Genomic DNA, 72,089 nt, shown 5'->3' with positions numbered 1-72,089 from the left:
TGGAACAATTTCCTCTGTAGCCTCTCTCCCTAGAGAAATCCCCCTACTGCTAATCTACAGTTATTGCTACTGCCGATGGCAGTCTCCAAATTAAAGAGGGGAGGGGGATAAAAAACACTTAGACCTTATCGTCTTTCTACTACTAGTACACTTTTTTCTGTGTTTAAGAGAGGCGGTGCAGGTGGCATTTTTGGCTCGTCATTGGCTTAAGATTTTTAAATGAAAAAAGGTAGAGCTTATCTATTTGGATTCTGAGTCAAAGCAGACTTTGTTTTGATTTTTGGTAATAAGTTGCTGAACGAGCATTTTAAAGCTTGGATTTGGGCATACTGCTTACCATCATTTCTGCCAATTACTGAGGTCATAATTATCAAAATATGGGCAAAGAGAAGGTCTGAATTTCAAATGTCCACCCACTGCACACACAGACTTGTCCCCAGCTGACTTTAGTCATTCATACTGTGATGTGTCTGCTGGGCCTTGAGGGGAACTGAATGTATTTATCCAAGATCTTGACCCTGTAATTCATTTCAGTATATTTTTGAACAGTTCTGGAAGGAAAATAGCACAGTGGAATGTTTCATTTGGAATCTACATGAAACACAAAGAAAAAAACGTCTCTTATCACATGACAACAGTTCCACACTTAGAGTCGATCCATGCACATATTCATGTCCCAATACAAGTAACTTTCACATCAGTCTCTGCTGTATTCTACTTTGTGTTTACTGCTAACTACAAATGTTGGCATGCTAGTGAGCATGCTTAACATTATATCTGCTTAACATCAGCATGTTACCAGTGTTACTCTGAACACGCTAGTATTAGCATTTGGCAAAAGCATCAGCATCACAGAGTCAGTAGTATGTAGATGAATTAATTTTGATGTAAGCTCATTAATAAGAGCAATGTTACATTATCACAGTCTTACAGCTATGAATTGTGGGTGGCCTTGCTGATGAAATGTGTTGATGTCTGACTGGACTCTACAGAAAGTTTGCAGGAAGTGCATGAGGCCACTTATAGACTTACTGAATTGTGTATTTAGAAGACCGCTGACACTCTGGACTTCATAGATATGTCTCCCTCAAGTCCATAAATGTGTGTGGGACAAGTTCTTCATTTGGATTCAGCTGAGGAAGCCTCTGTGAATCTGAAGGTAGCAACAAGAAAAGAAAGCTAACTGTGATCACATAAACAAACCCACAAGAAACATATTTTGTGTGTCAGGGGGTTGGAAGTGACAATGTGTCTCACAGTCACCATCAGGACCATGTTCTACGCTGTGGCAAGCATAAAAGACAGGATATGTGGCCATTAACCACGCCTTAATGATTCATTTTAGTAATCCCTAGCTATATTGCATGATAAGTGTCTAATGTAATTGATATTACTTTCAAGCATCTTATCACAACCGTAAGCAATTCTTTCCCTGTACATTGTTCGACGCTCTAGGCCATTTTCAACAGTCTTATCCATGAGGCATGGTGGGAAATGCCAGCCAATGACATTCAGCTCGGTAAAGGGTACATCATTCCATCTGCTTTGGAGTTCGCAGCTGTCTGACCACTTACCAAACCCTGTCTGGGCATCATTACTGTATGTTCTCCGTCCTTCCAACAAGTGGACCCTATGTGAGACAAATACAAAGGGAGCCCTGAGGTCATCCAGGAGTGGAAGTACCAGAGAGGAAAAGAATGCATCTCATGTTACTGTGTGCCACACGCACTGCTACAGTATTACTGTGGTGATGTAAGTGTTCTAGCACGGCATAACATCATCTGTACATACAGTAAACGTGGCATGACATTTAAGCCATAACCAAAGGCTTTTCATAATTCCGTTTCTTTCTTTTTTCCCCTGCATGGATGATCAAATGCCATTATCCTGCAAACAGGACTTACAGCCTCCTTAAACTTCGGAGATACTCAGTTGCCAATTAGCAAATGGTAAAATATAACCCACTCACCCAACTACAGCAAGGCATTCAGCAGAAGTGGATCTCCAATCAGCAAAGTGCCAGGCTCCACCACAGTGTTTTACATTAACAAGGGAACTAAAGCAATGTGTAGGTAAGGGAAGGGATAAATCATTCAGATCACCTGTCTTGAAGCCTTGGAGGAATTTATTGCCAAGTGTGGAATGAGAAGGGGGGCGGCAGTGTGGCAGGAGCAGCAGGAGTGTCTGAGTGAGCTTTACAAGCCTCTCAATAAACATAAGAATATTTTGAAAGAGTCGTTCGGAGAGGTTCGCATTCTTGATCTTAAATCGATGCATTGAGGATAAATTAAATGCCACATAGAGGGAAAGGAGCCAGCGGGGAAAGAGGGAACTGAACTGAGGCAATATTACAAGGTGATTAAAACATTGTCTCTGTGAATTGCTACACTGGGAGGTTGGCACACGATGAGGAAGAGGGGTGTAAAAGAAAAAGGCAGGAGGCTATCTTTTAGCCCTGATTTGTTGAGGAAGCTCTCTCTTTTTTTTTGGAACGGGCAGATTTGAGTTTGTAGCATTTGTAAAGCGTGTGGTAAAAAGTGTTCAACATGCCGGTGGACTCATGCGTCAGCACAATCCAACTGTAACTGGTTCCTTTGAACATAATACTCTAACACTTGTTAAGCATTTATCCAAATTTTCCAGCCCTTGGAGAAGTACACATGGCTTAGTGATGAGTGAAGTGAGTATCAATGCTAAGTGGTGCCTAAAAACAGCATATATTGCTTCTAGTCATACATACTGTATATACTAATACTACACAGCCTTAAGCATAACAAATTGTTACTCAGTGCTGTCATTGTTCTGTCAGGATTCTCATGCTCCATATTGGGAGGAAGTACTTTTGGCTCCTGCTCTACACTGGATTAAACTAATCTGATTTGAGCCTATGATGAATCTTATTGGATTTGTGACCCGCCTTTTACAAGCAATGGCATAGCCCACAGAGGCAGGGGAGTGCTAAGGAGGAAAGTAGGTGTGGAGATGAGGGCCAAGATGAGATCAAACAAATAACACAACCTTAAATGTCCCCATTCAAAATCCAGATTGACTGAATGTGCGCTAAATCTGCATTTACCCACGAGACAGAACGGGGGCATTAGGACAGAAAAAGCAAATTATTATGTTCATACAGCAAAATCCTTTGAATTGCAGATGAAAGCAAGTAAAACCTATTAACTGCCTCATAATGCGCTGGTGGCACACAAGCGCTTATCAAGACACTGTATTATTCAGCCCCTGGCAGACAATAGTCGTGGTATGGTATGGCTGGATGTGTTACAAGGATGATGGCTGCTTTTGCTTCAAGGGTCTCGTTCTTTCCAAATGTCATATTTGCGTAGCTTGAGAAGAGAAAAAGAAAAGTTCATAGCCAGAGTGTCTTTAATCCATTGGCTGACATTTTTTTATTGCTCAGCAGCAAAGTGATTTACACCATCCCAGCAGTGCAGCCTGAGGAGTAATACCATCAATTTGCCCTAATTCAGTTTCGGTGACAAGACTCTCGCACTGGGTAAACCCAGTCCCTCTGATCACCTCACTGTTTAAGTGGCCACAAGTGAAGAGTTTTGGATTGTAGCACAAAGGCCGGGGTCCCAAAGAGGCATCATGACAGCAATTTTTAAAGTCAGATTACTGTCAAAACAATTCCATCAACAAGCTGGTAAAACAGTAAATTCGATTCTTTAAGAATTTTCTTCATTTCAAAGGAAACTTGCCAAGTACCTGTCAACTTTTACAGAGGACAAATAGAAAACATCCTGACTCGAAACATTACAAATTGGCATGGGATGTGCACGGCCCAGGACAGGAGGGCTCTGCAGTGGTGATTAAGACCGCCCTGGACATCATTGGTACCCATCTAATGAGCATCAGTGGTAGGATGAGGTGCCTGCACAGAGCCCAAGAGATTCTGGTCAATACAATTCAATTTAATTTTATAATGCAGTGCCAAATCACAACAAAAGTTACAGAGAACCAACAACACTAACACTATGAGAGAAAGCTCTGCAATAGCTACTGAATAAGATTTCATCATTCTGGCCATCTAGGAGAGTCACCATGGAACAACACACTGTCTCATCCGCTTGTTGTTGGGACTGTTCAGGTTTTGACAGTAATTTGATTTCAAAAAATAATTACTATTCAAATGTAACTTTGTTTTAAATGTCTTTTGACCGGTGACAACAACAGACTGGTGAAACTGCACCATCCAAGCTGTTAGTACAGAGACACATGTGACAAGAGAGTAATGTGACAACTTGGCCTCGTGCCCCAGTGCCTTTTTCACATTCAAATTGTTCCCAGTGCTGCTTTAAAGATCCATTTTTAAGATATGCAACTACTTCCCTGAATAACTTTTTAAAGCTTTTGTCGCAGCAAATGTTTTCTCAACGTTGGTAATATCTCTCTATAGTCTGGACCATTTTCTGTAAGTTAAAGTGAGTCCTTTATCGGCTTTCCTCCCAGAATGCCAACAACTGGTACCCTGTGGTCTGTCCACTTTTGCTCCCTCCCTTCATAGATTTCTCATCCTACTTAATATCAAAGCCAGCCATGTGTGATATTGGCTGTGCTGACTTTCCAGTGGCCACAATCCACCCACCGCACTCCAGCAGTATGTTGCTTCACTAATCGTGAGGAAACCGTGGTTATTCTCAAATTTTCTTACAAGAGGACAACGTTTTTCTCGCCGACATAGGCACAGAAGTGACTTGAAATAAATCAAATTACCCTTGTGGTCACGCTGGTCATCATGCTCTGTTTCTTGAGATGGAGGTGAAGAGTTTGTCGTCCTGCCCTGCGCGCTGCCTCATCAAATTCTGCAGGAAAAAGCGGAGATGTCTGTGGATCCTGCTATTCTTCCTTAGAGAAGAAAGATGTGTCTTTTGAATCTTTTGTTTTGTCTGCAAGGTGCAATGAGGAATTCAAACTTAAGTTCCTGTTAAAGGCTGCCATTATATGCTCAGATGTGTTTCATGTTCCTCCAGGTAATGTAACAGGATCAATCAAAGAGGGAGCCTTTTGTCTGGGCCAAATGTTCTCGTACCGTCGAGACTTCTGCTCGGAGCTACTGTGCAGACAGTGCTCCTGCCTGCAGGCTTTTATCCAATGTCTCTGTACGACAGTGCAGCCATTTGTTACGACTTATTTTCCCTCCTAGACATGAGGAGAAATGTGTTGCACATGTGTGACCTGGGAAAATGGAACAAGATATTTCTCTGCACCTCCGTCAGTGCTATCAACCAATCAATTAGAGCATTCTTGCCTCGGTGGCGCAGATGCTGCTTTAAGTTATGCCCTGTGTATGCCTCTTGGCTGGCAGTGTTATGCTTGTTTCCATAGCAATGACTCCCATGCTCCCACTCTCTCTTCTTCCAGGTAGGCACTGCTGGGGTGACAATGCTTCACGGAAGAATTTCTCATCATTAGAGCTCCTCTGCAAGACTAAAGAGAGATATTCTAGTGGTACGTCAGTTGTCCTTGAGTGTGCTCCAATAAATTTCCATTGATATCTCATTGGAAGGCTCAGGCATTAACATTCAACATACCAGAGTGACTTTATACTTATGCCTGTGAATTGAGCAGAATAAAAGGGGATGAAGAAGAGGAAGTGCAACGTCTTTTTTTTTTCTCTACATATGATAAATATCAAGGGAGAATGAGAAACTGAGCACAGAATTACACTTCTATACATAGTAATGCTGTTTTTTCTGATTATGCCAGCAAATGTAACATTATGCTTAACCACCGGATATGTTGGCATTCTCTGGGCTTGGAGAATACGCTGTTTAGCCAGAATTTAGCCCCCACCGCTAACACAAATTGAACATTTCTTCAAGGTCAGCTCCCCACATTTCACATCACTGCACCCCCTTCCTCCGGCTCTGCTGACGTTGCTCATATTCTAACTGATTTATCTGGCTTCCTTTGTATGATTCGACAAAACGACCAAATATAAGAGGCAGCACAGAGCTGGAGCAGGAGCGACGTGCTGCGACGTATAACAGCCTCTAAAGCCATGCATTACAACGATAAGCTCTTGATAGGGTTTATGTGATGATGGGTGATTTTTAAATTTTTTTTTTGTTTGGCAATGTGCCTCATTTTTTTTGGACAATCATTTTCATTTATGCACAGAAATTGCTTGCAGCCAGAATGCACAGGGATACATGTAAGGGTCTTGCAGCTAGTCAATTAGCAAATCGAGCTTGATTTAATGTTCCCTCCACCATCTAATCATGCAAAACACTCAAGTGCTGTGGTGATTTATCATGTGCCAATCTTTCCCACTTCCAGTGAGGACCGCACAGTGTGTGAAATGGACCGAGTCACTTTGTTGTTTCGTTTCTTCGCTTTTTCCAGGCATATGTCTGTGACCATCCATAGATGCCAAATGAAAGAAGTCCAGTCTGTTTTCTTTTGAAAACAAAGGCAGAAATTGTTCATTATTGTATACTCAATTTCACAGTCTCCTCAGTCTCACTTTTTCCCTTTTTCCCTGATTTGTCTTTTTTTTTTGCACTCATTAAACTGAGCTTAATTCCATCTGAGGTGCTACCTTGCTAGAAATCTTGCTTGCAGCATCAATGTTGCAACTCGATGGTGTCAGTCTGAACCTTTCAGGTCGACATGTGAAAAATGTGTGACTTCACTAGAGTTGTGTGAAAGCAGACGAGCGAGTTGAAAGTAGTGTCTCAAGATACGATTGTTAGAGACAGATGGAGCAGGTGAATAGGTACATTTTGTTCTGCAGTTCCTCCCCTCCTTCTTCAGCATTCATCTCCAAGCGATCTGTCGGGACATTAACTGCCAGTTCTCTTTCAGACATCGCCTCCTGCACTCTTGTGAAGCACAGTAAAAATCTGCTGCTTGTCTTTGAATTGAGAGAATATGACATTTCCCTGAAAATAGTGAACCCGGCCAACAGCCCAGTGTGCTTACAGGGCGGCTTTGTCTGTTTCTGTTTCTGTGTGTGTGGGCCTGTATTTAATAAGAGACAGAATAACTGTACGTCCAGCTTGACACCAGAGTTTTGTTGGGGGAGTGGTCCAGTATCGCGGCCCTGCATGGCAAGAGATCAGCGGAGATGTCTCATCCAGACAGCTGCCCTGCTCACACCTATTCATACTTTAATCTCCTCACTCACAGACCCTGTAAGCAAATAATGTAACAGAGATAATGTCAGGTAAATCAGAATCAGGCTAAACAAAGACGGCTGAGAGAACTTTGTGAGGTAGAAGCATTCAATGATGTTTTAAATGAAAGTTAAAAATAAGTACAGCAACAGACCTGATTTTCTGCTCTGTCCTTGGAAATTACTACAATTTGTAAGAAAATCTGTCATCTTTTGTGCAAAATGTGTGTGAGCAGTTTTCTTTTGCTCCATTAAGGGGCTACAACAGCAGTTTACTATTGTGCTTCTGTAAGATTGGAAGAATTGCAATTGACAGATTTAAAAAAAAAGAAGAAAAAAATCTTCACTTAAAAGATCTTCACTTAAAATGATCAGCTTTTCCTTCTCGTCTGCTTCTCCTGTCTTTTTTCTTCTCTTTTTGTTTTCCAGACTCTGCTGTACCACACCTGTCCACTGCAGATTCACCTGACTGCTCTTCCCCACAGCCAGCTCCCCACACAGCTGTTCCTAATGGCTTGTTAGCTCCTCATGTGATCCACAGACAGTATCCCACATGCACTGTCCTGAGTGTGTGTATTATGTAACTAACGTAGAGCTATTCCCGTTTATCCTGTCAGACTTACAGCCAACCATTCTTCCTGCACCTTGTTTGCCCTTTGACTCCCCATTAGAACCCATGTAAGACCAGTGAGTGAAGAACCGTTTATGTAACCTGACCTGCTTAGTCTGTTCAGTCTGCTTTTGGCCCCAACATTGCCCACCAGTGCTAAATAACCCCCAAACAACACAGCTGTAGCTACAGTAACTGTCCATTATTTAAATAGAGCAAAAGACCGTCAAAAGACAAAATGCTGTCAAGGCTGCAACACATGATCAGTCTACAGTCTACTCTCTTCAAGGCCCAGCTGTGTTATCTTTAAATCATAATCAGCTCTTCACATCCACTATGGCTCAAAGTCATGGTGCAACACCACTATAATCAACAAGAATGATGAAATGATTCCTGACATTATGTCTGATTTACTCCACTACAGCTACATACAACTCGCAACTCATTATTTAATGTCCTTATAAAACAGATAGGGGGTGCACACATTTACTGATTCAGCTTCATTTAAGAGGGCGTAACTTAGTGATATAAGTGATGATATTACAAATAAATCAAGCAAGAAATAGAGTGAAATGCAGTAAACATTGTTACATGTATTTTGTGTTTATGTGCACAGCTTGGGGGCTTTGGGGGAAACGAGAGGCCGACTATTCATTCGACCAAGGTGATAACTCAAGCGTCCAACCTAACAATCAGCTACTGGCTCCGCTGGTAACGAGCATGCTGAGGCGAACAATCCACTGGATCAGCTTTTAGACCATTAGTCATATCATGCAATTATTTTAGATATTATTATATTTAATGTGCAATCATTTAACTGTTTACATTTAAACCTACACCTGTTAGTTAATGCTTTCAAGCCCAGCTGTTCAGAAATGCACATTTACTTTGAAAAGTCCATTGTCTAAGAAAAACAAAAAACACTGAAACACTTTCAAATACAGTAGAATCAAAATCTGTGTCTCCTGCAGATATTTAAGGTGACATTTTATTACACCTCACAATTTTATTGAACCTTCTATTTCTGGTAGGTGTCTGAAAATAATGAGGTGGTCCATCCCAGCAGAAATAATAGAAAGAAAAGCTCCTTTCCTCAATGTCAATGGCAACATTTTTGGGGAATTTAAGAATTACTGGAGTGTTTTTTGTCAAAAAAATATTTCAATCTTTGCTAACAAGATAATTTGGAGAATTTTAATGGCAATGCACAGCTCCTGATGACAGCCCTGTTTCTAAAAATGGTGGGAAACTGTAAAATATAAAAAGATGATTTACAAAACACTGAAACTCCATGTTTAATTCAAAATAGCACAAAGACAACACATAAATGTTGAAACTGAGAAATTAAGTTGTTTTTGAAAATGACATCCTTATTTAGAATTTGATGCCAGCAACACATTTCAGCTGCTCAACAGTCCGGGGTCTTCTTTGTTGTATTTTATGTTTCACAGCGCACCAAACATTTCCAGTGGGTGACAAGTTGGAGCAGCTGGACTCTTTTACTACAGAGCCATGCTGTTGGAATACGTGCAGAATGTGGTTTGACATTGTCTTGCTGAAATAAGCAAGGCCTTAACTGAAAAAAAGACATTGTCTACTTGGCAGCGTATGTTGCTCCAAAACCTGTAAATATGGTTCAGCATTAATGGAGCCTTCACAAATGTGCAGGTTAGCCATGCCATGTGCATCAATGCCCCCTCACACCATCACAGGCTGGTTTTTGAACTGTGTGCTGATAACAAGCTGGATGGTCCCTCTCCTCTTTAGCCCAGAGGACACGGTGTCCATGATTTCCAAAAAGAATTTCAAATTTTGACTCGTCAGACCACAGGACAGTTTTCCACTCCGCCTCAGTCCATCTTAAATGAGCTCAGGACCAGAGAAGGCTCTCTGGATCTTTTAATGACATTATAGACTGTAGACAATGAAACCCCCAAATTATGTGCAATTTTATTATTTTTTTTATTTTACATTATTCTTAAATTGTTGCACTTGCCTTGCCAGCTAATTCTGTCTCAGAGTGGTGAACCCCTCCCCATCTTTACTTCAGACAGCCTTTATACCCAATCATGTCACTAACCTGCTGCCAGTTAACCAAATGTTCCACCAGCTGTTGTCTTTCAGCATTTCACAGCTCTTCTCTTTTGTTGACCCTGTTTCATCTTTTTAGAAACTTGTTGCTGACATCAAATTCTAAACGAGGATATCATTTCCTAAAACAAATCAGTTTCAACATTTGATCTGTTGTCTTCAAATCATTACATTCTGTTTAGATTTACATTTCACACAGCGGCCCAACGTCTGTGGAAATGGGTTGTACGAAAGTCGTTTTGCAGCTCACAGGAAACTATTTTAATGTGAAAGTTCACTTTTCATGGCTGACATCAGCTCATGTGAGCAATGATAAACTCTACCCCCTGCCTGGCCCACAAGCTGATTGGAAAGTTGTTTTTCATCGAATCATGATAGTAAATGCACATATACATACATAAAAAAAGAATATGCATACAATAATGTGTATTTGATGTTATCTCTTTGTTTGTTTTAGCTTGGGCAAATCTCCCATACTCAAACTGTACACAGGTTAGTGCTACTGTGGCTCCATGTGTGGGGAAGACAGGAGCAGTTGTACTTTAATGTGCATTTGATTTAATGGTGTTAACCAAGAGCTGCCTGTTGAAATTTATTCTGACAGGACTGTAGAAGTAAATAAAAGTATATCAATGAATAGGAGCCAAGATGAATTGCTTGGCGGGAGTATAAGAAGAAAAACAATCAATGAGAAGTAGTCTACTTGACTAGAATGTCAGTAAGCTGCATTTTTAGTCTCCCTTGCAAAGCAGTGAGTGAGACGATGCAGGTAATGTCTGCCGTCATTTGATTTAAGGGTAGAAGCCCTCCCTTCAGCTGAAAGCTGCTTTCATGTTAAATATCCTCATATGCCAATTAGCTGTTTTATGCGAACAGACAACGCATTGGATGAAAAACTGGAGTGGACAGATCCCTTGAGCTCAAGCTCTCCACTTTGTAGGATTCAACCCCCAAGAAAAGAAGTAATTGTCTCTTTAAATACCTCAACCATTCACCTCGCCATTCAAACAGCAGCAGTGTATTGTTAAAGATTTAATATACTAACATCTCAAATGAACATTTTACACAATTTCTTCTTCTGTTTCTTACTGAAAAATGGCTTTTCTGTGCAAATTTCATTTGTTGAAAAGAAAAGAAAAAAAAAAAAGAACACAATCCCTAGAAATTTAGAGTGCTCTTCCCAGCTGCCACTGAAATGTTCTTCCAAATGATGTTGCCTTAGTAACACATCAGCTTTCTTAGTCTCATGCCCCACATTTTTTGGCGCATGAGATACAGCGAATTATGTCAGATTTCCATGACATGCTGTATGGTTACCATGGTAAGTGACTGCATCAAGGGTGTAAATATGAGCAGTCTAAGTTTTCTCTGAACATGCTTTGTGTAAACTATGGCTGCAGCTCGCCTCGTCCTCCCCCTTAAACACTGAAGGTGTGCAACTCAGCACGAATCAATAAGCGGCCATTATTCAATGTGACACCTCTGACAAAATTATATAGTTAATCAAATTAAATGAAAATCAAGAAAGGTCATCTGTTACACTTGCACAAACTTTTTGTCTTGAAGTATTTGTTTTCATCAGCGCTTTGGAGAAATCGAGCGGTAAACATAAATTTCTAAGTAATTATACAAGCCTGTTATGGCTGTGGCCATACCGCGGCTCATTCTGCAGCGCTCTCTTGTGTTGTTCCCCCTCCCTGTGATCGCAGTGCTCCCCTGTCTGTCCCTGTCTGTCTGTGTTTGTGTGTGGGTGTGGTCTACCTTCTTTCTCCTGGCTCCCAGCTCTGCTCATGCTGCACACCTGTCTGCAATCAGCTTATCACCTTTCCCAGGTTGTATTCAGAAATGCCTTCTACATGCAACCAAAGAACACAGTGTGTAGCGTGTACCATAGTATGTAGTGTGTATTATGAACTGCGTGCTGTCTTTATTGTAGTATACAGTATGAAACTGTTAAATACATTTATTCTGCAGTACACCAGGCCAGGTTTTGGTAAACAATAAGCACAACTAATGGCAAACTGCCACAACTGTGTAGCTTCCCCTTATGCTTGAGAAAAAGAGAATTAATGAGTGTGAATTTTCACAATTTTTTGAAGGATGAACATTAACCTGAGAGGTGAGTAACACTTATCTGACAATTGAAGGCAAACAGAATCGTTGGCATTTTGTCACATTACTTCACTGCACCTGTCATGCGAGTTGGAGCTCGTCCTCCTGGTATTTCCGTTGGTTTGGACGTTATGCTTGTTATCATTGCTTCAATCAAACTGTGTGCCTTTTCATAAAACACGTTGCTTAACGATATTTTTGCTCGTGTTAATGCCTATGCTGGTTTGGTCATATTGTGAGCATTTCCCCATTGGAAATACCTGCATAATTTTAATAAAATATGTTAGAAATGAAACCTATCTTTCAGTCATTGGCCTGGCTTTTCTCTGAGGTTGTTGCAGTGGTCTGCTGTGTTGGCTGGCGGTCTGAATGGCTGTGGGGTGAACGGGGTCTGTGAGTTGAGTGGCTGGCTAGATAGTTACCCCTGCTGCACATATGAAGCTTCTCTGTTGGAGCACTTTTTGCAAAACTATCAACATTCAAAATCTACACAGTTTTGTACAAGGCTGGTTGTTGCGACCGTGCTCCCACAAAGGAACATCCTGAGCAGCTTATGGTGGCTCATGTTGGCTAACTTCAGATAGATCACCATGTTTGCTTTTGCTGTTACACTATGTTTTTAGCATTTATCTCATCATTGATAATTGTGGGAATAGTGGTCGACAAGACTAAATGAAATTCTACTGTTGCAAATATTCTACATTTGATCTGAATGACTCTTTATTCCATAATTTGACTTCAGGAAACTTTTTAGGAAAGTAAATCTGCCTGAGAATGATACTTTTGTCTTTAAGCCTCTGCTCTTACACCACATTTTATGATTTTTGTGATATTAAAAGTTGCTTGGAGAAATGTAGAGTCCTCGCATTATTTTTGGGCTTCGGGGAGACTGGCACTACTTTACTCTCTCGTAATATGAGACAGAAACAGACAAAAGTCCATGTTGCAGCCTTTGCAATATATTTTATCTATGCTTGTGATTTTCAGTTTGATATTCCCGCTAGCAATGACTTTGAAAGCTGGAAACCTGAGAAAACAGTCTCTGAGTCCGTGCTTCATAACTTTTGGCAAGGGAACCATGACCAGGGGCGCAGAATAATTCTGGTGTTTTGTGAGAGGATTTGTGATATGTACAGCCTGTAGTTATTGTGTGTGTGTGTGTGTGTGTGTGTGTGTGTGTGTGTGTGTGTGTGTGTGTGTGTGTGTGTGTGTATATATATTATTTTATTTTTTACAATTTTTCTTTTTTCTTGTAAACTACCCAATAGTTGTCTGGATGAACCATTTTTCTTTCAGTATGTGACAGAGGTCTTAGAAGTGATTCACTACGTTTACATGCAGTCAATATTCGGATTATGGTCAATATTCCGGTTTCTGAAACATTCAGATTAACCTGTTTACATGCGTGAGCAAACAGGGGTAATCAATTGGGATATCCCGATCAAAACAGCGACGCACGGACAATGTGTCGACGCACGGAGAACATCATGACGCAATGCGCGTCATTTCAAAAACAACAACAACAACAGCAGCAGCATGGCGGATAATGAACAGCCCGGGGTCGGTAGCAGTCGCCTTCGTTTGCACTTTGGTGCTGGTACTGACCCACCACCAGTACTTGACACTATTCTGTCTCACTTTCTTCATTAATGGAAGGAGAGAACGTGAAGAAATAGAAAATGGAGCCGGAGGTGTGCCATTCCTTATCCATGCTACCTGCACTCAAAAGACCAAGATTCCTTGCGAATAGAACATGCGCAGAACACAAATTAATGTTCCGTTCGATGGGGATATTCCGATAGCCGCACATATGACCAAATATTTGGGTTAGAAAAGGAGTAACCTAAGGGTCGTATTCGGGTTTTTAAAAACCGGAATATGAGCATATTCCGGTTTCAAAAGGGTTATTGGTGTTTACATGGCCGTGCGCAACCGGGTTATTGCTGATATTCCGGTTATGAAAGGGTTACTTACTGTATGTTAACGTAGTGACTGTTTCACTTTATGAATCAAAAGTCAAACGTGTCCCACTTCTCTAATCTCTGTCTGAAGCACACAGTTGTTTCAGTTAACATACTGCTTTTGATTTAATGTCCAGTTGTATTTATATACAATATTATGGGCTGTCTTGAATTGAGAAAATTGTCAATGTTCAGAAATACAGACTAACCTGTTCCTAAAAAGGTGAGAATTTCTCCTTTAAAGAATGAGCACTGTACAAAAAGCATTGCACTAAACCTTGCAATAATTACTTGTTAAACGGTTCTTTGCATATAAAAACAGTGTAGATAGATCCTGTGTAATCATGCACAGGCCAGAACTGAAAAGCTGCCAAAACACTGGATTAAGTGATTTTTCTAATGGAAGCATATGGACAGAGCTGTTATAGTGCTATCACTTCACAAGAATTAACCCAATCACAATAAAATTTTATATTCTGAGTATGCTCAATTAACCCAGTGATGTAACAGTAGACTGCACAGGGCATATGCATAGCATGCAATTTGAAAAGCTCCCCATTTGTTCCCATGCAGTCTTGGTTAAAACCAATCTTACAGTAATATCCAAAAGATATTAAAACCCAACATACGTTTAAATTAAAACATGCACTTATATTGTAGTCACATCAATGCAATGCGGTCGCTCAGACCCAAACCGTATATGTTTAAATTATAATAATATTACACAGTATAACAGAACTGCACCAGCTCTATAACCACAGTCCCTTCTTCTGTGATAAAAGACAAACCTGCAATATTAGATTTAAATCTAAAAACAAACAGTGCAATTAAATGTGTATTCATTAAATATAATATTGACTGAATAAATAAATGTTTGTCTTGTCGATCAGCAGCAGAGCTAGCAAGAACAGGAAATGTGTCAGTGCATTCAGCCTCTTACCTGCTGCCATTTCCTTGTCATCTGCTCACCTGCTCACCCAGTACTTTCCTACTCTCCCTCTCCTTGCCAGGCACGCCCACCTGCCCACTCACCTGATCAGCCCCGGATTTAAGCTGCTCTCCCACACTCACTGAGTGCCAGATTATTCTTTATTTCCACGCAAGACTCTCCAGCATTTACAATTGGACTGATATCTCATTGATGAACCTGTCTGCCTTTGATCATGTCTGTTCTCCTGTTTCCCGGGTAAATACATCATTTAGTCCAACTAAAGAGACTTTCCATCCAAGCTCGCCTTTGTACCTGTTGCTGCTGTTTCTGAGAAGACTGAGATTAAAGTTGACAAAGATATATCTGTGTTTGGGTGGTACTGCATTTAGGTCCTAACCCACCCGCCCCGTTACAGAAAGGTTTCTTGTTTTCCAGCACTGTCCTATAACTGGACGGACAGACCCTGATTAATATTTTGATATTAATAATGGATTAAGTTACTATGTGTAATGTAATAGATGTCACTCATTGCAACAAACCCAAAGACATTATCACCTGACAGAGATTCACTCAGTAGGACAGAGACTTTTCCCATTGTTTTGATTTTAAGGCCCCTAAACTTCACCATCAGCTGCAGCAGGCTAGTGATAAACCCAGTACGTCCCCAGCAACAAGCAGAGACAGACAGATGGATTATTTGGTAGTTAAAGCCCCAAACATTTTCCTTTGTGGTTACCCAGAAATGTGGGGAAAAAAATTAAGCAGTTTTAAAGCTGCCAATTTGTCTGTCCAGAGCCTTTAATACAGTAAATTAATACACTCTGACCTCTCGGTTAAAATAAGAACACCAAAAAACATTTAGAGGTTAAATAAAATAGTAGTGCAATGAAATCTGATCATCAACCTGGTAATGGATCAACATGCATGACAATTAACAGTTGATGTTAATGTGTAAGGCCACATAAAAAAAAGAAATAAAACAAAGTAGTTATTGGAATGACTACTACAACTACTACTAATTAAAATAATAATAATTAATACACTATATGATAATTAATAAGGTGATAAAAGTATATAATAATACTAATACTGACACTAGTACAAAGCTTTCTGAGTTTTGTACTTACAATCAAATTAAAGCCTCAGACAGCTGCAGCATGCATCTCTTGCTATTTCCTAAGATAATAAAAATGGGTGTTAAATGAAAGACAGGAAATAACAGACTGAACTGATTCCCAGTGAGAACCGTGTAAACACAATTTTCTGTCTGCAACCCCAGTAAGACCACAGCCATAAGCCCCCTCTGCAACATCCAATTCATCCTGCACACTTAAACTGTACCCACTACTGCCGTTCAAAATGACTCAATCCAGCTTAGCAGATACACAGCAATACTCAAATCCCTCTTCCTTTTAATTCGCACTCTCGTGGCGGGGTGTTAATGGCTTACACAACAGATGTTTAGTATGCTGTGTTTAGGTCCATGTGAGCTGAAGCCACCCGCAGTCTTAGACATGCATGACAACCTGTGACTTGGTCTCTGAGGCAAAATAAGCCTGTTCACACTGTATCACACTTAATGTTGCTTGCATGTTCCAAAGGAAAACAGGCACGAACATACAAGCACATACACAAACATGCAACACGGGAAGACAACATGCAAAACAGTGAGTGTGGGAGAGAGAGTGTGAATATGAAGAGAAAAGATGGAGAAAGTGACAGAGAGAGATGACAGCTCCCATCTGTTGGGGAGCTATGGGTTCCTCAGACAGAGGAATCCACTTGGATCAGTGTATATGTATACACACTAATGCAGTAATGAGGGTATTTGACAGAAGTGTGCTTTATGGCAACAATTAGTAGGGGAGGAAAGTTTCTCATCATGTATGGAGCAGTCAAATTATGTAAACAGCTGCAGTTCATCAGAATGAGAGGAAAGTGACTGTGTTCATTACAACAGTGTGCGCTGATCAAGGCAATTCAGAGGAGTGTGAGCAAAAGACAGAACTGCAGAACCACACCTGAAGCAAAGGGAAGCTAGTTCACATTAGTCCACATTGAGAATTTGTGTATCAAACAAGTGCAGTCCAAATACAGCAAGCGTAAACAATTCAATCCCTTTTTCCAGGAAAGGCTAGAGCAGTCGCAAAGACTAAAACAGGTGTGATGTGTTCATCGGTTTGACACTTTGACCTCAAGGTGTACAAGAAAGGCCGCTACATTCTCTCTTTTTCTCACGCAAGAGTTGATCTTGTCGTAGGCAATATTTTCACCTATCCTGCAGTGCGGTCACTTCAGCACATTGATTCTAATGTAATGGGATTTTGCCTCGCTCTGACATCTTGTAGTACAGGTGTGCAAAAAGCCTCCAGGATGACAGTTTAATGCTGCATTCATGTCATATGGGAAAGATGGTAGATATACGCTCCCCCATTAGAAAGTAGCTTTCACTTCAGCTCTCAGCTGGTAAATATTATGAGAAAACACAGTTATCCTCAGCTCAGGGAGCTATCACTACTCTGAAGCTTCCTGTGTGAGGCCTCCTGAATTATGACATCACTATGGGTCGAGGCATCATGACATGAAACAGTAGTTTCCACGCCGACAAAGCAATTTATCCAATGAGTGCAGTGGGATGACATGACTATCCAATCAGTGCCACGGACAGGACTGACACTGTTGTTAAGCATTATCAAGTTGTGTGCAGGAACAAACAATGGCGACTTCTACAGACAAGATAGATGTTGCTGCTGAGGCTGTTCTTCATCCAACATCATAGTTTGTTTTACTTCACTCTGCTCCACAGCAAAAATCAGTATGTTGGCATGGATACGCATGAGTGTCAGCTCAAGGTGATGTTAGATTCAGGCAGATATGTTGGACTCTAGCAGTTGGTTAAGGAAAATCGAGTCCCCCTCCACCATGGGAATCGATTAGAATGGAGGCAATGTCAGACTGAAGATGGAAACAGAGCGTAACAAGTTAACAATTCTGTCTGATATCAGGCAAAGGTTATACAGCAGAGTTCACAACTCTTGGCAGGGCTTGACTATTTTTTGGATAAGGAGCAGCCGAAATCTGTACAAAGTTAATATCTTTGAAGCATCTTCAAAGCTTCAAGCAAAATCAAAATCTGCAGACATTTTAAAATGTTTTTTTTAGGCAGCCTTGCAGCGGGACTCACGGGACGGCAATATTGGTCTGTTAGTCCTGGGTAAAATATCAAAACAACTATATGATGGATTGCCATGATACTTTGTACAAAAATCCATTGTCCCCAGTAGATGAATCTTTTTGACTTGAAATCACCCCCTGAATTTTCCTCCAGTACCACTGTGAGGTTGACATTGTGTTTTCAGAGAGAGAAGAGAGAATAGTTTGCTATAAATTTGTTACACTTGTTAAGGTTCCCTTCAGGATGTTAGTGATCCCTGAACAGCTAGCATGAACCTCTGCACATAGTACCACTATCCTGGTTTACTTGCCAGGCCTGAGGCAACACACTCGAGGTTGTGTGTAGGGCCTGGAAACTGGTAGGAGACATATTTTCTAATTATGGCTAATAATAATAATAATGATAATAATAATAATAATAATAATAATAATAATAATAATAATAATAATAATAATAATATCGGTAAAGACTAAATTAATCTCATAATTTTGCTGCAAAAATAAATATGTGAAACAAAATGGTTTTGTAATCTACCATGGTCCTTTAAGTCTCAAAACAGAATTAGATGCAAGTGGATTTGTCTGCTCCCAGTAGCATATTTTTAGCACCAGCTTTAACAAAAACAAAGCAATAATCAACTAACTGACTTGTTAAATGTGACATATTTTAATTGAATCACATAATAACTCAAGGTGATACTGAATTAAGTTTGCCAAAGTGCTGTATTATGCCTTGTGATAAGCAGATCTCTGGAAAAAAAAAAAAAAAAAAGTCTGTAGCCACAACTTGGCCATCAGGAGGCCTCAAACAAGCAAACTGATGCCGTTTGTGTAGAATTTGAAAATATTTCACTTTGGTGCCCCCTAGTGGGTGTATCTAAAATACACTGTATCCCCCCCCCCATGTGTCCAACCTATGGCCATTTTTTGATGAATGTGCTGAAAGCATCACAAAGACTGCACCAATTTTCTTGTTGATATGGAAAGAAAACCTAATGCCATCAGAAGCATTTGAGACACCATTTAATTAATTTAAAAAAAATCAACTCATTGTAGCTTTAAAGTACTTTGATTATTTCCGTCATTTTAACCGATTCTTGCTCTGCACATTTGCAGTATTATCTGCCTGTAACAATTATTACATAAATTACAATAATAATTAAGCTGTTTCCAATTACATTGATAGGAGTTGGGGGAGTCAGATTCTACTTATTAAAGATTGTCTTAAGTTAAGTCAGTCCCAGTTTGACCTTTGGTAGAAGGGAGAGTTCAGATCATGTCTAAATTGTCTTGCTCAAGCAAAAGATTACATCATATATTATTAAACTGTTAGACTCAGCTGGTCCTCACACCCAGCTGATGTGACTGTATTGAACATGATGCTATACGTTTTCTAAATGTACTTCCAGCCATTCCCACGCACCTCTCCCTCTGCTCCTCTGCCTCAGTCGCATCCTGCCGTGCCGTACTGGCCAGCGCTGCCCCTTGTCATACCCAATCTGACACTCCTGAGCGTGCACCCGTCTGACGTGAGACACTCCGGCACATGACATATTTGGCTTTAAAATGACGTCACGACAGCGTGGGGCTCAGCAGGCAGGTCGTTCGTCAGTCTGAGAGAAGAGGAGCAGCAGGAGACGGACCAGCCTCCTCTCCTCTCTCATGACAAGCCCTCATTCCCCCTCTGCCCAACTCCTCTGAAACAACTCTCAACCTCCAGGATTCTCCGTCGCTTCCCCTCTTCCTTTTTTCAGTTGCACCTAATTTTTTTTAATTATTATTGTTATTATTTTTTTTTAACTTTGCCTAACCCCTCCGCACCCCTCAACACCTCAAAGAGATGTGAGGAGATAATGAGGACCCCCTGCCAGCGGTGACTTGTCTCCTCCGTGCTTCAGAGAAACGAACATCCTCATCTTCCACCCCCATTTTTTTTTTTTTTGGACGTTCATCTGCCTTTCCACAATGTAGGAGAAGGTGCGCTGTCATTTCAGCGACGAGGATACCAACTACATGCCTTGTTTTTGCTCTCCGCAGCTCACATCTTTGTCTTTCCAGCCGGAGGGGGGGCAGGAATGAAAGATTTGCGTGAAGGCAAAGTTTGAGGGCACCTTTTTTGGTTTCCCGCTCACCTGTCCGCCTGCTCGCGTGAACCCATCTCGTTTTAACTGATAACGAGGAAGATTATCACCAAAAGAACAATTGACGAGCAACTTCAAAGAGACCTGAGTACTGCTCTGGTATTTTTTAGAGGGATTTGGCAGCGCTGTTGGAGGAATTTGATGTGCGCAACGTTGAAGGATATGGCTTAAATAATGGTTGCGTTACTGACAGCTGGAGTAAGGTCCGTCACTTGAGTGTTTTTATCAGCTATTGTCGACTTTGGTGGAAACCCATCTAAATGGGAGGATACCCGGAGGACTGAGTCGGATTCGGCAGACGAGAAAAAATGTGGATAAAACGGAGTGTTGCTCGCAGGTAAGACAAGAACAATTTAATTTCATGCCATAGGAATCACATTGTAATGGACAAACGCAAGAGACGTGTAGATGTTTTCTCTTGTTTCTCATTGCACGACGAACATGTCTCGGTTTTTTAATGTACGCCACTGCAACTTATAAGAGTCTGCTGGAATTGATGATGGGTTTATGTGTGTCAGTCGCTCTGTAAAAGATAAATTAAAAAAACAGTGCCAACGCAGGTTCCCCTTGCACCAAAGTTCCTCAAACACACCGACTATTTCCCGGGGTGCTGTTGACACTGAGGGATGTTGAGGCGGAGGCTGAAGATGGATATGTTCTGTGATGTTTAAAGGAAGAATTTGATCGAAAACTTCTCATCCCGTACGCTGGGGGTCGCCAACAGTACGGCGCAAGCAACACACACACACACACACACACACACACACACACACACACACACACACACACACACACACACACACACACACACACACAGGCGCGCGCTTGAAACACACATGTACGGACGCACGCGCATACACCGCCTCAAGGTTAGGTCTGTCAGCTCCTCCGCACTTGTGAGAAGAAACACACGCACGCGCTCTTTTGGAAACACGCACTTAATAGGGTGATTAGTTGGTGAAATTAGACGTGAAATTAATTATAAAATACGCATTTATAAATTCAGTTCTTTGCGGGGTTATGATCGAACACAAATTTGAGTTTGTGGCTTCTTCTGTAAGTCTTTTGCTCCCCGAAAATATGGAATTAGTGTGTGTATGCACTGAGTAGTGCTTATCCAAGATAGAGGAGAGGATGGCATGTAGACAGGCTGGATGGAGAGGTAAGCTTTACCTCATTCCTTCCAGTGGAACATTTTCTCATCATATGACAAAATAATGAACATATACTTTCTTTGCTTCTATGATAAAATGGTATCCTTAAACTGAAGCAGCATGGAGACCAGTCTGCTGACTTAGAAAGCCTGCAAACAAAAGCTGAAACTGAGCTCATTCATTTGCTGTAAAATAGGTTTAGAGGTAATGACACGCTGTGAAATGAGACCAGACCTGCCAGCGGTGAGATTCTCTTGCCACCTGCTGGATCTCATTCCCACCGGTAGCTCTAATTCCTGCCCATTTGCAGCTGGCCATTTATTATGCATGACAAACACTGTACATCTCAGGGCTGACCTCACAGGATAATGGCAATACATGCCGGAGGACAAAACAGTTGTATAAGATGATGAAATGCGTTTAGCTCCCACACTGTATCTCGAGTTGAATCGGTCAGAGGCAGAGAGAACCCAATTTCCATCCTCAGGAATTTCCCTGTCGTTTGCTGACATGATGTGGAACATCAGCATGGGATGTGGGATGATTGTGTTTGCCATCTCAGGCTAAGAGCTTGCATTGTTTGTTACTGTCATTTGTTATCAGACAGTGATGGAAACATTTGGTTTCCTACATTTAATGTGTGGGATAAAGTCCTGCTTTCCAGTACAGGTTGTATTTAACAGATTTTCTTTCTTTTTTTTTTAATAACAAGAAAAGAAATGCTCAGTGAAGCTTCTGTACCTGTTGGAACAGACAAAGAACAGAACATCTCCAGGCATTTGATATGTGGGCGTAATTTGCAACAGCAATGACGAGCAAGTCTGGAGAGAAGAATGGATGGATAAATACCTAAATAAATAAAAATAAAGGACTCTGTAGATGGCCACTGTAGTTCATGTATTCTAGACAAACTGTCTCATGAAGATACCCTGTGGACCAAAGCTGGGTGATAATTCAGCATCGTCCTTTCTAGACTTTAGTGGAATGGTACTATTATGCTGATATGATCATAGATTTGCCATAATATTAATATATTGATATTGGAATATATTTCATAGCGTGATAACTATATTGCTCTGTCCAACTGTACAATAACAGCAGGAGCCACTTCTGCTGTAGTGGAGTTTCTAAAAGATATTTTAGGGCTGCGATGAAGTTTGCATAATCAATAAATTTTTTAGCTTTTTAATGTCAGAAGATGGTTAAAAAAAATATGCCCATCATAACTTCCCACAGCCCAAGTGATGGCTTCAAATAATTTCTTTTGTCCGACCAACACTCCAAAACCCAAAGATATTCAGTTAGCAATAAAAAAAAAACAGGACAGGTGCCAATCTTCAGATTTGTGAAGCTTGAATTAATATGTGTACTGAACGTTTGCATGATAAATTGCTTAGATTAATGGTTGTTGGTAACCATTACACTCACTCACTCACTCACTCACTCACTCACTCACTCACTCACTCACTCACTCACTCACTCACTCACTCACACACACACACACACACAGCAACAGTTACATTGCTCTTTAAATAATTCTAACTAGCTTGTTGAAAACTTTGGAGCATTTTGGGTAAGTAAAAATGTTGTTCATGAATCACTCCTAACATTGGAAAGGTGCTTCTCTCTAGTTAAACCACCCCAAACTGAAACTTTGGCAGTGGCAAGAGGTTTGTTATTTGCTGAGAATGAGGTGTGTAATTTATTTCTCCCTATAGCAGTAATTACCAAACACGAAACTATGACTCGGGATGCAAATGGAAAGAAAAACAAAATTGCGCTGGTAGGAAGCTACACGTTCCCTTAGCTTGTGTAAAAGCACATGCTGCGCTGCCACTTAAATGTGACACTTTTCAGTCGAAGTAATGGGTTTCTCAGATTTCATACGTGGATGTGTATCTCAGAGAAGATCAATTTAGTTAGGATTCAAGACGTGAGTGCTGGTAGTGGTACAGAATTACAACATGCTGGAGCCAGAGAGTGTCTCACTTGAGGGTTAACCAGCAGGGATTCATCTCTCCCAGGCTCGGCATCTCCGGGCTCAATCTTTCATGGACGTCACACAGTCTTAGGTTCCCCACGGTGAGCTCTCTTACCGCCGAGGCACTGGGGATGCTATCAGGCGTCGGCACACTGCAGCTGTGAAATATTACTGGCGGAGACACCAGTTGCCTTTCAGGAGGGCTTCATTTGTCAGTTTCCACTTGTTAAGTACAGGTGACTGTTGCGACACGTGTCTGTCCCTTTCTGGCCTGCATAAACTGTGATATGTGAAGTGATTGGAGTGTTAGTTCCTAAGGACTCTCAGAATATAGGGAAAGAAAAAGCCAGACAAAGGATTTAATCAGTCTTCATCTGCAAGATGTCAGGAATTATGTCCTCCTATTGATATTCCTGGTGATCATGTGCTTAGTATTCAGTGTCTTATCCCACTGAGTAATAGTCTAATTCTGATGAATATCGCTGCCTTAATGAACCAGGGTTTCTAATATATTATACTCTACACTGAGGTGTTTTCTCTTAGGGTGTTTATGAGCAGTCAGCGTCCTCACAGCGAGCTCTGGCAAGAACTCCGGGGCTAAACGTGGCGTTACTGTGTGAGGGGCCATCTGATATTCAGATATTCCTGTGATTTAGGTGCCATCTTAATATCCTCTATGAGGGTTATTAACTGGGCCTCTCTGGAGCGTGATTAACCTAATTTGCAGTGAAATAGGCTGTGTTGCTTCTCTGAGATCCTATCCTCTGGAGATTTTTGTGTGTGTGTGCGCGTGTGCGTGTGCGTGTGCGTGTGTGTGTCTGAGCGCGTGCATGTCGTAAACACCCTGTGCTCCGCAGTCTGTTAAATCCAGAAGGTCCAGAACAGGTTGTCCCTGTGAAATAGCGTAAGAGACAAAACAGACATGGAAGCTGGTTCATCCAACCATGTTGATAACCAAGAGAGCAGGGCAAGGGAAGAAGAAAGAAACTTGCTGCTGTTAAGGACAGGGGTGAACTATATACACAGTGACTCATAATTGACTTACAAAGCAATTAGAGGAGAGACATAAGCAGAAATGGACCAGGACTTTCACTGTTAAGTTGATTTTCCCACCATAACATGTAACTCCATGGTGGATGCTTGACAGAGAAGTCTGGAGTTCAGCACATAGAACATTTGAAAACTAATAACTCTCAAATACTTTAACGTAAGCTCTGTTGGCCAAATATTTTTTTTTTTGTCGAAGTACTGGACAACGAGGATTATATTCTAATGTATTTTTGGACTTGAAAACCCTGTGAAACAGGATTTAGACCATCATGGGACAGCAACCTCGCCACTAAAAACCATATAAAACATGTTTTTGTACAGAGGTGAGCTAACAGCTTCCTAAGGCAGGTTGCTGTGCAGGTGACAGTGAATGACAGCTTAAGGAGTTGCTCTAACTTTTAGAATTGGAATTGGTCATAAAGGATCAATTTTGGCAATGAGTCTTGCTGTATTTTGCTCAGTTTACTTTAAACTCACATGTTCTATATGAGCTACTTGTGCTAGCAATGACCCTGCTTTCTTCCAAAAATAAGATCCCCACATTCAGACCTCATGAAATTCAGGTCCAAGTTCCTACTTAAGTGCCAGCGGCCCTCAGCCTGATTGGGTTTTATGACCAGCTTGTCCAGTTTGGGCTACATGAAAAAGTGTGTGTTTCTATTGCAGTGAAGCACATCCATCCCACAGAGCGAAGGAACTAACAGCACTGAGCTCATACTTGATTCATGTAGTGAGCTTTTGCTGGATCAATACTGCCTCTACAAAGGATCAGATTTATCCGTCATGGCCCTTCCCACTAACTGGCTGTCTCCAGGCACAGGGGGCGTCTCTCAGTGGGCCACTTTCCACTATAATACTTTATAAATGAACAAAAGAACGCCCCCCCCCCCCCCCCCCATATAGTTCTCAGCTACTCAGCGATGATTGATGTGGATTGAGGCTTATGCTGGAATAAAAACTTTGACAGTGAGTGGCGGAGTTGATTGGGGCATTGTCCTGTTTGTCTCTCTTTTTTTTTTTCATTTTCAACCCATTCCCATGCTCTCTACAACCCTGCTTATCTTTCTGAGCATGTGGGTCATGCACACTGTAGTGGAGGACATTGTGCAGTGGGAGTAATTAATGGGATGATGCAACACCCTTGACTGTTGCATCTTAGACCCCCTCAAAACCTCACTCATATACATACTCCAGCCACCCCACCCTTTTTCTTTTTTGTTTGTTTTCCTCTATGAATTAGGCTTCGACCTCAGCAGTGCAGCAATGTTTCTTAAACTATAACCATAGAAGCAGCTGCTGCAGCTCATGGGCATGGATGGGGTCTGTTTGTATGCGTGTGTGTGTGTGTTGCACACTACCAAAACATGTGGAAGATTTCATAGAATATTTGCCTCCCAGAGGCCTGCTGCACAGAAGCAATCCATAAATCTCTGGAACTCTTTGGAGAGCCAACTGTGGTATTTATCTCCCTAATACAGGATATCTACCGAGGAGAGCTTAACTCCTACACCTCAGAGCCTGCATTTTTCAAAGCTACACAACCACGTCCTAGCTGATATTCAAAACAACACAACAAACATGTAGAGATAATTACAAACAGTGCATTTTGATTAATGATGAAAAGATGCAATAAGGTAAAATGTATTATAGAAATCCAGTGAAACAGAGGCCCAGTGCTGTGGGACACTTTCTCTAAAAGAAAAGGTCAAAACAGAAGATTGTGCATCTACAAAGATGATTCTCAGCATCCCTCCACCAATTGTTTTTGACCTCTGGACAAGTCGCTCAGTTTTGTTTATGTGTTCAGAGCATCCTGGAAAAGAGCTTATGTCCTAATAAAGGTTAGACACTGGAAGATATGTTGTGCATGGTTTATTTTTTTTCAGTGTAATCATTTGCCTTTGTCCCGGGCATAGAAATAAATGCTAAATGTAGAATTTTTTTCAGAATAAGGGACATGATGGGAACCGGTCTCAGTTGAAAATCGGTTCTAAATTGCACATTCCACTGGAATCATGATGCCTCCGAGCTGAACAGTTCCTTTTATTGGTGCCGCCGTGTTTCACTGACAGTTGCACATTCCAAAACAATGACATTAAAGTCATCATTATTATAATTATTATTATTATTATTGAATTAATGAATTTATTTTTTACCACAAAAATCAACCAATCATCAACCAAACCGGGGTTGGTGATGATTGTAAGAACAGTGAAAAGATGAACCAGGAAGGTTTTGTTGTTTTTGTTTTTTTCATGTTTAAATGAAGTGTCTCTTATGATGATAAAATTACTGTTTCTGAATGTTGTCTGGTGGCTACCAATCTGAGCCTGTCAGTGGAAAAAAGAAACTCTTTCAGTGCACGTGCATTGATGGTGCACAAGCTGCAGCAGTACACGTAGATCTCTTAAACCATATTTCCCCTTGTTTTTAATCTGTGTGGGTGTGATGTAGTTCATCGGGTGTTGTTGTGTGAGAGTGAAGAGTACCTGCATGTTATAGCAGACACCATAAAGTAGACACTACAGACAATGAGTTATAATAGTCCGTGTACAAGTGTCCAGATAAGCCCAGGTTGCAGCCCAATGTAGTTAGAAGGCCATGTGTTCTCTGCTGCAGAGGAAATAAAGCTACTGTTTACCATCCACCATCTGTTTCTGTACTGTGTTCAGACCCAGAGATAATGAAACAGTTGCGTTGATTGTGAAAATCTGTGCAGTCCTGCTTTTTTTTCCACACAGAAGATTGATCAGGAATCTGCAAGGGAATCCGATCAGCAGAATCGATAATGCCATTGGTATTTATCAATTCTCATCCCTAAATAAGACTTTAAAAGGGTCGTTGTAAAAGGGATATGAGCCAACCTAAAGCAGAGTACCTGAGTCACATGTCTGTTTCTCTCGTGATTTGTCATTGGTTGGTTGGAGTTGAGAGCAGGGGTTGTGAACACCTGTCCAGTCTCAATGCTTATCACACTCAGTTTATATCAGTGGCATGTTGCTTAGTTGGAGCGGGATCTAGAAGGATTTTCCACCATAATCAACAAATTAGGAACACAACATAGCGGGAATAAGCGATTTGGTTCCTGTGTATCTTGGCAATAGAGCTTGCCACCACAGAGCCATTCACGTGTGTGTGTGTGTGTGTGTGTGTGTGTGTGTGTGTGTGTGTGTGTGTGTGTGTGTGTGTGTGTGTGTGTGTGTGTGTGTGTGTGCATGCTGGGTTATATTTGCCCTGTCGCTTAGTCTGAGAGCTTGAGCACACAGCCCTCTTCAGTTCCAACAAAGGCATGATTACATATTCAACAGGCTGCAAATAGAGACTCAGAGGTATCACAGCTCCTCCTTTTAGTGGACGGAGGATGAACCCCCTCAGCTGTACTGCATGAAACGTACAATACTTCCACAACTGCAGTGAAAATACAACCAAAAACAGAGCCAAATTCTCGTTTGTTTGAGAATCTGGTGTGTGTATGTGTGTGTGTCTATGATCAGAAAATATGTAGCAGTTAAATGTTGGTCATAAAGCCATAAATCACCACAAGACTTCAACATATGATAACGATCATCATAATTATATCAGAAAATGTCACGAGCTTTGTTTTTTAGTGTGTGAGTGATACTGTATTCCTGCAGACCCTGATCATAAGACATTTAAATGTCTGTGATTGTAAATCAATTCAGACTAAGTCTTTACCAGTTATGTATGAGTCCAGTAAATGCAAATAAAGTCAAGTAACTTTTAATAACCCCTTAAATGTGTTGTAAAGGGTTTATAATATACTAAGATGAAGTAAGAAGTTTTCCACACTGTAATCACAACATGTTATACTTGTAAACTCATACATATGAAAACCAAAAGCAAATGTGACGTGTTGTGTCAATGCCCCATGTTTTTGTAGGCTAAAGCTCTGTAAAGCTGAGGGGAGTCATCTGATAATTCTTTATTAATTCCTCACTATGAACGACTTTCACATTGTCATTTGATTCTGCAAAAATAGTTTTGCCAACATCACATCCAGTTCTGAAAAATATGCACACAACACACAAGGTTTATCAGCTGTGAGGATCAAAAATCGCTTCTACTCTTCAGACATCAGGACTTTAACCCCCAGAATCTGCCACCACCCTGATCTTCCCTCAGAAATTAAAAGGCTGTTCGAGCCTTATCCCTGAAAAGTGCTCTGCACAATGGGAGAAGAGAGAGTGGAGAAAAGTGCCAAGCAAAGGACAAAAATGAGCAGAACTGGATTAAAATAACAATAGAGCATTCTGCTAATGGTTCATTTTCAGCTGCTGCCACAATATGATACTGTCTGTGTGAGAATTATGGTGGATAAGAAAGGTGCTGATGTCTGTAGAGGAGTCCAAAGCTTTGCGTGCCGTTCTGTGTGAGAATGTGATTTGAAAGCAGAGTTATGCTGACTGTCATTCTTTCCCTCAGACTCGATACCTTATTAACGCACATTAAGGCCTGCAGACAATTTTGATGCATTAGGCTTTGCTTTCCTTTAGTGAAGAATTTACTTTGGAGTCTGACAGAATGTGAAGCACTTCAACAATGTGCTAAAGTTTGCCTTCAGTGTCATAACAGATTCTATTGTGTCCTGGACTGTGGGCTGGATGCCAGTTAAAATGAGTTTGAAATGGAATAATGGAACAAGCCATGTAGCCTCATAATTCATAAATATCCAATATGCAGTACCATTCATCAAGCTAGCTGAGAATTCCTTTCAGCATTTTGTATACCTTCTGACATTTTCAATTTGCTTTATCATTAACAGTTTATTGAGTTTATTGGACTGGAAAGGCAGCCCTGCCATATTTTTCATATGAATAACACATTTCGCTGAGAAGTTCAGCCTTTTGTAATGACCATATTTTTTTCCTAAATGACAGTTGGGTGTTTCTTTCAAACTGTACGCATGATTACACCCTCTTGTGTGGATTTTATTTCCTTTTGCTAGAGGAGATGATTCCAGTCAATTTAAGCGTTATCTCTCAAGAGACACTTAGATTACACTGTTCTGTAGCCCTGTCAGCTTTCAGTGATCGATGTGTTGGAAGCGTGGAAGGGTAATGAGGTGAGATCAGAGTGACTTCATCAAACTGTATGATCAGTAAATACTGTGGTCCACCATGAATAACACTTATACTATAGATATTTAACTTCTAATGAACTTGATATGCAGACTTTCTTTAGTGTGAAGCAGTCATTTGTGATGTCCTCATAACCTGAGAGTTTAGGAATAAGTGCACGTTATCTCTCCATTGCATCTGTTTTATTCCATTATTTTGAGTGTGGTATGTGGTGAGTTTGACCTCCTAATAGCACCTAATAGGTGAAAGGTCCAAAGATCCCAAACATCGACAGGATTTGTCCTCTGGAAGCCTTTAATGTGTGGACCAAATTTGACAGTCAAAATGACAGTCTGTCCAGTAGTTGTTTGGACACTAGTCTTCTTCACACTTAAGCAGGGTGTTGAACCGGCCAACCAGCAGACAATAGTGTGGCCAAAAATGTTTTTGGCTGGAGAACTATCATAGATGTAAATTCAGAACAGGTTTGTTATAAAAAAAAAGCTGTTTGAGTCTCATTGCAGATTAAACTGCAGGCTGGGTTGCAACAGTTTGAGATTTTCATGGTACGATAACCATCTCAGAAAATACACTCTCATGGTATCACAGTGTCATGCAATTATTATTATTAATAATTACAATGACCCCTAAAGGAATAGAATTAAAAGGGTTTTTGTTAAACTAACACTTTATTACAGTCTCATATAGTAATTTGTCCTGACAGATGTGAAACGTGATGTCAACTTGAAATATTTTGTTTAAGAACACCAATACAGTAGAAGGGAATGCTGTAGGTAACCAAATGTACACAGTATCATAACTGGGATACTGCTGCAGCCCTAACTACAGTTCAGTTCACCAGCTACAACCATTAAAATAGCTCAAATAGTTGTTTTTATAGTGTAAATAATCCATCAAGGCCTCCATGTTTTCCATGTTAATGCAGAGCTTTCTTGTCTCCAGACAGCATGTCTTTAGTTTGTTGTCTCCAGTGTGTGTAGAAAACAATGTAAAACGAGGAGGACCACCTGAGAGACAGGTGTATTAAGGAGGGCAGAGTGGTCACAGTTTGTGTGACTAAGTGGCTTTCTGGAGCTAGTTGATTTGAAGCTCCCACATACTCCCTCACTCCCCTTGAGAGTTTTGCACTGTACAAGCACTGCGCCACATAAGCGCCTCGCTTTTGCTCTATAATCTAAAAATCCCCAGCCCAATTGTCTGCTTTACCCCACACATACTCGCAGAAGATAAAGCAGCAGGGCAAAATTTAAACCACAATATAGAAATATATTCAGTCTGTGACAAGGGAGGAAGGAATTTATTGTCATGCGAAAACGCCTCCAGTGTGTTTCCAAACAATGAACAACTCGACTCACTGTGTTACATTCATACTTTTCCATACAGTGTAAAGAGTGCACTGTGAGAGCAGTAATATATTTGTTGTTCAGACTTTATATTTCAGGTTTGGACCTTGTGACGCAGCTCAAATTTCTCATTATGAGAGCACTGTAGTTTGCATCATGCTGTATTTATAATTAGGTCATTGTAAAGTTGTTAGTGATGCCTGATCTATTCCTGTGATTTTACTCACTGTCATTCTGTTAAGTTAAAGGATTAATGATGTTTGACTTATTAATCTATTAGAAGAAATTCATTCTCTGTTATGGTTTTTTGGCTTTAGAAGCTGCACCATCAGCAAGTGTGAGATTGTTGTCAATCTCAGTCTGTAGATGTCAGTCACTGGCACCACTGATTTAATACAGTTAAAGTCAGTCACCACATCCCAAGACAGTTTGGTATTCACTGACAGCTCCAGACAACACATGGTCCAAGAAGGCAGGCTTCAAGAGCTGAACGCTTACTGAACAACATGGCAGCATTTTCAAATGCCGAGTAGAATTAAAATTATGTAAGATGTTCCACAGCATCCTGTGCAAATCAAACTGTCTGCACATGGCTGTCACGCCACGTTGTTTACAGGTCACCCATGACAGCAGCTGCCTCCGTTAACACTTTCTCTACCGGAGTATTGTTTAGAAGTTGACAGCCACAACCAGCAAGACCCCCCAGAATGTTTTCCTCCATGAATATGTAAACACTGAATCTGTCAGAAGAAAGAACAGGGCTTCTGTTTTTGCTTTTATTTTATTCTAACTTCACTCATGCTTTTTTTTTTTTTTTTTTTTTAGCAACGCTTGAATATTTGTCATTTTCATCAAACGAAACAACATTTTGGATAAAAAGCTGAGAAGCTTGAATTTTTTGTTTTGAAGCAGAAAATTGATTTCATATTTACATTTTGTAACTTCAATCGTATGAAAAAATAAAGAGAATAATGATAATGATAATATTCTTTTAGTTAATGTTAGGGGCCACCACAACCATGACAACAGTGAGACATCTCTTCAAGCAGCGTCTTTCTGACACATTTTACATGATTACACATTGTTCTGCTTGTTTTTTTTTTACTATTGAATATTGTATTAAACACCTTTCAATGCTGAATCTGATCTGGAGGAAGTAGCGAGTCTAAAACAAGTCTGCTTCAAAGGATTGAGGTAGGCAGTCCAACTCAGCACCCCTGTGCCTCCTGAACTCGTCCGCTCTCTGTTGAGGTGGACACATGGCGCCACTGAGACAACCCCAGGTCCAGCTCAGCCCCTGTGATTCCTGCTCAGTGAATATGTCAGTCGCTCTTTGAAAGCTTTAAAGCAGCAGAGGGTTTGAAAGAGAAACCTGTCCCAGAAATACATGCAACTTATTCTCTTTTTCACTCTTCATTGAAGTATTATAACCCTGCTCATTCTGGAGGGGAAACTTGATGGACTTAAGTAAGACTTAAAAGGCAGATGAAGAAAGTAACTGTGCCAAGTGAAATAAAATAAAACTGAACATCCTGCACTGGTTTTACAGAGCAGATTCCTTTCTTTGTTTCTGCTCCTCTGTAAACCACAGCATCACTTTAACCCTGCACATCACCAAAAACACTGGCCAGATGGGGTATTTTGATGTGTAATACCTTTGCTTGTACTGCTTCTCTTTCACAAAGAGAGCAGTAGTTCAGTTCAATTGTTTAGAGCTCCCCTACTTGAGGCTGTCTCAGCGTTACAGTACATCTCTGCTGACCTCCTCTTGAAAACAGTGATTATTCTGGGTCAGACTCTCTTAAAGCTACATGCTGGAATTAATGGAACTGGGAAGGGCAGAGAAGGACCGTTACCATGCCCTCATTTTCTCAATATGCTGCAGTTGAGACAAAAAAAAAAAAAAAACAGTTTTCCCTCACTAATCCCAGAGGGGTCATGGTAATTTCCATGAGATTTGAATTTTATGTTTTCTACGAGAAAGGCAATTACCAGTGTATTAAAGCCGTTTCCAATAAGTGAGAGTGATGATATTATTTACCGTGCGTCAGCGTTGTGGTTCATGTTTCTTTTTAGAGGTCAGTTTAGTCTTAGGGGAGATTAAGCAGCATTTTCAGCTCCCCGAGGCTTCATGCACTCTTGATTTTATGCTGTGATTCTAATATGGCTGGAGCCCTCCTCTATTATTTAAAGCTTACGCCTGTTATCATAGTGTGACAGCGCGTGATGTCATTTATGTACTGTACATTCATCAGTCTCAGCTGACCAGGCAGCGATCTGTGGAGCAGAAGATAGATGAGTTTCCTGGACAGTGGTGTGCTTACAGACATGGAGAGTTCACCTAGACATGAACATTATTTTCTGGGCTCAGCAATTATGTCACGTTGCAGAACCTTTTTGAGCTGCTGATGCACCAAAACAACAACACCATCCCACTGTCACAGCCACATGTACAGTGTTTGGGTGACTTGGGCCAGAATACAATATCATAGTGACAGACACAGAGCTTGAAAATAATTCAACAAATCTGTTGTATTTTTTATAATTTTGTTTTTAGCAGACTTTAATACAAGTCCCTGGGTCATTGTGGGTTAACCATCAACAATGTGACAATAGCAGTAAAGACAGATTTTCATGCTAGAGAAGTTGGAAAAGTAACATTAGACATAAGATATTGTTGGATATCAAGGATGTGAATGAAGCCAAGTAGCAATGATAGAAGTAAATGTGCTGTTGTTCTGGTAATTTTTCATTTTTCATAGTTCATTTACTCTGTAGCTCGATCAGAGGTTTCAACTTCTAATAGCAAGAGCTGCAGTAGATGATGATTAATGTTATTATGAATGTGGATAATAAACCACAGGAACATGTTTGACTTTCTCAGAATGGCTGATAAACAAAATGGGTAGCGGTTTGCTTAAGTCCAACTATTAAGCATTTTTAAGCAGTAAGAGATTCAATAAATGTTTTATAAAACATATAAAAAGTCAATAAGAGATGGCCCTGAGTTACTGAAGCTGGTGGATCTGCAGCTGGCCCTGAGGTGGCATCAGGACTGCAGCTATATGTGAGTTTTGCAGACATTTGACATCTGAAAAATATTAATATTGATTTCAGTAAAATCATCCAGCTCTCTGACACACACACACACACACACACACACACACACACACACACACACACACACACACACACACACACACACACACACACACACACACACACACACACAGTATATACTGTACATCTCTCACTCAAGGAGCCATTGTTGTAATCTGATGAAGCAGTCAAATGCAACTTGCTTTGCCAGTGGGGTCCAATCTGCACTCCTGTGTGTGCTGCCCTCACAGTGAGTCATCTGAAAGGAGAAGTGTCCTTGTTCTATGGCCTGGATGTTATCAGAGAGTTTTTGCCCCCCAGAGGGGTAAGACTGCCACACAGCTCCTTCCCTGTTCTCTCTTTTCTTTCTCCCTCTCTGTCGCTCTCTTAGGGCAATGCAAATGCATACTCCATATCCCCCCATCTCTATTTTAAGAGTCTTCTCCCCAGCGTGAACGGGCTGTGCTCCAGGCTGGCAGAATCAGGAAAGATGGAATGAATGGAAACACATTGTATGAGCTCTCACCAGCATCCCACTGTCTTTAGTGTATGCTTAATCCATAATCCTTTAAAGTTGTTCAATCTAGCAGCATGGCTGCTGGAGCTGCTTAATAGTATGCCTCATGATTTTAAAGGAAGACATAACCAACCCACACCCCTGGAGGCATTTGAGGAAAAGCCATGACAGTGTCATGTTTTTTGGCTATAAATAGCGTCTAATGCAATGATCCACTCAGGCGCTGAATACCAGAATGGATTTCTCCAACTGGAAATGTATCTGACTGTGCAGACACTTTCAAAGAAAAGATGAACATTGTATTCTGACAGATCTTCTCCCATAGAGTATGTACAGTATATGGCGTGACTTGATGAATATAAAATATTCATTGACTGACTGATACGAACCAGATGTCACATTGTAAGATTATGATAATCATCATAAGATCCTGACTAAGAAGTCTGCTTAGTCCCATTTAAAACAGGCTACCATGGAAACATGTTTCTGTTTTCTGATTTTCATCGTGTTGTTCTATTAAACTGTCCAGCAAGAGAGCAGGAATCTTCTTTTCATTGGTATGTTTAATGTAAAAAGGAAACACATATCTTAACCTAAGTGAGACCTTAAACAAGAGTATCACCAGTGTAAATGACGAGGTAATCCTTATTGTGCTGAAACCAGCAGTAGAATCTGCTTTGCTCAGTTCAAGTGTTTGGTTAAGCCTCGAGGCCTCACTATTTGAAAGTGGTTATGATACAACAGATCAACACAAAAGCATGAATCACAGTTCCTTTATAGTTTGTTCTTGAAAGGGTTTTTCTTGAAACTTTGTTTAATAAAAAGAAAAGGAAAACCTCCCCTTTCTTCAAAGAGAAATATTAACATGACTGCTGGCAACTAACCAACATGTGCGTCCTAGTATATGATGTACAAGTGCAAGTGCAGCATCACAACAGCACATACACAGTTATTGAATTCCTGTCTCTGTCACTGGCTGTCCTGGTAGATATTCAGGCTCATTACTGTATTTGTTCATTCCACCATTTTCAATTTCTGGACTTCAGCTGAATTATTATACTAGAGGGATAAGCAGATAACATTTGTACCAGCCCTCTGTGGCAAAATGATCCCTTTACAAAAATATATCAGTGCTCTCATCGGCTGCATTCTGTAACCAGACAGGAATATTAGCAAGTTCTGTTTTGCACAATTGCTCCCCTGAATGAGGTAAAGCAAGTGTTTTCAGGATAAGATTCATTGCAACTTACAGACAGTTGGTTTCAGTCCTCAAGTATACTGTAATACTCAGCTTCCAAACACCCTATTGGGATCAAATGAAGTGGTGGATTAATGTTTAATGTCTGTCTATGTCCTCAAATCAGTTGAAAAATAAATGGATGTGATGTTCATACAGCTAAAGAGTACTTCAACTAGGACAGTGTTCAGTTTGTCTCTGCCAAAAGTCAGTGACTGTAAAAGCTTGAAATTGGCTGCGATGGAAAAAAAACAGGTCAGCTGTACTGAGGCAAAATCTAAGTTACTAATTTTAGAAATTAGGCAGTAACATTTTTTAACAAATTAATATTTATTGTATTTCCTTCATTACGGGATTTCCAGAAAGCTTGTGCATTTACGACTCTTCCTGGAGTCTGCTCAGCACCAACCAAATGAAATGTCAAAAAGAAAACGTTAACTCAGTGAAAACAAGTTTGTTGTCGAGATGCAGTGCTGCTGTATACGCTCACAAAGTCTCATTTTAACCTCTCGCTGTGTCTGTTTGGACCTCCTGGAGAAAGCCACCCACTGCAGCTCCAAACTTCACGAACTGTAGCTGCTGCACCTTTTCCCCAGCGGACAGCGCTTTTTTTAGAAGTGTGTGGGAGAGACATGTGGAGCATAGTTCAGCGTGTAAATGCTCTATCAATTGCTAGTGTACCCTGAATAAAAACACTGGTTATTTTTTGTGCTCTGAAATTGTTAACTCAGGAAAAACCCCACTGAGAGGTGAAAAAGAAAAAGCGAACCATTGATTCAGTCCAAAATCCTGCCTGCCAGAGAGCACCTGCCATCACACCCAGCTTCCCCTCAAAGGTGGAGTCACCTTCAACAAGGCACCTTTCAATGGCTGTGTTGGCTAGAAAATGATATGTACTCAGTGGCGGGGCTGTCGAGACCATGCTGATAAAATTTCTCTCGATGGCAGCCTGGTGCCGCAGGGTGAGGGGATTGAAGAAGCCATACCTTTTTCACCTCCCTCAGGTGGGAAGCCCATCTGCCGAGGCCTCACTCCTGCAAACTCCCAAGAAGTTCTAATTAAGACCTACTTCGCATAAGTGATCACAGTGTGATGATGACAGAAGAAGTGGGCCAGAGATACAGCGCAGGAGCCAATAATTAGGTGCAATATCTGATTAGCAGCACAGATAATAGTTTTGTTTTACTGGGTCTGACATGATGCAAAGGATGAGTTCAAAGAGTCAGATAATCCCTCATTAGCCCGTTGTACTCTCATGACAATAATTTACATACGCTGCAAGGAAGGAATTTGGCTCTAGATTTAGACTTTTTAATAGTCCCTATGAGTAGTGCTACTTTAATGTATTCTTAACTGTTTTGCCACTTTTTGTTAAGCTTGACTTCCTGTGATTACTAAAACATGGAGGCTCTGTGAAGCTTTTTGAAAAGGCTTCACAAGAGCTGTTAAAGCTGGCCTCATTCAGAGAGATGATATCCTGCCCTTTGTTTCTTTGCTTATCTGTGCCCCACCGGCACATGGTTTGCAGAATTGCTGTGCATAATAGCCTACACAGCACTCAACTACTTTGATCTTTTCTGGGGGAAGAGCAGAGTCATCAAGCGCTGGGCATTGCTCACCTTTTTCAAGATGCTTGACATGATGCAAGCCTCGAGTGTGTGATGAGTTTCCTCTTCTTGGCAATAAAGTGGTGACTGTAACTGCCTTGAAATTGGCCACATACTGTCTGATTAGATTGTACAGTTCATTTAGGTAATGCTGATTTGATCTGTCTTTTGTACTGCAAATCAATATTGTGCTGCAGTTCCTCTAACAATTTTTTTTAACCAAAATACATGAAAAATAGTAATAACAAAAGCTGGAAAATGTGTGTGACAAAATAATCCCCTGATCTTCCCTCAGTAGCATTTTGGGGCATGCTCTGTGAGCATCAGCTAGAAACTGGTCACAACATCAAGTAGGAGTCACTAGAAGAGAAGGACATTCACATCCGCTGCCAGAGATTATCTTTGAACAGCAGAGGTTGCAGTGCGACCAGCCTGCCTGAGAGCCCACACTTAAAATAATCTATAATCACATTGATAACCATTTTTCAAGCAAAATGTCAAACATTCGTATTCAGCTCCTGCTTCTCAGTTGTGAGAAGAGGTTTGCTGCCTTTCCTTGTCTCATGTCTCAGTAAACTACATTTGGGTTTTAGGACCATTGGTTGGATAAAACGTTTTATGGACCGAAAGGATTAATTGAGAAAAAAAAAGACCGCAGACTAATCTACAGTAGAAATACTATTCATTAGTAGCTGCAGTGCGTACATAAAGTATACTATACATTAGAGTTTATTATTGAGTTTGTCTGGTTGCGTGCATGCATGGTCATTGTCCATGTAGTGAATAAAACAGTGAGGCCTCTACATGCATGACTGCTGAAATTAGCATTTAGCTCATGTAGAGGTTAGCCAAAAATCCCACAAGGCGATCTCAACAGCTATCATGATTCATCATTCTAAACCAAAAGTCTGTTTCAGTGTTTTGTACAAAGAATATAGTTGTATTAGTACAAAGTGATGTACAGGAAACAGCGCTGACTGTGAACCATGAGTAGGATGATGAATAAGGCTCGGGTCATCATGGGATTTTCATAGCAGCTAGGTCGTAACTCTTGACCCGGCCTGATTTTATACCCTGAACCGATTCATGCTGACAACTCTAACATTCACATAAAGCCAGCTATCCTCTGACCGCACACTATACGTCTAGCCTGTTGCTGTCACTGAGGTACACGCTAATTGGTTTTAGCATCTCCATATGAAGCCCTTGAGCTGATGCTACATGTGAGGCAGAGAGGGGAGAAATGAAATCTAGAGCGCTGTAGTCTCTGTGCTGTAGAGAATAAGAACCCTAAAAGGCTGCCATGGCTAAATTTACAGATCATGAAAGAGTGAAAAACAATAGACCGGAACCCCAGCGATCATTAAACTGTGCGAACCACAGTAGAGCACTTCACATGTCAACAATCTGACATGAGGGATGTAGACAACATCCTCTTATGCAAAGCAACCTGTATCTTCAAGGCATAACAGGCTGTATGAATGGCCCTTTTTATTAACCGCTCTCACCCTTTACTCAAGCATTTGATTCAGGATTATGCTGTGAATCTTTTGCACAGACTTCAAAGGCTACTCTTCATTCATTGTGGTCTTTTGATGGCATTATGTTGGTTATGTGAGGTTTCCAGTTTCAAGGGCAGGTAAATGATATTAAGTATTGTGTGCAATGGATTACTCAGTCTAATGTTTTTCCTGTTTGCACAGCAGCGCAGCATGGGTTTTGAACCACTGGAACTCATAAAAATGTCCACTTTGGTTCCAGCGTTCGTGCGACAGACAGTGAGTCTGCTGGCAAAGTCCTCAGTTCCACTTTGTAAACCTTATTTTCAAAGTTTCTTCATGTGCAAGTCTGCACTTTTAGGACTGCCTTTTTAGCCATAGGCATGTTGTAAACATAGTTGCAGAATGTTATTTATTTATGACTAACTCTAAAACACAATTTAGCTGTATAAATCAGCGCTTGAGTCATATGTCAATGATATTTTAATCAAATGGGAAACCCTAATTATGTGCTGATGACTGGTTCTTGAGCATGAAGATCATGTGTTTAATTTGGAGTGCCTCTCAAGGCCTAATCCTAACCCCCATGACAGTGGCATTTGTAGGAATCTGCAGAATAAGTTGGAAGTAGATTTGCTGAATATAGTACAGCTTAAGCGGGCACAGAGGAGAGGGAGAAGTCAAGCTTGGTGAACCTTCCTCCAGCGCTTTTTCATTTTTGGGCTGAGAAGCATAATCCAAGTATATTGCTCTGAAATATCACATCTTACATATACTGTTACATCACTGACTTTCTGTTGAAATTCTACATTCTACATGCTTGAGTTTGATGAGGGACAGCAGAGGTTGGGATCACACACACACACACACACACACACACACACACACACACACACACACACACACACACACACACACACACACACACACACACACACAAGAGTTACTCTTGGCTCTGGCGATCTGTTATAATTGGACATGTGGCAGGCATCATGGTTACTTGATCAATAGGTACGAGAAACAATGAGGGATAACAGCAAAGATGACCTATACAACAAGTATTGTGTTTGTGTGTGTGTGTGTATTTTGATGGTAGAGGCACCAGGAGTGTGTGTACGTGCGATGCACAGAGATTGTGTTTTGCCTGGTTTGTCTGAGAGCAGAAGCCCAGGCTGCCTGCTTTCATCTGCTGTCTGTCAAGTCCTGGTTAAAATCATCATTCCAGCAAGTCTTCAGCTGACCTTCAAACCCAAGTCCTCCAGGCCAACAGACACGCTAATTAACGGTTCGCTCCATAACTTCACAAAGTAATTTCATTCCCTGTATGTCTGGCTCTAGAATGGACTTGGCATACTGAGATCCAGGACTTGAAACTGCCTGAATAATGCATATGAAGTAGCTTACAGTCAACTTTAACCTCTCCCAGTTCTCCAATAAACATATGCATACGAATGTGCCCTCCTCCACCAACGTACCAGTTTTTCAGTATTTCAGCTAAATATGTTTTTTCCGTGACAACCCATCTGCCTGTTTGCCCCACAGCGACTGCATGTACAATCACAATGCTTTGTGATGGAAAAAAAAACAAAAACAGTCTGATCTGACAATCAGGAGATCACAATCTCCACTAAAGGGAATTCGTGCCATATTGTTAGAGGCTTAACTCTATACTGAAGTTAGTAATGACGGTATGATGGAGCATGTGCTCATAAAATAGGACACCAGACACACTTTCCCACCAGAAAGCAATCTGGTATGTTGATGCTGTGAATACTGCACTTTATCTGCCATCTGTGCAGTACACTTCCAAATGATATTTCATTATGTGGGATGTCAAAGAATATTAGAGAGTCAATCTTGAATAATGAAACTGAAAGTCTTCGAAATTGTTATTTCCAGTCCATTTTATCTGTAGCATGTGCTGTTCAGCTGTATGGGTGTTGACAATTATACTCATCAGCACACGTCAGTACCAAGACCAAGATACCAAGACAGTGCGTTACCGTAGCGTGAGCATTACCATGTCACTGTAATTAATGCTGCCCTGTACTGGCATATTTTAAAAATATTTCAGAAACAATAGCAACAATTTGATAATTGTTAATCAGTGATTTACAGCTACAGAACAAAAGAAAAAAAAAACCTTTGCAATAATCATAAAAAAGAAAATATTTAGGGTTTAGCTTATTATTGATATTTATCAGACAGTTTATTCAAAAACTGAAGAATCTACTATGTGCTTCGGGCTCTAATTAAATCAGTTAATCAATTACATCATACTTAAATTACACAACGAATAAAATCATTACATAATACAGAGAGATTAGAGATTCAGTGATAAGCTTACCACAGTACACTTAACAGGTGAACAGCGAAGTTTCCTCCACCGCTCTCTGGGCTAAACCTTGTTTTATTTTTGGTTGGGTCAGCTAATTAACCTGTAAATGTGTCAACAGTAAGTATATAGGGTGAGATGGACTTTGAAAAGTAGTTTTACAAATCTGTCTATGAATTCAGAAATATGTACATCACTTAAAGACACAATGTTGAAATTCAATCAGTGACTGAATGACTTAATGACAATTACACCATCAGGTTTATTAAGAGTTATATTAATTGTGTACTTTAAATGTCTTTTTAATTAAGCACCTCAAACTGTTTTATATTCATTAATTAAGAAGCAGTTCAACACAAAGCAAGTCTTAAACAATTAGGGGACGCACTACAGCTGCCATAAAAATTAAAATATAAGGACAGATAAAAAGAACTGACAGATGACTGGGAAAGCCTTTTCAATATATAGTAAATACAAAAGAAGAGCTAAATTATAGCAAACTAGCAGATTAAATGGCTCTATCAGAAGCCTGGCACTACTGATCATGCTCCATGCTGGCCACCAGCTTTAGCATTTTTATACACATTCTCCATCTGTTAATGGGAGGCTAGTTGAGTCAGTCCTGATGGTGATACTAAAGATGATGCTGGTGCAGCTGTAAAATCTACAGTAATTGACAATTTCATCACTGCCTATTGTTAAGGAAAAACATGAAGATTTACCTTTTTATTCTGTGTCAGGGCTCCTCTCTTTCATGTGTTCATGAGTTCATTACATAGAGTGTTCAAGACTGTGGCCATGTTTGAGCAAAGCAGTATTAAGAGCAAGGCACTTAACAAACATAGAGATTAAACATTGTACTGGCCTTTTTTTTCGTCCTGTTCTGGATCGTATTATTCATGATGAATAAGACCACTTTGCTTATCAGATATTGCCATAATTTGGCCTGGAGAGTTAAAATTGACTTGCCTCGAGTGTGTTGATTGGGAACATGCCAGCATCTGAGGTCAGGGCCAAAACACTCAAAAGACAAATTATTATCCATATTTTTAACTGTCAATAATGCACTGACCTTGTCACTGCTCTCTTGTCTCCACATCAATCACCATTTATGGCTCAATTAAAATGCCATTGTAGATTATTTATCAGTTCGTGGTTTGCTGGTCCCTCACAGCTCAAATGAAAGGGGGGTGAATGAGAAAAACATAGCTCAGAATGACTCCTCAAAGCCAGTGTTAAGTATATAAAACGTTCACTGAGCATCACCTGAAATGTTTAAAGTCTAAAGTTGTTTTGTTCTTACTCTAGTCTGCTGCTCTAGTTTGTGCCACTGAGCCACATGACAATGATGAATGAGAGCACAATTCAGCATATTTTAACTTGTCCAACATGTTTGTTACTACTCAGTACTCCATCAAAGTCCGTGCTGTGACAGTAACATGGCCATATAAAAATGCTATTGTGTGCAGAAATAAAGCTGTCACTTTTTGAAAAGATCAATTTGTAAGAATTGATTCCGATGCAACTCAGGAAACCTAATCCTAAACTACGTTACACAACTGTAATCAACCACCTTACTGAAGTGACAAGCTAACATAACTGTCAGGCAGCTGCATTTTACAAACCCTGCAAACTGCCTGACTGTTACCCGTGTCAAACATCAAATCCAACATCCCACATTTGTTCCATTTTGCATTAGCACAGAGAATAGCCTAATTTACTGTCAGGAAAACAGGGCATGCAAAGGGTCATACAAATTGAAATTCTGATTAAAATTGACATCCCTGTTAAGTAGAGCTGACAAAAAACATGTTAAATCTATTGCACAGCAGTTATAATCCATCAAATCACATATCATGTGGTGCAAGCTTTCTCTATTGCCTTTGTCCCATTTGCTGAACATCTAAGTTTGATGAACACAGTCATGTAGATCTGCATGTGAGAAGAATCACTTACGACTAGACAGTCGTACCATACCCACATTCCCTACAGAGGTCCAGTTTGCCCTGTCAGGGGTCACTCCAGTATAGCTAGACGATAGTTAGAGACTTGTAAAAACATAACTTTGTTAATTATGGGACTGAAAGTCATCTTTGTGTTGCCTCTAACAGTCGATGAACCCATTCACACTTTTCCATCCATCATCACCTCGGTGATGCTTCCAAAATGAGTCCTCTGTGTGGGCTTAAATTGGCCAAGGACAGCAGAGATGAAAGATAGCTCATAATGAGGTTTCTCCCTTAGGAATCAATGTGTAGCTTTGTCCCAGGGGCCACTGAAGGTTGTCTGTAAAATCACTCTACTGCAGGGTCCTAGCCTATCTATCACCTTGCCATCATGTTGACGCCAGTATCAAAGGACATTTTGGGACACAGTTACACAGTAAATTAATGCAATAGCCGTAAGAGTGAAGATTTCTGTGATATACCTGTCATGCTGTGTCTTCTGCTGGCATTGCGTGTTACCTTCCTGATCATTGCACTGCATAATCAAATTGCCCTTTGGGAATCAGATGACTTTGTGTCTGGGGGAGATAATGCAGAATATGATGATCAGCTAAACCAGGCCTGACCTTGTGTGTTGGTGTAATCATCCCTGGATTGATATGAATCTGTAACATCAAGTCCTTACTACTTCTGACAGCTGAGAGCAAAGAGTGCAAATCCACAATCTTTCACGTTTTACAACATTTACTTTGTGTCTGACCTTTATACTGTAATTCAAGAGGTGCTCTGCAAAGCTAATTATTATCAAGGCTTAATTGAGTAGGAGGCTAAGAATTTGTGTTGTAGAACTTTGACAAGTGTGCAAATTCAGAGATGTGAATCTTTACAATCGGCCACTAGCTTGAAGGTGGGACATGGAGGGAACCTGAATGTATGGTTTGAACATAAAGCGAACTGTGTCTGAATCTAAAACTTTTTCTCTCACTTACTTTCCCCCTTCTCTACAGTCCGTCTGCTTTGAGGCCAGGCAGCTGTGTGGGGCACCGGGTGTGGATCCTGCTGGCCATGACCCACCTCACCCTGGACTTTTCTGTGTGCAGCCCCCTCAGCCAGGGTCTGGGGATCAAACTCACTCCTAAATTGGTGCCTCGTTCACGACCTCGCTGGCAGCCACTCTGGGACACGCCTAACAAGCTTTACTGGAGACCGGTGAGCCCATTCACCCGCCGGCTCCTAAATCCTATCCCTCTACCCCAAGACAACAGGGCAGGGATAGGGCCAAAAGTCAAGGGTCAAAAGCATCGGAAGCCAGCACATAAAGGACAAGTAGTGTGTAAGGAGTGCCGGTTGAGATACTCTCAAATGGAGACAGGTGATCCTTTGGCATTAATGGCCGAAGCTCCAGCAGCTTCATCCAGTGCGAGCAGAGGAGACGCAGTGAGGTTGTTACTTAGAGCTAGGAGACAGCTCAAATGGGACAGCTATGACAAGTCTCAGGAGGGCCGGACTACCACAGTGGCCGGATTTATCGACTGGGGACCCACAGGGACAGATAGCATAGATGACGATGGCAAACTGGAGCCCAACATAACATTGTCCACCAGGGTCTCAACTACCACAGTGGCCACAACCACTAGCACTACAACCAGGCTCTCTCAAAGGACGTTCACTGTGGTGACCACACCAGAGCCCAAGAGGCTAAGCACCACCAAGGCCACTGTCAGCTTCGGGGAGACTGTCAAACCACCAAAGCCATATGGGGACACACCAGGTAAGATGTCAAACAACTACACATCTATTGTGAATTTTATGGCTAATACAAGTCAGTAAGCTAAAGAAATCATTGTTTCAGTTGTTTTTGTTACATTTTTTGTTTTGGTCACACTTTATAGACTCACCCTGTATCCTGGATACAAAACAGATACAATGCTATGAAGATTTTCCCTCAAAGCCGGCTTTGTCCAACCCTGTGCCTTAGGTTTTGTTCTGCAGGTGGCCATTTCAACAAAACAATAACTCCATTCACCTTAAACCAGAGACAATAAATACATTCATGAAAACAGTATTGAAAACACATGAGAAACCTGCATGGTACAGAAATAAACACCGTGGATTTAAAGTGGTGCCTCAAATCAAGTGCCTCAAGTGTATCAAAGTTCATATGATTTCAGTTTGTCATGTGATGGGGTGTCTAAGGCTACACTGATATTTCACAACTCTCTATCAAATATTTTTCACATTCAGCTTATGCCAATATGGATCAACAGAGCAATGCACCCACACAATGACAAGCAAAACAAAAAGACTGAATCAGACATTGCCAGACATTTTGCCATTTATACCCAAAAGAGCATCAGCTGAATGGACGCCATTGTGGAGGTAGTCCCAGGAAAGTCTAGATGTAAGAGGAAACTTGAATGTTGAACAAAATAATATCAATATAAAGGGCATACTGGTCACATGGGGGGAAATTTCTCATCCACCTCCACCCACATGGACACCCAGGGTTTGATTACCAGTAGTGGTATTGCCAGCCTGGTTGTGTGTTCCAACAAATACAGCTGACATTGGTTCACATGTGGGAAGCTACTTTGGGATCATATTGTTACCATTACAGTATGGACTAGGACTGGATGGTTGGTGTGATTTCATTGGGGTGGGATCCTGGAGGGGGGGGAGGGAAAATATGAAAAATTGCTTGTATTACACATTTTAGCTCCTTGCTGGCAGGTGAAAAGAAGCATCTGGCCACATTATGTAGCATGCAGCACTTTGCTGTTCACTCCCTCCCCAGGTCAACAGGGACAAAGGCCGTGATGCATGGACAGTTGGTTCAAATTGGTGTGAAAAGGGTACTAAATTGCCAAGAGTAAATACAATAAAAAACAATCATTTCAAGCTCACCTGTTTTCTCTAATGACACTGCAAACCAAACTCTTTTCACAGTTTCCCTGTAACGCATGACCAATGATCCACAGTAATGATCTACTTTCATTAATATGATATTACAGCGGGGGAAAATAGCCTGGTTCACAGTGAATGTCCTTGACCATACTGTGGCTGAAATACTGTACACGGCATATATCATTTTATGGAGAGTCCGTCTGTGCTGCAGACACACAATCCTTCCAACAAGGCATATTAGATTTACCATTTCATTAAGTTCATGAGGAACACAGTGTTTTAAATGGACCATACAGGTAGTCATAAAACATAAGTCTTGTTTAACAACTTATGAACAAGAACTATGCTAATTGAAGCTTTCCCATGTGGTGCATTAATATAAATGTCATAAGATTAGGCAGTAAGCGTGATCAAAAGTCCTTGGCCACCTCCTTCACAATTGCAATGAAAATGTCTGAAGAGGAATATGGAAATGTACAGTGGAAGTCCTTCATAAGGTATTGGTTTTAGCTCAGTTATGAACTCAAGACAAATCAGATAACTCATAACTCATCATAACTCAGATAATTCATTTGTGCTGTTTTCAAGCTTAAACTTAAACTTTTTGTTATTTCATTCCAAACACTTGTTTTGGTTTTTGTGAAGCTGTCCTGAGATGACCTCATCAATCATTAATTTGCATCCATAGGAGAAGCTGTGTGTTTGATGGTCATACATGCATACACTTTATCCTGGAACTGTAGTAAATTCCTGTCATTTCCTTTAATTGTGTTTTACAGTAATTCCAGTATTCAGACAGTAAACAGAGACAGCACTAGGTCCTGAAGTTGGACACAAGCAAACTTGGATGAAATAGCTGGTTCTGCTGTAGCCTCTCAGCACTGTTCATAATAAGACAGTATGTAACTGTCTTGTCAACGTTGTTGTGATCTCTTCATTTTCTTGTGATTGGGAGGTGAGTGTGAGCCACCTGTGATTCAAAATGATGGCTTGATATTGTATCCTGGAGGAAATCAGTCACCACTGTTAACTGAAAGCTGATGAGACAAAAAAGGAGTCTGATTTTTCCGACTGGGTGCACATTATTGTATCAATAAGCAGACTGTGTCTCATCAGAGCAGATGAATAGAATCGCATTTCAAAGCAAAGCCCGGGTGCTTAACTGCTGTGGAAAACTTTGCTTTTGCCTTCACAACACATTAACCCATGTCTGCCTCATATTGGCCCCAAGGCAAGATATAATTACCGCACCAACAGCACAGCATTGGATTGCTGATGAAATTAAACTATTAACAAAGAAGTGCTTCACTTTGTCTCTGTCTCTTGCTCTTATCTTTCCTGCTTTGTCTTTGAGGTTGTTTATGGATACGTCCCATTCAATCTCAGCCTATAAATGCAAACTTAGATAGGAAAATTTCAAAGTTATTATCTTAATGAAAGTAACGTGATAATTAGAGCTCACATACTAATTTTACTCACCTAGATTTCTGCTTATGGCTTGATTTCTTGCAGCATGTGTTCAGTTCAATTCAGAAATACTTTGCTCCTCACAGGAGGATTTGAAGGAAGTGGTTTTGTGTGCAGCTGAGCAAAGAGGACATGTACATATTGAACTCATATTATATAATATAGAGCTAGACTTATGCAGAACTGATGTTTTTTTAATGCAAGGAACATTTTGTCTTACATTGGTTAAAGCATTATTCTGGTTTATTTCAACTTGGGTCTTATTTTTTCAGTTTTGGCCATCACTTGCATTGTTTAAGAAAACATGTCTCCACTGCTTCTTGGTTGCATGTACATATACTGTAGCTCTTTTGATGTGAGATAGCTATCCAATGCATCCAAGTCGAAAGTGTCAGTGAAATGTTATTTTGAACCTCTTTATCTTTGGGATGTCATAGTAGCACGTTAGCTGCATAGTAAATAATGAATAGATGTATGCATTCTTTTAACAAACATTTTGGCAGATTTTAGTGGGTGAATGAGTTGACATCATCATCCAAATTAGAAAGTAAATAAATAACGTGAAATAGCTGCCTCTGTCATCAGTGAGGAAGGCTGATGCATTACAGCATGACATGTCAGTGCTTAAAACAAAGGGCTGCTTTGGCACTGCTGAAAGAAGTTTTCTGGTTTATACTCAAACAGATTTACACAGAGGCGTGTCAACTTGCATTTTGAGAGTAGGAGTTTGGCTGGTGCACATGCACACAATATCATGATAATTGAGATGTGTTACACTGAAAAATGCATAACTGGTTCAAAGACTGTGCATGCATTATGTATGTTTGCTTTCATGCATGCACAGACTTTTAGGCCTGACTCTACGGTATGTTAAGATATAAACTGTGTGCATTTGGCACCCAGCTGTTGGGTGGCGTTTGTATGCAACTTTCTTTCCATTGTTGTGTCCCGCAGGCTTACACTCTCTGTGCCAGAGTTAACCGTGACAACTATCTCAGGTGAATAGTATAAGATCTGCTTATTTTCCTGGCAATGCTGACGCACTCCACATTGAATGTTCAAATACATGCAAGGCAGCGTGCAAAACATGCACCTCCATGACGCCCAGGTGATCTGTGCCGTGTCATGGAAAATCATTGAAATCATGCTCTTCAGTACTGTTGTCCGTACTATTTGATTACTCACATTAATCAGAGTACCAGTGCGCATGTAAGCTGCTCTGCTCTCGCTCTCTTTTTTTCTGTCTTTCTCATCCAGCGTCTCAGACAGAAGCACCTCAGTTCAAGGCAAATCTCTGGGAGAAACGAACCCATCCACCCTGACATCACAGCTAATTGGCGCTCATTTTCTGTCTGTACTCGTGTTTAGAATAGTTAGGTTGGAGCTGATGTGGGCTCCTGTCTTTTTTTTATTATCAGCTACATGAACAGGATATGGCATCTTTATGTTTCCTTGCAAAAATAAATGAGAATTAACGTTATTGAAGAAGAATACTAATTGTAATTTCGCATTAATGCATTCATGCAGACAATGCAGCTCAAAAAAAGAGTACAGTACATAATTGCTAGGCATTCTCTCAGTAACTGCGAGATTACAATATGTGCATGGAACAAGTCACTATGACTCATGAATACTGTAGGGAACCAGCACAAATGCAAGCCATTAGTCTACTTTGTCTCAACCACGTAAGGCATGTGTGTGTATCATGACCGTAATCATCTCATGCTGTGTGTGTGAGGGGGGTTGTGTGCACATCACTGTCAAACATGGATGCAAGTGCTCGTTTGTGGAAGGAGGTAGAGCAAAGGGGGAGGAAATGATGCCTCTGACACACATAGAGGTACTGTACACAGTGAACAGTAGTCTGAATCTTGCTAACAGCTAGTTTCTAGCTAGACTCTGGTCCAATGTAATCATTGATACGTAGAGTGATGATGCATCTTTGATGGTATGTTGCACCTGTTTCACCATGAATACGGTAAAGAAACTCAGAGTGGCAAGCTTCAGAGCACACTGGAAAAGTTGTCAAAGATTCCTGCCCCCTTAAATGAAATGTCTCCTCACATTAAGCCAGATGTTCTCGCTGCACAGTAAACACACACACACTTAAGACCAACAGGCAGTATCTGATCTGATCTGATCAGTATGTGGACATCACATTTTGGGTTGTCTTATACATTATACTGCCCATATATATATATATATATATATATATATATATATATATATATATATATATATATATATATATATATATATATATATATATATATATATATATATATGGAGAGAGAGAGAGAGAGAGAGAGAGAGAGAGAGAGAGAGAGAGAGAGAGAGAGAGAGTGTGTTCGGGTAGATTTTATATTCTAATGCAGAAAAAAAAAACTTTTTCTCTGGTGAAATGATGACAGATACATCCTAAAGTTAATTTAAAAGAGAAAATGTCATTTGACTGTCAAGTGTTGTTTTGTTTTGTTGTGTCAGTGAGTGTGAATAAGGTCAGTCAGTGTGTTTTGGGAATAAGGGAATATTAGAACAAATCAGCAAAATGTGCTCTCATTGCACATTTTTAATGTTTTATCAATGAATGTGTTACAGACAATTTTATACACCTGTAATGGATATTTGCACACTGAAAACTCAAAATGACCTGATACAGATCCAGTCTGGATCGGAAAAATGTCTTTTTAAGTGAGTGGTTGGTCAGTGTGCAGAAATGAGCCACAGACCTTATATCCACACGCCTGGACGACTTCTGTTGCATTAATTGTTGGTGTGTGACATTTGGCCAGCCAGTTTGGTTGGAAAGCAGCTACGTTAATGACAAAGTACACGACAGCTGGCCACAGCTTGACTGTGTTGCACTTTTTGACTGCAGGCTATGTGTCTTTACTCCCACTCACTGTTGGCATCAATGGTGCAGGACAACAAACGGGACAACTTTTTCTGTCGGTGCCGAAGACCCAACAAGTTCACACCTTTCCCAAGATAAAAAAGTTACTGCTGCTTAGAATCAGTTAAAAGGTTGTTAGCAAATACCCTTTGTCTGCTTTCTGTCTTATTTAACAAGTTTGGGTTTCTTCATTTATCCTATTTTCCTGCACAGTTTCCCAATCACCAGCATCAGCTGTCAGCACTTTGGTCTCAGTTGAAGTTTAATGACTTGCAGTCTGCTGTAGGTGGCTGTTATTCTGTCATCAGGCACAGCCCCATGTTAAAATAACACAGCAGTCAAACAGGGAAGAAGCCGCAGACAATTAATGTTTGATTTCCTGTGTTGAGACAGTGCACATATTTTCTAGGGCTGCTGGAAATGATGACGTTCGAATATTCCCTCTAAAATAAAACGTGTTCAAACTATTCAAATATCTATTTTCGTGCGTGCCAATGAGAGCTGCAGCCGGCAGCAACAAAACGGGCTGCAATGTAATCCCTGCTGGGTGTTAAAGAGTAAGAGTAAGATCCAGACTCCATTCACAGAAACCGTCATTTCATCATCAAAAAACACAGGTCATTCAAACATGGCAAAAACAAACTAAAACTCAACAGAACCTTCTTGGTTCATCAGTCATCACTAATTCTGGATTGGTTGAAATAAGATTTTCCTTGGTTAAAAAAAAATCAAAAAACGGTAATTACAGGACAATAGCAAATGATTCCTGTGTGATTCCTGTCCGTCATTGTCCAAATTATTGTTATATATTTATATTAAATTACATTTTATGTATTTATTCAGAACTACTCCTTCTGTATTATCTCAGTCAGTTTGGACAGGAGTTTGACAGGATGCCACAGCCCTGTTGATCCTGCTCTCACAGCACTCTGCCCATCATTTATGAGGTGTGAGGAGGAGGAGGAGGAGGAGGAGGAGGAGGAGGTGAGTGGTAGTGGTGGGGGGTTATAGCTTATAGCTTTGGTGCCTCCAGATGCTCGCTGATTGTTCCCAGTGATTGTGCTCCTAGTAACGGCGACCCCCCTCTACTCTACGCAGATGGAGCTGTCAGCTGCATTATGGGTGTGAGATGATTAAAACCGCAGTCAGTAAAGCCACTGCTGATAACTTGGGTCTTGTTAGACCGTGTGAGAGTCGCAAGGTTAAATGTTACAGGTTTGTGTGGAGTAAGCAAAAGGCACCATGTGTTCCACGAAGATACAGCAGAGGCTTACAGACCTGCCCTGTGGCTCCCTGAATCCAGCACGTTTACTGGCTGTTTGAAATAAAAGACAACACCCAGCGTAGCAGCCAGGAGCTGTTTAACATAAATAGATCCGTCTGACAGCAATTCATGTCACGTATGAAGTTGGTGAAGGGAGTGGAGGGTTAAATGAGTAAATAAGTAAGTCTGTGGAGCAAAGTGAGCACATGTACAATGTATGTTAAGTGTCGCAGGAATCTATTTTTAACGGAGCAAACTCAGTGAACATTGTGATGCAGCATTGTGACCTGTGGTAGACCTGTAGAGGCGTACAGTACAGCCTCTTCAACAGTGAGAGACACACATAGAGACAGAGAGAACCACTTTTCACAACGGTTACCATGGCAATCCAATAAATTTGCCATTACTCTCTGTATTGACTCTCAATAAAGTGGGTAAAAATGAATCTCCTTTTCTCGAGCGTTAAATCTGGACTTAAACGCTGATGCCTGGTGACAGGCGTGCAGAGTCAAACCCCCTTTCCCTGATTTACAGAAAACTCAGCCAAGAGGAGATGAAGGGGCCAGACTGAGCAGATGCTGTTTCACTTTCTGTTTCATCGCTGCTCAGCTCTTTCTTCATGGCTTGACACATCTGCCTGAAGGAAGAGAAGTGCAGATGTTGACTGAGACACTATTTTGGATAGAGGAGATTGTTCTGTCAATCAGAGGGATTAGGGCAGGGTTTTAATATGACCCTCTTTCTTCAAACTCAATTGAGATTATTTATTTTAGCTTTTGAGAGAATTTCCATTTTGTTGAAAAATGACAGCAAAGACAGAGAGAATAATGCAGGTGCACGGTATGTTTCCCAGCCAAGTCTCCTGCTAAACAATTCAGCTAAGCTTTGTTTGGTAAAAAAATACCTCCTGTCACCAGCATGATGGTACAGAGATTTCAGGATGGTTGATTGAGGCTCCCTCAGTAGCAATGCCATTTTACACCCACCTGAAAATTGCAGTCATTTCCATTTGTCTGTTGTTAACAGGATGGGTGACTGCATGTTCCACACTGCTCCCATTAGGTTGGCACATGAGACAAGTGTATCCTTCTGTAAAGGATGCCTTCATTGAGGCAATATACTTGGGTGACCCCCTTTTTTTTGGGTCATTCTGGCATTTGCCATCCAGCCTGGCTGAATTATGCAACGGTGTCTTTGACATTGAGAGAAAAGGCATATAGAGTAATTGTTTCTGATCTCTCCCTCTTCAACTTTCCCCTTCTCTCTCTCCATCCCACTCTTCTGTCTCCCTCTCTCTCAGCACCCTCCTCTTCAATAAGTGTTTTAGATTGCTTGGTGACTCAGTGGAAATCAGCCTAGATTGACACTTTGACACTGACGTTAATTGGCAATTTCTAACTATCAGCAGGCCGCCTTTGATGGAAGTCTTCCCCCAACCTGTCCTACTCAGGTGCCCGGTGGTAGGAGAGACAATTGTTGAGGGGTCATGCAGCGTATTAGCATGTATTGAATATGCCTGTACAAATGTGCTTTGTGGTGTGTGGGAGTGAGGTGGCTCAACCTCAGTAAGCTGCAACTCTGTTTTACAAATGAGGGGCCTTTCCCACATTTTTCAGCAGCTATTAAGCCAACACTGTGTGGGTGTAGGTAACATTAGCCCTAAATGGCTCTTAGCTATAGATGCTGATAGGGCTTACCACTACATAGTACAGTATACATGCACACACACATACACACACTAACTAAAGGCTAACTATTGCTCATATGCACAGGAATAGCAATTAAATAGTCATTCTCTTTTCCTCATCATTTGTCCGACAATGCCTCATTATGGCATTGTTACTCAGAGGACTAACTGCCTGCAGTTTAGATTTTGTCACATAGCTCACCATGTAAATTGCAGGTCGACAATTCAGGACTTCATCATGGTCAAAAACTGCTCCATATATGGTTGCATGCCAAGGCTGAATTGTTTTTGGTTACTCTAACAATGTAATGATTTGTTATTTTAACATCTAATATATGTCCACATGTTATATTGATAATCAGTATGCTCTTTTTGTTGTGGGGTGCTGTCTGTCATTGACAACTCAAATATGAGTGATGTTTTTATTAAGGGGAGGTTTGTTCATGGAGTGTGTGTTCAGGCCGGGGAAGAAAATACATGACTCCTCTATCCCATGTTGACATGTCACAGAAGGAAACACACAGATGTAAATGGTCAAATGAATGATCCAATAAAATGAATGGATGGATTCGCGTTAGATGCCTCCATTTCAAGGTCCTTGTGTTGTGCGTACTGGCTCACTTTCACACTGTCATGGTTTACTGCAGCACTTCACTAGAACAAAGCCATCATTAAGCACACCTGTGCTTTTCCTACTCTGACAAGTCAAAACGTCTGAAGCGAAAACAGGTCAGCTGTCCCTCACTGAAAGTTATAAAATGCTCCTCACTTGTCATTAAATGAAAAGTAAAACACATATTGTGGCATTATGGGAAGTATTCTATGTGGAAACAAGAGATCAAGCTGATCTCTTATCATGATCATTTGAACAAACTAAAAAGCAAACTGAATGAACCAGACTTAGAGATCAACACAGCATTAGTTACTACTTCACAACTAAAAGAATATAAATAAATATAATCTACATTTCTCTGACTACAGCAGTGACGCTTCTGATTAGATCTTTCGCAGCACTAATCCATTGTTTTTTTGGCCACTTGGGGGCAGCAGAACAAGCTTTAAACACAACATTTACCGTTTATCAACCTATCATATTATGGCAAACATGTCAGCAAAATGTTCTCCTTTTACACAACCAGCAGACTCCCAGTCTAACATTTACTCTCACTTTACCTCTGATTTGGTCTCCATCAACTCCTGAGGCAAATATTTGTCTCTTCAGCTGCTAAATGCTCCACTAGCTTCACCAGCTAGTCACAAACTTTGACGTTTGGAGTTCACCAGATCGGTTGTTCAATTAAAAAAGTGAAGCTTTTTCACTGAAACCAGCTGCCTAGTGACACAAGATTGATATGTGTGGTGCGACTGAACCATGAATACAGTAAGGCTGAGGGTCTTAAAGCAATTAGCTGAAAGGCTCTGCATAGCTCAGGGGAACAGCAGAGTCCGGTTATAAGTCTCTGGGTTTGTCACTTCGAGTGACACCTCTCACATTACGCTAAGTGATTTTATCCATTGCTGTCTTGATCTTTTTGCTGTGTAGTGTAGGCAGATTTTCAAAGTGGCAAATATGTTTAAGATCAATAGCATATATCTTTGATGCATTCAGCCTAAATAATGCCAAAATAATGTAACGTGACAATAGTAGAAACCATACCGAGGAGTTTTCAAAGGTGCTTCAAAGCGGGCGTGAACTGCTGCACACGTTTATTGACTGCACACTGTGATTTTGCTTCTAAGCTAGAGAACCTTTATTAAAAGTAGGTATTGTAGCAAGGAGAAATTTCATTTAACCGCCATGCTTTCCTTTGACATCTTCATCAAACTGTCATGGCCAAGGAGGCCCCAAAATCTCATTTATTTCTGGCTGGGAGCATAGAGGGGGGCTCAAATCCTGCTGCCACAGAGGTCACAAGCTAGCTGTCCCCTCCTCTCTGCATGCCTCTCTTCCCTTCCTTTTGTCTCTCTCTCTCTCTCTCTCTCTCTCTCTCTCTCTCTCTCTCTCTCTCTCTCTCTCTCTCTCGCTCTATCTCTCTCAGCCTCTTTGTTTGGCAGTGATTTGACCAAACAAAACCTAACCGGGTATCTCTAAAGCAAGGTGACTGCCAGAGGTGATTTTTCAACCTGACTGCCAAAGCACAATGAGTTTTAGATAGCCAGGCCAAATTTCCCTCCCTCTAACTGGCAGTTCTGGATGAAAATAGAACTGGCCTCTGCACTCACATTTGTCACCCATGTCATTATCTGCTCTATTATCCCTGCACCCTTAAACGTACTACCCTGAAAATGAGGTTATAATGGACTTGATGTTGATGTTTGTGTTGCTGGACCTCACGTGCTTGGGTTCATTTGTTTCATTAAAAAGCTGTACTAGGAAAGCATGTGTATTTTTGGCTCCAAATGGTTGCCTGAAGTAACTCTTAATTAGCTATTTGGACTTAAATACCCTGAAAACATGTAGCATAGCACCACTACACACAGTATGCTAATGTTACTAACTGAGCCAACTGGATTTCTCTGGTATAAAATCACAGACTGCTACACATGCATGTGTTGTGTTCATTGACATCATGCTCACCAATACTTGGATGCGCTTTATGAGTTGTATTTTTACTTATGTTTTGCAGTGCAATAATGTGATTTAATCTGTGGTTTTATAGGATAAATTTGCAAAGTGCAGCTTTTCATTTGACATATCCCGACTGGGAAGTGTCTCCTTTCACTCTAACATCAGTATGAAAAGAAACAATTCTCAGTGGAGACCTCAGCTATTGATCAAGGTCAGGGGCAAGCTCTATTATCCCTGAACTTGGACAGATGTTAATTTATAACTGAACACTTTCAACTTAACAGCCTTGACGTCAGCCGGAGACAGGCAGAGCGGGAGAGGAGGGAGGATAGAGACAGGATATGAGGGAAATGCAAATGACTTGCCAGATAAGTTAATGTGCCTTTGCTGGGGCAAGAGACTCTGATTGCACTGGGAAGGTAAGGCTTCCCTGAGCCAGCCTAAGATATCATTAATCCAAGGTTGACCTGGCCTACCTCTTGCACGGACAAGCCTTTTGCACGGGCCTGCCCACAGAAGTTTATTATCGAAGAGGAAGCTGTCCAGGCAGCAGGAAGTCAGAGCAGGAGGCCGTGTGCTTTCCAAAATGACGGAGCAGCACTTCCTTTTGAGCCTTCTGAAGACAAATTGGCTTGGATCAGCAGCTAGGCAGCTGGCTGATGGAGAGGTGAGATGTATAAGGCATTTTCATCATGACGGCATTTCTTTTTAGTTTTTTTTCCCCTCCTGCAGCATGTCACCTGCTGCAGTGTGTCATTGTGTCCTATCCGCTCTACCACTCACCCACACACACCCAACACACTAGCCATACAGTGCAGTTGAATAAGCTCACGCTAATCCTCACTTTAGACATGTATTTTGTTTGTGGATTACTGTCCTCTGGCAAAAATGAGAGATCATCACACACAGGAGTCTTAAGAGTTTAAATAAGAACAATGTTCTTGTACTTTAGTCATACAAAACAAAGGGAATGTGGTTAAGATGCCGTTCATGAGCAAAAGGCATTCACTTAAAGAACAGCCATAATTGTATGGCTTTGCACCATCCGGGCATCTTAGCAAAACAAGAATATAAACCAGATATCTGGAAGATGTCACAAAGGTGTGTGGAATTATGATGATCTGATTTCATTGCTCTGATTTGTCTTGTGGGTTTATAATCTTTCTTGAATCAAATGGCATCAGTGAAATTCACCAATCCATGCAAGAATTCATTGCCTATTGACCATCCAGTGTTTATGAAATACAGAGGATCCAGTCGTTACAATTTATCATTTTCTCAATCAGTGTCCCTGCTGTTCTTTTGATAGCACTGTAATTGGGTTTTAATTTTGTCCAGTAATGATTTTCTGTAATGAGGGCAGACAAGTGCAACTAGATCTTAAACAGCCCAGTTCATCATGAAGAGTAACAGGTGGTGTGTATGCGCTTGAAGAGATGAAAGCTTGTGGCCTGTGGAGAAGTCCTGACTCGAGTTACTACTTCCTGTTGTCACAAATTATCTGTGGTTCAGACACTTTGTGTAGAGCATGGCATTACCACAGAAATAATGGAATCAATTAGCCTTCCTGTGATGTAGCAGACCATCTAGTTTAGTTCATGAAATCAGCACTATTCAACATATTTAGATTTCCATTTGATCAGATGACAATTGAAAAGGTTGCTTGTCGTGACAAACTCAGAGAATCACCACCACCTTAGCCGTTACCCTTAGCTCTGCAGAGCATTTTAGCCCCTTTGCTTTTGCCAAAGTAACCAAAGGTAACCCCCATAGTTAGTGATCATCGGGGGAAAACAGTGGAGCATGCAGCAGATACAGGAGGAGATATTTTTTCTTCAGGAGGAGGTGGAGACCAAAGCAGAGCCAAAAAAAGAGGAAATGTCAGACTTGTGTTAAGTCTAATACATTCGCCATGACATTTCACTATTTTTACTTCCATCAGATGTTGTGTTTTTAGCATGTTCTGCTGCTCCCAGGGGCCCAAAAACCCATTTAATACAGCCGTAAGTAGCCTGGGATTTCATTTACCGGTAAGATCTATCAGTAAAGTTTCTTAATTCTGTGCCTTTAAAGTTAAATTCAAGTTAAGTTCATCAAGTTGACACATTGTAAAATTGACATCAACCCAAAATTATAAAACACGACATAAAGGAATGTTTTTTTGTTCATTCACAAAAAAAAAAGCTTTTATTTTGGTATTCAATCTCTTTTAAATTCAAGGTGTGATAAACACTAACAGTGTCTTATATGTGTCTCTCTGAAGCTCAGAATAACAAGGACACCTAATTTATTGCTTTATCAAACCAGTTTCAATGCTTGTGTATGTGTCTATCCTCATTCCTCTACCCTGCATTGACATGCCTCCCTTTTCAAAGCGTTCAGACTATATATCAGGATCACCTTCTGATCAAATACTTTTTTTTTGATGTACCATGTCAAGTAATTTGCTCCACCTTAATGTTTAAATAGAAGCCTCGGGGCAAAACCTACACGGACACTAGCTTGAACAGTAAAACATGTATACTTTATATGCATAAAACATAATACTGTCAACAATAACTAAACATACACATGATTTTGGGTGTATTTTTTATTTTAATGACATAAGAATAGTACATTTTCTAAGTACTTAGAGAAAACTAGGACTTGGTTATCCATTACAGTCGGCTGTACTATAATGGAATAATTCATAATACTCTTAAATTATAAATAGCAGTGGATGGCAGTGTCATCAATACTTACTGAAGAGCAAAATTGTTCTGGGTTGTCATCTTCTACTTTTTAAATGAGCTGCCCTCAGTACTTTGTAGAGTGCAGTGTGTCTGTACAGTACAGAAAACAAAAGAGACGTGAAGTACGTGGTTATCTGCGATGAACAGGAGCGAAACCATTTCCTCCACCAATGATTTTAATTCTCTGCTCTTTGTTTATTTCTGATTTTTCGCAGGTTTGGCAGTTCACCAGATAATCACTATCACTGTGTCTCTCATTATGGTTATTGCAGCCTTGATCACAACACTCGTCCTTAAAAACTGGTAGGAAAGATTCCTTTACTTTTTGACTCATAAATACATGAACTGCAGAAGCACATGCTTGGTCAGAAGTCACTGTGGATGACCAAAGGTACAAGGTATGATTTTATGTTTGTTTCTTGTCTTTGGTGCGTGTTTTTGTAGCTGTGCGCAGTCGGGAAATGGCCGCCACAATAGCCATCAGCGCAAGATCCACCAGCAGGAAGAAAGCTGCCAAAACCTGACAGACTTCACCCCAGCCCGGGTGCCCAGCAAGGTGGACATATTCACTGCCTACAATGACAGCCTGCAGTGCTCACATGAGTGCGTACGGACTGCCGTGCCCATCTACACCGATGAGATGATCCAGCAAACGCCTGTTTACAAGACTGCTTACAACGGAAACAGGTACGCCAGCCCAGGGCTCTTTATAGCAGAAAAGGAAGATGCACACTGGAGCATATCTTCAGTCAGTCAGTGCTGGAGATCCAGAATGATGTCTCTGTCCACTACAGTTATTATCACTAATGTTTTAATGGCCTCAGTATTATGAAAGTCCATGCTGAATGGCAGCGCTAGATCAATGTTAATTGGGTTAAGAAATCAATGTCTGTTTCCTAATAATGATGGTTTTATGAGGGGATAAATGTTGTAATGACTTCCACATGAAATTATAGAACATTAAAAAAGAAGACAATTGCAGACGGATGAGAAAGATCACATTGAATTAACAATCATGGTGAATACATTTTCCTCATGAAATGCTTGGATTCCTCTCACTCCTCTCCTCGTGTGTGCTGTTACTCTGAGCAACAATCGCTCCCGTCAGAGCGAATCAACACATAAACTGTTTGCCTTTAATGCTGCTGTCCATTGCCTCGTTCCTCGTCCATCTGCCCGACACCTGGCTGAGCGGTGTGCCTCGGCATGCTAAAGCTGCACACATAAATCCAAATCTGCCTGTGATTTTTCCTGTATTTAAGTATTTACAGTGCCATTTTCTGTCCAACTGATGTCTCCAACAGTTTTTCGCATAGTATATATACACACACACACACACACACACACACACACACACACATACATACATACATACATACAAACAACACACAGCACAGCTGCTTTATACCAAAAAAGGGGCAAGAGATGCAATACTGGTGACTCATTGGTGTGTTTGCATTTTACTGTTGTTCCTCTCAGTGGGTGAAGATCTGTCTCTGTGTGATATGAACTGACAAGGCAGGTGTGCTTGATGTAGACACCTGGCCTATTGTGGTTTTATACCTTAAACTATCATTCATACGTGGTCTGACGATAAAATGTGGTAGAGCTTCGACAGTGTTTACCGTCTGAGCGGATAACAGAAACAGTCATCCAAGCTGCAGGGCCAGAAAAGATGGTCACACTTACTCTGTGTGTCCAAACCCTCTAACAGATTCATTATGCTGGCAGTGAGGGTAGGAGCATTCATCTGGTGTAAATAGTCCACAGTGTCTGGATTCATTTATTGAAAGTCGTGGAAGGATGGATACATTTTTACTGGTGTTGTTTAACAGCGACATTGCTGATTAATCTCTGATCAGTGTGTTATTATCTCTGTGTCTGTGATCATCACAATGTTTACAGTGGCACTAAAGGCACAAAAAGGGAGATTATTACAGCAGGTCTTTAAGGCATGGATAAGATTGGATGTAACATAAATATGTAACCAAACAGACTGCATCATATCCAGCAATGTGCTTCCACCTAATGTTCTTACCTCTTGCACTTCATCCTACAGGCCCTCCCCCACTGAAAGACAACTGATTCCTGTGGCCTTTGTGTCAGAGAAATGGTTCGAGATCTCGTGTTGACGAGCTGAAGGCCTTGTTCACTTCCTGTGGGTGGAAGAGACTTCCTGAATTCACACTCTGGTGGGTACTGTGCCACTTTGTCCCCTTGCAAATCATCATCTGAGCCTTAGCTACCTCGATCCCTGTGGTGGTGCTGCCCCACTTTGGGAATAGAAGGGAACTTGGCATATGTTTGGTATTTGTGACATGATTATGCTCCTCTGCGCTCTTGTGCACAGTGATGAAAAAACATCCAGTTCAGTGCAATATCAGAGGTCTTAGTAGATGAGATAAGAAAGTAATTATGTAGACATCAGTGTGAATAAGCTATATGCTCACAATTAATGTCCTCACTCTTTGTATCTGAAACATTAATATTTATGTCAGCGGTCTCATCCTTACACCAATAGCATATTGTTTTGAACATCTCTAGGAGTAAAGAGGCACTTTCACTTGACTTCTGACATATTTTTATGCATGGATAATATATGCCAGAATGACCTGCATTTGAAATTCAAAGCGTGAAAGTTAAACACATGCTCCAGCCCCACAGTGTTGCTGGAAGCCTCGTGGGAGGTGTAACGTCTGCTATTGACCCAGATTTTAAAAGGAATAGAATTGCCTGCAGGTAGCGTAGTGAGAGGACAGTGCCTCGTCGTTGTCTGGACACACATTAGTCTCAGTCAGCTCAGCTCTACACAGCGTACTCCCATCGTCGCAGTCTCAAAAGACACAAGATCTCTTATTATTGTACTGCAAATTGAATGTATTTCCTCGGCTTAAGTGTATGTAACAGCAGGCTTTGACAGTACAGCTTCTTTAATATAGCATTGCCTTCTCATCTGGTTTGAAAAAGCACTGGGTAGCACCTGTTCAGACCAGAGCTGGATACCAGTCCCCTCCTAACATAAGTGGAAAGTAAGGTTGGGTTTGCGAATCCTATCTGTTCAAGTGATTGTTTTATTTTGCACTCAGCCCATAATGAGGGGTAATTGTGACTTTGTTCTCCGCATCTTCACAGGATCCAGTTGGAAACAAGAAACACACAAAACCGCTTCTTTTGTAAAATAGTGTGATCACTCTTTGGACACTGGTGAAGATATTTATTTTTCTAGAGATGACAAGCAGAGCAGCCTCAACGCTGCCACTCCATATTTCCAGGAACGTACAGTCATTTAGATATAGATTATATATAGGTATATTTACAGGATGTGTGGGACAAGACTGTGGACGTCAAGGATGTCTCAAGAGAAACACTTGACATTTGAAAAAGGAACCCACGGAGCTGCTTTGAGTGGAAGATGAACTGTATTTCTGAACAATGTGCCAATAATGCCACTATGTGCCACAACCTGGATAGAAGGAAGTTTCAACGACAAATGATGGACTAAACAAAGAGCGCTATATTAACCCTGTATCGACTCCAACTACATTGTTTTTTTTTTGTTTCTTTCTTTTTTCAAAGAAATGTGAAAGATAAAAAATACTACAACTGTATTTGAATATGTTTTGAAATAGTTTTAAGAAATATGTTGCAAAAGAGTCTAAAAGATATTTATATGAAACACTATTCTATAAGTTGGGGAAGAGAGAAGATGGAGAAAAAAAAGAAATGGTGTATGCTTTACTGAACAGTTGATTTTAAAACATTGTTTCTATTGGTCCCGTTTTAAAAACAGAATAGTTGTATGTCTATTTTTTTATACAGAAGAGTCTGCCACAGCCCTAATAGTGGAGGTCTGACGCACTTGGGATTCAGTGCTGTTAATTAAATACTTCCACCCGAGCTGAGATTATAACAAAGAAAACAATCTAAATACAAGCCAATTCAATGCCCGCTCCAGTTGCTTATTATGTCAGATTCATACCTGATTTGGCTCAATGGAAAAACAAACAAAAGGCTTCTGTGGTGCAGGATCACTGCTGTAACGAATCATAGCAGCAAATTCATGTTAAGACTGAGTAAGGACAGCCACAACAGACTGCATGGAGCTCGACAGGACATTCATACTGCCTCAGGTCTGTCTAGCTCTCTTGCACATTTTATGTTGGTTTGAATTTCAGCAGCTGTTTGGAATAAATTCTAATCATTAGTTATGATTTAGATCTGAGCTGTAATGCTAAAAGGGTGGACTACATTCAATTTGAACTCCAAATTGAAATAATTCATGTAATAATTTGCATAAATAGGAAAGAGACTGAAAAATGAATCCCTCCACAGATAGTGAATGAATATCCGCACCCAACTCCCAGACTGGTTCACTTTTGATAAATGATTTTTCAAACCTAAAAGTCTGAAGTTTAGTGAGAAAGTCAAGAAGAACTTGAACCAATTTGTTGAAGATGGAGCATGAACGTTTCCTTAGTTTTTCAGATAAGAATGGAGAAGTAGTTGTGAAGGAGGTGCTGCAAACTGGTGTCCCTCAAGGTCAAAGTGATGTGCACCATGTGTTTTCAATGTAAGATGTAAGCAGGGAGGGATTCGCACCAAATGCGTGGTATGGGTTAGTTAGCTCTCCTCAGAGCCAGATCCACTCAATACTTGAGGACAATATTTCTAGCATATCAGAATTTCAGCTATCACAGCCAGGAAGTTGGTGGATATACACAAATAGATCGTTTTAATTTGTGCCGAAGGAAGCAGAGTGAAAATACGATCCAGACTTATGAGAAAGAAAAGTTCTTTCAAAACCCTAAAATACTGTCAGTGTATTGTTGAAGTAAGGGGATTATGACGAGCCAATCAGCCGCTGCCAAATTGGTTTCAACAATCTATCTAAGGTGAAGGAACTCCATGATCAGGAAGGACAGTGAAGCTCTCGAGCGTTTTCTAGCACCAATAATTTTATTATCAACCTCAAGGTCTGAAAGGCAGATTACCTTTGTGCTATGAAGCTCTTGAAGAAGCCACCTGTGAATCTATCTTTTATTGTGCTGTGGGTTTGTACAAAGCACAAATACAATTCTGTAATTGTAAACGTTTTTGGCTGCAGACAGCAATATGTACAGATTCAAAAGGTGGGTTTTATTGCGTGTCAACAGTAGATCTCCAGTAATTCACAAAGATGGTTTTTATGATTTTAAATACTTCCTTAAAGGCTCGAAGGAAACAGGTTGTCCCAGTGAGATCAGTATCTGTAAATGTGAGCCATTCAGGAGGTGCTGAGACGGCCTGGGATAAACACTGTGGTGCAAAACTCCTGCTTTTGCCCATTCACAACATGAAAACCACTCTCATGAATGACCCATACCAATTCAGCCTCACGTGTGTGTGTCAGGCTGTGGAGTTGCTTCTTTGACATAACATATATTTTTTTGAATGAAGAGTGTTATCTTAATAGTCAGAAGGTTACAAAACTTACTGTATATTATACACGTGTAAATGTATTTTCTATATATTTGCTTCTATTTGTGTACAGGTGTGTTCTATTTTTCAAGACCTCTCCAGTTTTTGGGAAGGTTTCAGCTAGGTCGGGGATAGTGTCTTTGTTTACATGTGTAACTACGGTATTTCTTTCAAAACACAAAACTAACCTTGTGCCAAGCTTCCTACCTGCACTTTCAAGCAGTACTTGTATTATATCTTTAGCTAACCAGTATAATACTTCAGTAGACGCTGCAATAGTTCAGAGACTGGAGAGTGATTTCCAGGCAGAATGTCTGAAAGTATCTGAGTGCTGAGTGGTTCCAAGAAGTGTTGTGATCATATCTTGGGTTCTGCTGTATTCATGGTTGGCTGGAAAACCAATAACTCTCTGTTTTTAACATCATTTCTACATGGATTCTAATATAGTGTTTCATCTCATGGATAAAAACAGTGTAACTCCAACAGTAGCTGCCAAGAAACCAACTGAACTTGATCTATACTGGTTTGCATTCACTTGTCATAATTTCTCATTTTGTATTTGTATATAAATATTGCTACAACCGCCCAAGAAAATGTACAATTTGCCACATACTCTACTGTAATGACTGCTAAAACTAACTAATATTAGCATTTATGAGGATATGAAATAATCAGGGAATGACATCTAAAGAAAGAATTGTGAAAGGAAAACTGTCTATTAACTACTCTCTGAAAAATTGACCTGGTTAAAAAACACAAAGATCATAGTTACATAAAATAACGTGGGAAGCCATTCACCCTTTTTCACTCATCAAAGTTTTTAAAGGATAATTCTGGTTTGATTCAACTTCTGCCTAGTTTTTAACCATGCTAGCTGTTGGCCAGCCAGTCTAGAACTAAGATGGTGGACATGATCAGTATATTTGGTAAACATCAGCATGTTAGCATTGTCACTGTAAGCTTGTTAGTGCACCGATGTTAGCATTTAGCTCAAAGTGTGGCTGTGTGTAAATACAGTCTCACAGAGCCGCTAGCCGTTGTACTCAATACCAAATTATCGTTTGACTGTGCGGACTGAAGATTGTTGGAGATCTTTGCTGAAGTACAGTTTCCTATATCACAAACAACCTTTGGAAATTTGGACTGTTGACCATTTGTGACCATGCTAGTTCTTTGACTTGTTGCAAACAGTTTCATCAAAAGAAGGTACTTGTGGTTGCCAAGTTTCTGTGCTACTAACACTGTCCCTGAAAACTGTAAAATGTGACCCCACTGAAAAAGCTCAAATTTTGAACCTAGCTGATAATAATTGTGTTTGACTAATCTCTCATTCTTTTAGAATCAGATTAATGAACGAAGCAAAACTTTGACATTTTGAATTTCTTCTTGTGTTCGTAGTGTAGGGAAAAGGTTTTGCAGGGTTTTACGTCAGTTAGCAGCTTGTTTGCATTGTTAGCGTCCCTCATTAGAGCCATGCTGCCAGTTAAAAGCTATTTGCTTTGAAGTCCTGATGGCTATTTAGACAAGGAAAACTGCAGCATATACAGTACATATATATATGTATATATATGGATATATATATATGCATATATTAAACAGGTACGAATACCTGGAGACATCGGCATCACCCTTCCTCCTTTCCGCTTGGTCTGAAATCAAACTGATATGCAAGGAAATGCCTTCAGTTTATATTTCAGGACAGCTGATGAGTGTGCTGTATTATAGCTAAGAGGGAGGAAAATGATTCCACTCCGCCGGTCAGATTTGATTCAGGAAACATGATCCGAGATCAGTGCATGCAAAGGCAGGGCGAACTGGGGGGGGGGGGGGGTCTTGTAGAAAAGTCTTAAACAGACACCAAAGACTTGACATGCCTTTTTCACAATGAATGAATATTTTGCGGCTCCAGTGTCTCTTCAGCAACCCACCAAACCTATGCTCCCGTCAGCACAAACAAGCTATCAATCAGCAAGAGTGTTCCTGTCCAGATGAAGGATGTCCCGGGCATTCATTTGCAGGGACTGTGATTTCCTGTTTGCATGTCAGACATACAGAGTGGAACTTATTGACATATGTGTTGTTTGAATTAGATGTGGGCTGAACATCCACAAAGCCAAGGTTTGTTTTTCCCCATATCATCGGACGCGTGAGACGGGAGGAGTCGATGTATCGACCTGGTTTAATCATGGCCTTTGGCTGTCTGATTAGCATAGAAACTTGTTTCACAGCTGGCATTGATGGTGATGCGGTGGTGATTTAAATTTTCTAACAAGTCGATAGGCACTCAAACAGCAAAGTGAGACTTGGCGGGGAGACGAAAATATTTCATTGGACAGTGAAAAGTGAAACTCAGAGGGAAGGACGAAGGTGATCTTTATTGGCTGACATGAATCTCACTAAATCCAGAAAACTGTAGCTCCTCACTTCGCTTCTCCTCATCGTTCCACAGAATCACGTACTGTGCGCTTACTGTATCTAAAGTGGAGGGCTCTGACTCTCCTCTCGGGTCATGTTTTTACTTTTCTATGTACAAGAGCTAAGGCACTGTCACTGTCAGTGCTTATCAATACAGTCAAAGACTTGAACCAAGGAAAACAAGAGAAAAACACCTCCTTTGCAACATCTCGATTCTGCCATAATTCCCATAATCCCTCTGCTAGATAGACATTAGCTGCGTGACCCAAATCTGCTGTAGCGGCATTTGATTTGCATAGAAGGCATCAGACGTCGTGCAATGTTTTAACAACAAAGTGTCAGCCTTGAGTGACTGGCACAGTGAGGAAATTTGGGATAACAGGAAAAATACAGTGGATCCATGGCTGCTTTGTTCCCTGAGAGTTGATCAAAATCAGAGATGACAGAGGTGTCAAAAGAAAAATACATCATACGTACAGTTTCAGTTTCTAGGGATGAGGATGAGTAGGGTTGTTTTTTTTTTGGGGGGGGGGGGTATCCACGCACGGGCACACTGGTTTGTTCATTGAAGCTGACTTACAATCACAATCCATACCTACCATGAAGGAACCTGACTCGAGTTGTGTTGTCGCCATAAAAATGAAGAGTTTGTACTTTGTGACTCTTAAACTTTTTATATTTGTGTTTAATATATCAATGAGTACCTCTGTTAACTTTTGTATAAGACTATAATAGTATATACAAACACACATACACACACAGTACACCTCCACAAAAGGGACTCCAGTCTGTCTCTGTGACGGCTAAATGTTGTATAACTTTTATTTTGTGTCTTATGAACCACATCTCTTCCTTTTGTAGTTATTGGTAAACGTTTCGATTTCCAGGTGACTTTGATTTGGTTACTCTTGTACTACTAAGCTCTGTATTTGCAAGCACTGTAAATGCGATTCTCATTGGATTCGTCCTCTGTACATTTAGTACTCTGATGTTGCTATTAATAAAATGTAAAACAACATGGGCTTGTTCTATAGGGAGTTTCTTGGAGTGAGTCTGGGGGAGGGCAGAGATCAGGCAAACACTACAAAATAACATTTGAATATGATTTCAAGCTGGGTTTTGTATGCATCTGTCAAATCAAATGACATGCTAATTTGAAAGTTGCTATGCTTAGTTAGCGTTATAATCAATAGATAATTATCTTGCTAAATTTGATACATTAGTATTATTACTGCCAACAAATGAGATCAGGGGAGCATCAGCATCCACTGGCATTTACACTGTGACAGTGGATCCTCCAACACCAACAGAGTCAGTGCAAGAGGGCTCATCTATGTGATGTGTTAAATATAATCAAGACACCGTGGGCAAAATGAATAGAACTTATTATTGAAACACAACATTACTGTATAATGTCGTCTTGTTTTAGTCTCATTCTTCTCTGCGTGGAGAAAAGGAGAACAAAACATGAAGGCTAGATAGATAGTTAATAAACCTAATATTACAATAACTTATTATGGGGCTATCAGATAATAAAGTTGGTATCACAAGAACATTAAACTGTCCAGATATAACAGTCTAAATGGGCCTCTCACATTGTAAATCTTTGCTGTTTACAGGAAGTCATTTTCATGAGAAAACACTGTCTTCAGATAAAAGTGTGATCTCCAGATAAATGACAAAACAATTATTTGCAGCTGCAACTGTTCTCAGAAATACACCTCAGTCATGGTGACAGTCTGCACGTCAGCTCAGGGTTCGACATTAACTGTGGGCTGATGACCCGTGGCCCCAGAAAGTTACTCTGTGGCCACCAAGTATCCCCTGTAGGTTCAATTCCAAGAACATCCTGATTCATTCACACCTATTAGTTCAACATTCTACAGAAACAGTGAACAGTACTAACTGCTGGCTACCTGCCGATATGTCAGGGCTACTAAAGTGCTAAAGTACTGTACATAAGAACCAGAGACACAAAACGTGGACTATGAAGAAACAAAATGAAAAGTGTTTTGACAAGGAAGGCTGCAGCTGGAAGTGTGTATGAGAGGTTTTTGTGATGTGGTTATTGCAGACATAACTGACTCAATGCTGGGAGGAGGGAGGGACAAACACATGGTACTCAAACCTGGTGCTGAACAGGCCCCAGGGCTAAATCATTAAAGACTGCTGTATTGATAAGCTCTGATGTCATCCGTTCTTTTATCTGCACTTTTCAACATCTTGGTAATGTATTCCCACACTGCAGCCTCTCCTCTGCTCTCTGTGTCATGGTTGAGCTCCTCCAACTACAACTTGTTCCTGCAAGTGCAATAAAACCTTTGTGGGGAAAAAGCCAATACTTTATAAATACATCTGTTCAACAAGCATTAACATGCAGAAAAATATTTCTATCTGCTCTGTCCACGGCTTCTCATTCACCGTCGCAATGTTTTACACAGGCACCGTGCGCGAGCTCGGCTCTGTTACAAACAAGCCAAAACAAAGGCTGTGTGTGTGTTGCCTGTTTAACTTAAATTCTTGTCGACTCGGCTGCTGGCTGAGATGAAGCTGCCCCTCCTTCCTCTGCCAGCGGTACCTGCAGGCAGTGATTCACATCAGCAGAGGGAGGAGGACAGACGACAGGAGGAATGACTGATACTGACTGATGTCTGCGCTCCTCATTCCTTCGAAACTTCACTCAGTATTGTGATGTTTGGAATATCACTGATTTTATTGAAGATTTGTTCTTCTTTTGATAGTTTTGGCCATAATTCCCATCAGAAATTGCATCGTACTTACACTGAGTCAACTGCTGAGATCTTTGAAGAAGGCGACATCACTAAAAACAGAGTGAGAAAGGTTGTAAACAAGCCTGCAGTTTAGCCACATTATCTAGGGCAAAGCTGAAAATGCAAGACAAAGGCACAGCAACGAGCCACAGTTCCAGCAAGAACAACGTACAGAGGTTAAAAGTTAAAGCAGCTAGTTGGTTTGCATGTTGTTGCCCTGCTCCTACGACTCAGAAACTAGCTTTGCTGAGTATAATGCTGTCATAACCAGCAAAAATGATGGCCAGAACTAGGAAAATAAGACCATAGCTGTGACAAACCAGAGCTATCCCTTATTCACCTGACTCCCACTGTCACAGTTAGCTTATAATGGCTCTTGGTTAAAACATGAGACTCATGTTTCAATTGATATGGCAGCTTTAAAAAAAGACTGTCGGCATATTTACAATTTATATATGTATGTGCGAGTGTGTCTTATTAAAGCCATGACTACTGCAGGATATTAAATCATCATATTATTATTCAGTAAATGTCCTCATGGGCATGAGCCGCTGTGCTTCTCTGCCTCAGGTCTGCATTGGTCACATGTGTTAATGTAAGTGTAATATCATTATCGCTGAGATTCTCTGTTTGTGATTGGCTGTTTTGAATGTGGGATTATCTCTTCATGGGTGTGTGAACGAGGAGTCTATTTGAGGTCACTGACACTGGAACATTTGTTGATGTTTAAAAAGAAATTAGTGCAAAGCATCTGATGATATAATATCACACTGTGTTACTGTCAATATAATTATGGTCTAGTTATTGGCTTTGATGCATGGGGCCTTCCTTAACTGATGAAAATAGGTCTGGCACTGTGGTCCGTCTGGATAAAAAGCTCTGAAATGAGCAGCAAACTATTTGTAGGGGAAGCCATAAGTACTGTGATAGCTATTTTTCTACCTGATTAAGGTGTGAAATCCCTTCTCATATGGCTTTTCTTCCTATCTAGAACAGTCAATCATTAATAATAGCAATGATTTAAGCTTTGTGAGCACAGCCCCTGTTTGTTTAATATTCTTGTCAAAATGGTTTTGCAGGCTGGAGGGAGAATCCTGTTTAGCATTCACCCAAAGTTACAACCAGATCCGACCAGCTCACATGAAAAAGCTGCTGATATCATGAGCACAAAGAACCAGTCATTATGCTCTTCTCATGTTGTGTCATTACGTGTCATTTCTCTTATTTGTGATACATTTCAACCATTTTATATATCTCTCTATGTGTACAATATATATCTAAATATTCATGGTCCTATTTTGTATTTTGTGTTTAGTGCCAAGTACAGTAGCATGTTTAACATTTTGTATTCACTTACTGCTGAGATCTGGGAGGAGGGCAAGAAACTGCAGGAGTTAGGCAATCTGACAAAAAGCCAAGCCTACAAAAATAAGATCCGGTAAGTTGTGATAAACAAGAATTATTCTTTAATATATTGTCATAAAGCTACAACCCTGTTTCCAAAAAAGGGACACTGTGTAAAATATAAATAGAAACAGAATGTGATGATTTGCTAATCATTGATACAACATATTTAATTGAAAATTGAAAAAGACAACATGGCAAATGTTGAAACTGTTTTTGAAAATGATATCCTCATTTAGAATTTGCAACACATTTCAAAAAAGGTGAGACAGATCAAACAAAAGACTGGATAAGTTGTGAAATGGTAAAAAAACAGCTGGTGGAACATCTCACTTTTAATTTGGTTAACTGGCAGCAGGTTGGTAACATGATTGGGTATAAAAAGAGCCTTCAGAGAGGATGAGTCTGTCTGAAGGAAAGATGGGGAGAGGTTCACCACTCTGAGACAGACTGAGCTGGCAACGATTTAAGAATAATGTCTCTCAACATAAACTTAGGAAGAATTTGGAGGTTTCGTTGCTTACAGAACATAATGTCATTAAAAGACCCAGAAAATCTGAAGAAATCTCCGTACGCAAGGGACAAGGCTGAAAACCAGTGTTGGCAGGCTGTCATCTTCAGGCCCTCAGATGAGACTGCATTGAAAACAGACACGTTTCTGTAGTGGACGTCACTGAATGGGCTCAGGAACACTTCCAAAAACCATCGTCTGTGAACACAGTTCATCACTGCAGCCACACATACAAGCTGAAACTCTACTCATGCAAAGAGGAAACCAGATTCAGAAACGCCGCCTTCTCTGGTCCTGAGCTCATTTAAGATGGACTGAGGCGGAGTGGAAAACTGTCCTGTGGTCTGACGAGTCAAAATTTGAAATTCTTTTTGGAAATCATGGACGCCGTGTCCTCTGGGCTAAAGAGGAGAGGGACCATCCAGCTTGTTATCAGCACACAGTTCAAAAGCCAGCCTGTGATGGTGTGAGGGGGCATTGATGCACATGGCATGGCTAACCTGCACATTTGTGAAGGCTCCATTAATGCTGAACCATATTTACAGATTTTGGAGCAACATACGCTGCCAAGTAGACAATGTCTTTTTGAGTTAAGGCCTTGCTTATTTCAGCAAGACAATGTCAAACCACATTCTGCACGTATTCCAACAGCATGGCTCTGTAGTAAAAGAGTCCAGCTGCTAAACTGGCCTGCCAACAAGCAGTGCGGACTTGTCACCCACTGATGTAGATGATGTCTTTGTCAGTGTTTTGCAGATCATCACATTCTGTCTCATTTTACACAGTGTCCCAACTTTTTTAGAGTTGTAACTTTAATGTGACATATGATCTCTAACAGTACAAATGGGGCTTGCAGCATATACCAGTGGAGTGCTTTTCCAGGAGACTGCTTTGGTGCTTTGAAGGATTAATATTTAATTTCAAGTCAATAATTGTTTTTCTGTATGAGTGATGCAGTCTCGCTTTGTTTGACTTTTTTTTTTTAACCTGGAA

The 72,089-nt window shown here is 40.6% G+C and overlaps 1 protein-coding gene across 1 annotated transcript; it reads left to right on the top strand.

Moving 5' to 3' along the window:
- The first annotated feature begins 19,629 nt into the window (after nt 1–19,629).
- Nucleotides 19,630–62,446, top strand: ajap1 (adherens junctions associated protein 1). Its single transcript, XM_070968842.1, has 6 exons — nt 19,630–20,492; nt 44,030–44,793; nt 58,754–58,841; nt 58,983–59,225; nt 60,598–60,730; nt 61,671–62,446. Exons 1-5 carry the CDS (start codon nt 20,464–20,466, stop codon nt 60,668–60,670), a joined length of 1,197 nt encoding a protein of 398 aa, XP_070824943.1. The 5' UTR covers nt 19,630–20,463; the 3' UTR covers nt 60,671–60,730; nt 61,671–62,446.
- Nucleotides 62,447–72,089: the final 9,643 nt, after the last annotated feature.

The sequence above is a fragment of the Chaetodon trifascialis genome, chromosome 8, assembly GCF_039877785.1.
Source record: "Chaetodon trifascialis isolate fChaTrf1 chromosome 8, fChaTrf1.hap1, whole genome shotgun sequence".
NCBI classification, from domain to species: domain Eukaryota; kingdom Metazoa; phylum Chordata; class Actinopteri; order Chaetodontiformes; family Chaetodontidae; genus Chaetodon; species Chaetodon trifascialis.
The sequence above is the reverse complement of the archived record's forward strand: the minus strand, read 5'-3'. Positions and strand labels throughout refer to the sequence as shown.

Coding starts and splice junctions, on each gene's coding strand:
- ajap1 (XM_070968842.1), top strand. CDS start 20,464: ATGTGGATAAAACGGAGTGTTGCTCGCAG. Junction 44,794..58,753: donor GCCATATGGGGACACACCAG/GTAAGATGTCAA, acceptor GATTTTTCGCAG/GTTTGGCAGTTCACCAGATA. Junction 58,842..58,982: donor ACACTCGTCCTTAAAAACTG/GTAGGAAAGATT, acceptor GTGTTTTTGTAG/CTGTGCGCAGTCGGGAAATG.